Source organism: Glycine soja, chromosome 19, assembly GCF_004193775.1.
Source record: "Glycine soja cultivar W05 chromosome 19, ASM419377v2, whole genome shotgun sequence".
Lineage (NCBI taxonomy): Eukaryota > Viridiplantae > Streptophyta > Magnoliopsida > Fabales > Fabaceae > Glycine > Glycine soja.
In genome coordinates this window covers 27,847,323-27,911,077 of record NC_041020.1, presented here as the reverse complement: position 1 = coordinate 27,911,077, position 63,755 = coordinate 27,847,323, and the positions used below count along the sequence as shown (strand labels likewise).

General features: G+C 33.5%; 2 protein-coding genes across 3 annotated transcripts; both read right to left on the bottom strand.

The window, feature by feature from the left end:
- Positions 1-12,314: 12,314 nt before the first annotated feature.
- LOC114399365 (serine/threonine protein phosphatase 2A 57 kDa regulatory subunit B' theta isoform-like) lies at positions 12,315-18,667 on the bottom strand. 2 transcript variants are annotated; one of them, XM_028361555.1, is made up of 3 exons: positions 18,330-18,667; positions 16,483-18,012; positions 12,315-13,253 (listed from the first exon to the last, which is right to left on the bottom strand). In XM_028361555.1, the coding sequence occupies exons 2-3, from the start codon at positions 17,707-17,709 to the stop codon at positions 12,870-12,872; spliced, it is 1,611 nt and encodes a 536-aa protein (XP_028217356.1). In that variant the 5' UTR covers positions 17,710-18,012; positions 18,330-18,667; the 3' UTR covers positions 12,315-12,869. The 2 variants fall into 2 exon arrangements, with proteins under 2 accessions (XP_028217356.1, XP_028217357.1); XM_028361556.1 differs by having other exon boundaries at positions 16,483-17,832.
- Positions 18,668-39,398: 20,731 nt separating this feature from the next.
- On the bottom strand, positions 39,399-47,064 carry LOC114400308 (AUGMIN subunit 6-like). The gene is made up of 13 exons (XM_028362711.1): positions 46,698-47,064; positions 46,549-46,605; positions 46,348-46,442; positions 45,293-45,443; positions 44,796-44,921; positions 44,511-44,667; positions 43,998-44,058; positions 43,655-43,916; positions 42,646-42,771; positions 41,793-41,951; positions 41,449-41,695; positions 40,601-41,080; positions 39,399-40,123 (listed from the first exon to the last, which is right to left on the bottom strand). The coding sequence occupies exons 1-13, from the start codon at positions 46,911-46,913 to the stop codon at positions 40,083-40,085; spliced, it is 2,178 nt and encodes a 725-aa protein (XP_028218512.1). The 5' UTR covers positions 46,914-47,064; the 3' UTR covers positions 39,399-40,082.
- Positions 47,065-63,755: the final 16,691 nt, after the last annotated feature.

The window sequence follows — 63,755 nt, the reverse complement described above, 5'->3', positions numbered from 1 at the left end:
CTTTTACTGTTTTTTAAGTTCTTATTTTTAGCTTTAATTTAAAAGTTGCTTTTAAGTTGAAAAAAAGCTGTGCTTTACTTTTTTGTGTTCCGTTACTTTCTCATGAGAAAAGATATATATAGGCAAAAATACCCAACGAAAAGTACCAGTAAAAAACAGAATCTGAGAACAAAAAATAGTCAAAATTTTCACCCAAAAATACAAAAAATAAATAAATATATATCCAAATAATACATGTGAAAAAATATTTACACAAAATATCGTGTAAAGTGAGAAATCAGTTTCCTCTAAGTCGATTTCTCACTTGCACAGGTTCATTTTTATTTTGTTTAGACGCACTTTAGAAATCTAAAATGCCTTTTTTTTTTACCTAGAGATTGATTCTTGAAAAATCGATTTTTAAAATAGGTTTTTATTTTAAAAAAAAACTCAGTTTAGAAATGAATTGAGTTTTTTTTATTTCTTTTAGTTATTTTTGTTTTTCTAAATTTTTTTTCTATTTTTTCCTATAGTTTTTATTAAATTACCTTTTTTATTTTACTAATTTATATATATATATATATATATATATATATATATATATATATATTAATTTATAAAAAATATAATTTATCTAGAATATTATTTAATAAAATTGTATATATTTAAATACTCAATATAAATATAATTTAGTTAAATCTTTATTAAAAAAATGCATATATTTAAGTGATCTAATTATTTCTTCTAAAAAAATTAAATAAATAAAACATATTGAATTTAACTTGTTGGTTGCATATTTTTTTTTAAATTTCAAATATATATTTTAATAATCAAATAGAATGAAAGTACAAAAAAAATTAAATATATGTTAGGGTGAGCTATTGTTCATTTTTTTATTTTAAAAATGTAAAAGTACTTAAATACTAAATATTGCTATTTTTAATTAAATGATTTTTAAATCAATTTTATTTCATTTTAATAAAATATTTTAAAATAAAATATATAAAAGGAATGTGTTCAACAGAATAAAATGTGTGGAAGTGTTTTTAATATATAGTTTACCTATTATTTTATATCCTTGATTAATATTTAAAATAAATAATCATAATTTATTTTATATTTAATTATATATAAAAAGATTTTGCGTGCGTGTTTTATTTTATATTTAATTAATTATATAAAAATATTTTGTTAATATAATGTGCATATTATAACTTTTTTTTTATCCATATCATATTATAACTTTTATAACTTTAGTCACATTATTTTATATAAAATAAATATAATAATAAAATTAACATTTTTAATTAATAAATCTTGCACTTTTTTTCTTAAAGAAACTTGGTGAATAATGTTGCTTTAACTTCTATTTTTATTTTTATTTATTTTTTATGTCTATGTATATCTATGATATTAAAATTAAGCAAACCTAAAGGTAATAAAAAGATTAAGATAAAACAAACAAAAAGAGAAATAATTAAATTTTTTATATAATGAATAATTCCACTTTTTTACGCATGAATAATAATAATATAGTAAAAAAAAGTGATTTAGTGAAAATAATTAGAATAATTTAGCAAAAATAAAAAAGTGATTTGTATTATCCAAGGTAATAAAATAACAATGAAATATTAAGAAAAAAAATGTTAAAATTATACAAAATTTCATTTAACAACTTATGAATTTTTTTTCTATATCTGCATATAAGTAATTAAAAAATAAAAAATAATTTAAAATAAACTAAAAGAAATAAAAAAAATAAAATAAAAAAACCAGAAAAAACAACTCAGTTCGTCTTGTGAACTAATTTTTGTAACCTACGTTGAAAATCGGTTATTGAGGTATCGATTTCTAAACTAGGAACAAAAAAAAGGACAGTCTTTTACCTTACACAATATTTTGTATTATCCATGTAAATATTTTTTCACAGGCTAAGTATTTATTTATTTTTTATTTTTGGGGTGAAAAATTCAAAAACATCATGAACGTTGCATACGGAACGTGCACAATGCACATAAAGGAAATTACGCGGTCAATGCAGTCCCTTAAAATTAGTAACTAACAGATTAAAAATGTATAGCGGGTAAAAGTCTTTTAAAGAAAACTGATTTAGAAAAAGAATATTCTAACTTAATTTTAAATTATAATAAAATATTTTTCCACGTTCCAACATTTATGTGCGGTTATTATATAGAAAAAAAATTGTAAACAAAATTTTAAATCTTTAATTTTGATTGCTTTCATGCAAATTAGCTTATAAGTGACGTTATTCCCTTTATATTTTGATTTGATATTTTTAACGGAGGGTAACTATCTTTAAAATATCAAAGTTTAGTTTCACCTTAGACTATGAAACTATATAGTTAAGTGACTATGTGATACTACTTAACTAATGATAAAAATCCAAAACTTCAATATATTGAAATTCAAAACTGAAAAAATTTATTAGGAACTCACTCAGTCATTGATTAACAACCTTAAACATATTTAAACCAATGTTTAAGCCTATATTGTTGGTTTATTTATTATGTTCTTTAAAAATATATATCTTTCTTTAAGTTTCCTTAAATAAAACCCAAATTTTAATTATAGCTTGTGTGACTGATTCCTCTTCTTTTTTGTGCCATATGTTTTGCCAGAAAACTCTACTGCATAGCTAGAAGACCTGCAACGTGGCGTGGAGTAGCTGTCCATACTCGTGTCACAAATGTCCTCAAAATAGTTGTTCGTTCCAACTAGCTACCAAGGGTTAGAAAGCAGGGGGCTTATGCAGGATGCTATATATTGATTTGATTTTTTATATATATAACTATATTGATTTGATTTTCAAACTTGCAAGTAGGGCATTTATTTATTTTGCCATCTTACCGATTGAAGATTTTAATGGAGTAAAGCAGCTCCATATCATTTGATTTCCTATGATGTTTACTAATTTCTATTTATTTATTTATTGTTTTTGTGGAGGGGTGTGATGGGGGCTTGTAACATTTTCTTGGTTGGTTTGACGCACCGCAAATTAGCAAGTGTTTCTGGGGTGATACCTTCCCTATCCGAATCCCCTCCTTTTCATTGAGTATTATTAGTTGGAACAGCATGCCAGATTTTGTAATTGATTATGTAAAACATCTTATACAAATGTAGGGTTGCTAGCCAGAGTTTCTTTCTTCAAAAGAATGTGTTACTCATCTATTCCTTAATAATTAAATTCTTTAAATTAAAGGTAAAGTTCAAAAATCATTTTTAAAATAATTCAATTCATCCTTTCTTAAATTATTGAGACCACTTGATTAACAGTTTTTTTTTTTTTTACCTTTCTTAGTTGTTCCTATTATTCATCTTTATTCTTTTAAGGGAAAATAAAGGTATATATAAAAATATATTATTCCCTGTCTTTATTTTGAAAGTTCAGTTTCAATTTTTTCGGTGCGAAGCTTGAGCTGAACTTTCAAATTTTCATAGTGTTATTCTTCAATGTTAGCTCAGAGTGGAAATTAGGTTATTTATTTGTTTGTTCATGTTAGAAATAATTCAAAGTTTAAAATAGGTTGTAAACTGAAAGTTAGTTAGAAAATTGGTTGAGTTTGTTTCTCATAACCAATAGTAGTTACCTTTCACCTGCTATATAAGCAAGGTCTTTTTTGTAACACATGATAATCTTTTGATCAATATACAATTCTATTCATTCCTTCAAACTATGAGTAATTATTAACATGGTATCAGAGCTTATACGAACCTGACCTATGAAGATTAGAAAAAAAAAAAAAAAAACAGAGCAAGTTTTTGTTGATACAAAAAAAAACCAAGAGAAATCCTTTCTTCTTGAGAGTCTTTCTGTGAGAATTGTGACCTGTGAGTGATTCTTCATTGTTTTTCACCATCATATCTGTGACTGTGGTGGTTGAGTGGAGTTCTTGGTGTTCAAGAATGTGTGTAGATGAACCTCTGAGATATCAGCAGTGTATAGGAAGGTGAAGAAGGATCAAGGTGCAACATGGCTGGCTCAAGCAATATCATTCAAGGATCCTTACCTGTTTTCGATGGAAAATTGTTTGATTATTGGAAAGTCAAGATGCTGATAGTTTTTGGCTTCCAAGATGTATTCAAATTGGTGACAATTGGGTTTGAATATCCTGGAAAGAATGCCACTAAAGAACAGAAATTGGCCCTCAAACAGCAACAAAAACTTGATTGCAAAGCTCAATTTCTCATCTACCAATGTGTGAACTCAAAGATTTTCAACAAGATCTCGAAGGCCTCTTCCTCTAAGGAAGCATGAGAGATTTTGATTAAAACGTGTGGTGATGAAGAAAAGAACAAGAAAGTGAAACTATAAACTCTGAGAAGGCAATATGAATTGCTTTGCATGGAAGAGAAAGAATCGATTGTAGATTACTTTGATAGGATTCAAGAACTGGTCAATGCCATGAGGTCATGTAAAGACAAGATCTCCGATGAACAAGTGGTAGACAAGATCTTGAGGACTTTGCCACCACGATTTGATTATGTGGCTATAGCAATTGAAGAGTCAAGGTACTTAGACATCATGGAGATTGAAGAATTGCAGCACTCTCTTGAGGCACATGAAATGAGGATCAATGAGAGAAGATCTAATCAAGAATAGGCACTTCAGGCACGATCCACTTACAAAGGAAAAGGCAAAGGACCATGGAAAGGAAATAAGTCATGCACCAATTAGAAACACCAGGATCAAGGATCTAATGCAGGTAGTGAATCCTCTAAAGGAAAGAAAAGTGATCAATCACATAAGCGAAGTGATAGCTCTAATGGCAGCAAGGAATTGAAGTTGGCAAGAGGAAAGTGAGATGTCACAACTGTCAAAAGCTTGGTCATTATGCACGGTATAGTTGGCAAGGAAAGGGTGCAAAGAATAAGCCTAACAATCAGGCAAACTTGGCACAAGATGAAGGATCGGATTCTGAGATTGTAATGCTCATGGCAACCACAAGCAATGAATCCTCCAATGACACCTCATGGTACTTGGATTCTGGCTGTTCCACTGATATGATAGGGAGAAAGGAATGGTTCATCAGTTTGGATGACTTATCAAAGAGCAAAGTTTGTTTTGAAGATGATAGCAACCTCACTGCAGAAGGCATTGGCAGAGTGGCTTTCAGAGACACAAATGGAAAAGAAACAGTCATTGAGGAGGTTCTATATGTGCCTGGCCTGAAGATAAACCTGTTGAGTCTTGGGCAACTACTGCAAAAAGGATTTGTCATGACAATGGAGGACAATTGTCTCAAGGTATTTGACAAAAATTAGAAACTTGTCATTCAAGCAAATCTGTCTCAACAGGACGTTTCGAATTGGAATGAACATTCTGAAGCACCAGTGCTTTGCAACCTCGGAGAATAAGGAGGAATGGCTGTGGCACCTCAGGTTTGGTCACCTCAACTTCAAAGACCTACACCTACTTACAAGCCACAAGATGGTTGAAGGATTATCCTAGATTGTAGTCCCTAATGAGGTGTGCAAAGAGTGTATTGAATGCAAGCAGATCAGAGAAAACTTCAGCAAATTTGTTCCTACCAAAGCAACTGAGAAGCTAGGGGTCATCCATTCTAATGTTTGTGGCCCTATACAGACAGAAACTACTGGAGGCAGCAGGTATTTCATCTCATTCATTGATGATTTGACTAGAAAGATCTGGATTTATCTGATTAAAAGGAAACATGAAGTCCTAGATGTCTTTAAGAAATTCAAGTGCTTAGTTGAAAAGCAAAGTGGAAAAATGATTAAGATTCTAAGAACTGATGGTGGGGGTGAGTATGTGTCAAACGAGTTCAAGGAATTCTGTGAAAGTGGGGGGTTAATTCAGGAGGTTACACCACCTTACACACCTTAACACAATGGTACAACTGAGAGAAGGAACAAAACTCTACTGAACATGGTGAGAAGCATGCTTAAAAGCAAAAACCTGCCAAGTTTCTTGTGGGGAGAAGTTGTATCAACCATTGCATACATATTAAATAGATATCCCACTAAGAGATTGATAGATATTTCACCAGAAGAAGCATGGACTGGAGCCAAACCAAGTGTTACTCATCTAAGGATATTTGGGTTAATTTGTTACAAACATGTTCCTGATCAATTAAGGAGGAAGCTTGATGATAAAGGCATGCCACTTATTCTAATTGGTTATCACTCAACTGGAGGCTACAAGCTGTATGATCCAGGAAGTGGTCAAGTGTCCATTAGCAGGGATGTTATCTGTGATGAAAATGGTAGCTGGAATTGGAATTCAACCTCTAGCGAAAGTCAGTCCAGGATATTGTTAGAAGAAGAAACACCTTCAACTGCACCAATTGCTAACAAAGTTCCTGACATAAGAAGATCATCAAGGATAAGTCAACTGCCATTACCTTTGAGGGACTATGAGTTGTTTCAAGATTCAGAAGTCAACTCAGAGGGAAAATTGGTTTATTTTGCACTCATAACAGAAGTTGAACCTATTGAATTTGACAAAGCAGTGACTAATGAGATGTGGCTGAAAGCTATAAAGGAGGAGCTTAACTCTATAGAAAAGAATCAGACATGGGAATTGGTGGATCCTCCTTCAAATAAGAAGCCTATAGCACTAAAATGGGTCTATAAAGTGAAAGTTAACCCAAAGGGAGAAGTGGTAAAACACAAGGCCACACTTGTAGCAAAAGGTTTTTTTTGCAAAATGCAAGAATCGATTATGGTGAAGTCTATGCACCAGTAGCTAGAATTGAAACTGTCATATTTGTCGTAGCCATTGCAACTAATGCTAATTGGTCCATGCATCAACTAGACGTGAAGTCTGCCTTCCTCAATGGTCCATTGGAAGAAGAGGTTTATGTGTCTCAACCACAGGGATTTGTTGTTAAGGGTGAAGAAAACAAAGTGTACAAGTTGAAGAAGGCTTTGTATGGCCTTAAACAGGCTCCAAGAGCTTGGAATAGGACAATTAATAGCTTCCTGTCACAGATTGGCTTCAAGAAATGCACCTCAGAACATGGAGTTTATGTGAGATGTCTGCAAGATAGTAAATCAGAAACATTAATTGTATGCCTATATGTTGATGACCTTTTTATTACTGGCAGCAATGAGGAAGCAATTGTTGTATCAAAAGTCAAATGATGAATGAATTTGAGATGAGTGATTTGGGACTCCTCTCCTATTTCCTTGGAATGGAATTTAGAATGACTTAGTATGGTACAGTAATGCATCAGTCTAAGTATGCACAAGATCTACTGAAGAAGTTCAGTATGCAGCAAAGCAATCTAATAGGAACACCAGCAGAGGTTGGACTTGTGTTAGAGAAGGAAACAGATGAAGAATTAGTTGATCCTACTTACTACAAAAAGATAGTCAGTTGCTTGAGGTACTTATGTAACACAAGGCTTGATTTAAACTTTAGTGTTAGGCTAATCAGTAGATTCATGCAAGAACCAAGGTAGTCTCACTTTCTAGCTGCTAAGAGAATTATGAGATATGTTCAAGGGACAACCAATTTCGGAATTCTATTTCCAAAGGGTGAAGTTGACACAGGACCGGAATTGATTGGATATTCTGACTTCGACTGGTGTGGAGATAAAAATGACAGAAAAAGCACTATAGGATACATCTTCTTTTATGGAGGAGCTCCAGTTTCTTGGTCCTCCACCAAGGAACCAGTGGTAGCATTGTCATCCTGTGAAGCTAAGTATATTGCAGCCTTAGAAGCCGCATGCCAAGTAGTGTGGCTAGATGCCCAGATGAAGGAATTGCAACTAGAAAAATCATGTAAAGTGAAGCTGTTGGTAGACAATAAATCTACCATTGATTTAGCAAAGCATTCGGGTTCTCATGGAAGAAGTAAACACATGGAAACAAAGTTCTACTTCCTAAGAGAGCAAGTCAGCAATGAGAAACTAAAGATTGAACATTGCAGAACTAAGATTCAGCTTGCAGACATACTCACTAAGGCCTTGAAGCTAGAAAGGTTTAGATGCTTAAGAGATTCCATTGGAATTGTCTGTGTAAATGCAACTTTGAATTTAGGAGGAGTGTTAGGAATAATTCAAAGTTTAAAATAGGTTGTAAATTGAAAGTTAGTTAGTAAATTAGTTGAGTTTGTTTCTCATAACCAATAGTAGTTACCTTTCACCTGCTATATAAGCAAGATCTTTTCTGTAACACATGATAATCTTTTGATCAATATACAATTCTATTCATTCCTTCCAACTATGAGTAATTGTTAACAATTCATTTATTGTATTCTTTTGGTCTCTTGAGATCTTGATGTTGATGGGCATAAGGTTTATGCACCGTATGATATGATTATCAATTTGTTTATTTTCAATTAAGTACCCAAGGTTATTCTCTTTGGTAGTGGACAAGGAGGTTAACGTTAGGGGTATGTAGCCGTGGATGGGTGATTCATTCTCATGATCTTGGAGTTGGTGTCGAGAGCTCTTTGAATGGGAAAAACAATTGGTAGAAGATCTAGAACGATTTCTAGGGAAGTTATCACTAAAGGAGAACACATAGGACAAATGGGTATGAGAAGGGGATCCTAAGGGAATGTACATTGGACAGTTTGTGTAACATGCTCTGATATAAAACACAAGTTGCATATATTGTTCATTACAAAAATAAATGTTGTTTTTGTTAACAAAATTACTTGTTTATTTGTTAGTGAAATTTATTTGCAATAACTCATATTAGGATGAGACAATGACTCAATTATAGACAAACAAGAGGAGCCGTGTACAAATAGAGGCTAGTGTATGTAAAATTTATTATTTTCATGCATTTCTTGTTTAATATATGATATTTTGAAAATTTCTCCAAATTAATGTTTATTAAGTGATTAATTTTCAGATACGATTATGACAAAAAGTGGAGACCAAATTTTTTGTTGATATTATGAAAATCTAACAAATTTACAATGACAAGAACTTTAACAAACTCCTTTCAAATGACTTGTTGATGTAATATCTCAATTTTCTTAGGTTGAAAAGTACTGCGTAGCAATAGTTTGTGTTTGTTGGATATGCAGTGTGATAGTATTGTCCTTAGTGAAATCATTCATATAAGAGATAGAACAATCATTAGACAGTCAAGTGACTTAGATTTAAGTTCTGAGTCTAGGAATAAGTGGTTTAGATATAAAAACTCATGATCAAACCATTAGTCAACAAAGGTCAACTACAGTTTAGAAAGTCAAAGTAAGAAAACGTCTCATTAATGATAGTTTAGTAATTAAAGATTTTTAGACTAATATGAGAGATTTAGACTCATCAATAAAAGTTTAGAGCATTAATGTATCTAGATGAGAAAAACCATTAGTTGAAATAATTAAGAACAAAAAAAATTATTTTATCGCTCACTTTAATTATTTTTGGTTGGGACTATTGCTCTAAAATCAATTTAGAAGTGAGAATTAATTTAGAACTAATTAATAACTTAGGTAATTAATAGTATTTTTTCTTTAAAAAAAAGAGAAAAAAGACCTAAGGAACTCACATGTGAGGCCCCCTCATGACCTAGGACTCCTTATATAAGAAAGTAGGAATAGTTCAAGTTTCCAACTCAATCCACACTCTTTTACACTCTATTAAACTATTACTACTACTATTCATAAAATTAGGAAAATATAATAACTTTTTTATAAAAAAAATACATTATAATATAAATTATTTACTTAAGTACATATTTTAATTAGGAAAATATTATTTATGATACACATACCTACACTTATTCTCACAAAAAAATATAGATAAATATTTAATCTCATCTCAGTCTTAATAAACGGATAATTACTTTTCCTATTTAGAAATATTTTTATAGATATTCATAAGATATAGGTGTATTTTGTCATCTAGTTAATTGTGTTCGGTAAGAATATAATAAATATGAAAGTTTTAAAAAAGTGATAGGTCCCAATGAATAATATCTTCACCCCTAAAATGAGACGAAATGCACTGAAATGGAACGTGCAAGAGAGAGAGGAACGCTGATTTTTGTTTTTCATGACTAACCTTGCTTTTACGGAACCTTGTATTTTTTTTTTTTTTTTGTTCACAATTTCACATTGCTAGTGCTCTCATGACTCATGGTAGCGCCACCTTTCTCTTTTTTAGTGCTGGGTAGTGCCTCTATCTTAATCAATTTTTTACTTTGCTAATTAATTATTTACTCACATGTGATTTCAAATATTTTTTTTTCTTACATATCTAACCACTTCAATTCAAATCTTTCATCTTATTTACATTTTCTTTCATCTCAATCAAACACTCTCACTTTCATCTCTTTTTTTTTTACTCTCTTTCATTTTTTTTCATTCCTTTTCATGAGTAAAGATGCCTTAGTTATGTTGATATTTACATTACTAGTAAACTGAGTTATACCTATTAGATAGATAATTGAATGTGTCATAGGAAGAAAGATTAAATGATGCATAAAGAAAAAGACGAAAGCTTAGTAGGGGATAATATATCCACTTTGATTTATATATACACGTTAGTTACACCCACTTTAGCTTAATTCAAGTTGTATTTCCTTATCGGGCTTTATATTTTCCGTTCTAATTTTAATCCATTCCTTCGCTCTCCCTCCCAAGTTGAATGTGACAGAACACACAATTGAGAAGTATCAAGAATGACAATCTTGTATGGATAAAGTTTTTTTAATAAGTATTTAAAAATAAGTCTCAAACATGTCATTAACGTTCTGTGCAATAGTATCGAAGGTATTTCCACTCTCCATGTTCTATTACTGATTTAGACTACAAAAGAAGAAAATAAAGAAATAAAATTAATTAAATTTATTGCATTAATTAAAATTATCTTATGTATAAACTAATTTATATAAGTTATTCTTTTAACTTAATGAAACATTGACTTTAACTTATACATAAGTTAATTTTTAACTTATCAAAGAAGTTTAATTTAGTTCATATTTTTTCTTCTACAAATACATATTAATAAATTTATACAAACAAGACTGAGATAAATGCTTTCCAAGAATTTTCTGTGACGAGGAGAATGCGTTACACTTACAGGAAGAAACCTACAGTGATTCATGAAGAAAAAGAAAAGAAAAAACTTAGTAGGGAATAATATATCAACTTTTATAAAGTTAATTGCCCACTATAATTAGAGATTGCTTAATTCAAGTTGATTCTCCATGTAAGACTATTTTCCGTTCCAATCTCTCTCTTCAACGAAAAAAAATTACTATTTTTTGTAAAGAATTGGATTAAACAGGCCAATTTTTTGTTTCTATCAAGAATAATTGTTAAGAATTGGATTAAACAGCTTGAAGATTTCTATCAAGAATATTGTTAAGAATTCGATTAAACAGGCCATTTTTTTTTGTTTTTTTCTTTATAACAAGGCCAATTTTTAGTGATTCAGTAATGTAGGCAAAGTTTAATTCAAGAATGACAGCAATCAACAAGAGTTGAGTATAGTAAAAGAATGTAGTTTTTCATAATATGATAAATTAAAGTTTAAATAATCGCTAGAAAAAATATGGCTAAAATATAAGAATAGTCATTTTTTATTTTTTGGTTCTAAATTAGTCCTCTAATTTTTAAAAGTTCTAAAATGATCTCCTTATTTAATTCAGTATAAGTTAATCTTTTAAAAAATTGATTATTTTTAATTTTTAACTTGATTTTAAACATTTGTTATAGATTCGAGACGAAAATTATTTCATTAGATTTACCTACATAAAAACTATAAAAATCAATTTATATTTAAAACAAAAAAAATCCATAAATATAATGAAAATAACATAAAAATGAATCTTATGAATAATAAGAAAAAAATTATATTAGATTTTTAGATTTTTGATTAATCATGAGACTCACTTTTCTTGCGTTTTTCACCTTATTTATATTTCTTATTGGTCCAAAGATTAATTGATTTTATAATTTTCATGTCAATCAATCATGAGAAAATTTTCACATCTTGAATTAATAAAAAAAAATACTCAAAATTTAATAATGAATAATTTTTTAAATGACAAACTTGTCATGAATTTTATGAAGACCATTTTTGAACTATTAAAAGTTAGGAAACTAATTTAGAACAAAAAAAATAAGTTAATGTTCCGAATATGTCACAATCATGCTTGTCTCAAAAAAAATGTGAAAAAAAAGTTGATGACAAAATGACGAATGCCTTGCAATATGAATTTTTAACGAGTGCATGTTTGATTTTCAAAGAAAGATTTTACCAAACATGAACTTGCTTGACAATTTTCTAAATAAGCTACATGAACAAAAGACTTTTCATGCCAATCTGGAATTTAAAAAGACAAAAAGAAAAAAAAAGAAAAAAAAAGAGAGAAGAGAAAGATTCATTGAATATTTTTATCAGTGACAAATTGACAAAACATTCACTAAAATAATTTGCTTTCATCATATCATATATAAAATACAGTGTCCACCGCAATTCATATAAGATAAGCTCTAATTGCCCAATTTCCTTAAACAACCAACTCACCTACACAAAGGAACCAAGATTAACACTAAACATTGGCAACAAAAAAATGAAGCATGCTTCCATCAAAGTTAAAGTATGAAAGCAGATAAACCGTTGAACTCAGGCCATTGAGATTTTTTCACAACAACAAACTGCAAAGGTCACCTTTAGAAGGAAAATTCCCAAATAAACTGTGGCTTGAGGCAACCATTCTTGTCCATGCAATCAATATATACATCCATTCCATGCTTGTAAAACCAAATTGGGGCTATTTTGTACCCCACATTTTTTGGCCTTGAAATTTTATCATGTGGCCAATGGAACCAACAAAAAGCAACACATTATCACCATCCCTTGTATTCTTATGCAGCATAATGCAATGCAGCATAAGTTATGGCTTTTCAACTCTGCAATGCCAAAAATCAATTATCACTCCAACTGAGCTCTACTTGCCTTGCCAGAAGGGGTATGAGAAGCAGTTCTGGGAGAAACTAGAACTGCTTCGTTGGTTGTAGCTTTCATGCCTCCCATATCTTCCAAACGCTTCCATCTGGCCTCACGCTTTGACTTCATATCCTTCTCTTGCGCTTCATTTTCCCGAACTTTGATCATGTACTCTTCATAGAATTCAGGGTCAGTGTCCGCGAATATCTTGCGGACATTTATTGTCAAGCTCTGGACAGCCTGGTTCCAGTGGTTTCGGGCGTTATACTCCAGAGCAGGTAAGACAACGGGAAGTATAATTTTGTAGTTCTGCTTGATTAAGGTCTCAATGTGATCATTATTCCATAAGAACAAAGCCCTCTCAGCTACCTACAAATTAAGAAGCAAACAGATCATATGAAAGAGCATAGGAATAAAGTGATGGTAAAAGTATCCACTATTCAGAATAATGCATCACAATGTCAGTAATATGTGTCATTATTAAGTAATCCTACTAAGAACAATAAAGCCAACTCTATAAATGGGAATACTTTTGCCTAGTTTTTGGGAAAAACATTCACAACAGTGTGTAATAGTAAGATTACTTCTGATTTTATGTCTAAGGGGGAGTTTGTTTCAAAGATTGTCAATTTATTTGTAGGAGAGTAAATTTGGGAATGACATTCTCAAGTTTGGTACAAGCCATAATATTCTTCCCATAGTGAGGGTTGGGTATGTTACTTTTCCAAAGGAATATTGAAGTTTCTTTATAACCTAACTATCTACTTCTATTTCCATGCATACACACTCTTTGAAAAATATTCCCAAAAACATCAAATTCTAAACAAGTGTTTTTAAATTTCTCTAGAAATAACATTCCTAATCAGAGTATTCTTGAGAATATCATTCGTGGTGATGTAATTATATATCTTGAAACAAATGCCTCCTAATACCACTGTTTTTACCATTAATAACAAGGAAACAATAATAGAAACTCACTAAATTATGTACCCTTGACCAAGGAAAGAAAATCCAAAATCTAAGTTGGTGCAATCTTTGTGGTTTGCAGAATTAATACGCCCAACCATTTAGGTTATCTATTTTTTTTGTAGAGACCATTTAGGTTATCTACAAAAAGGCACACCACTCTTCGAATTTCATAGAATTTTTCATCCAAAAATATCATGTTACCAAATGATGTTTCCCACTCTCAAGTCTCAATATTCATCATACTTGCGTACAAAAAATGTTTAACTTAAAAAAAATCATAGTTTTACTCTTGAAAATAACTTATGGTTTATCAAGTATCCAAACAAAAATTTGAACAGAAAAGGCATTAGAATGTTCCAACAGTTGAGATTCTAGTTGCAAATCTGCCCAGTCATGTACTTTAACAAGATAAATATAAACATGCATTTTCAAGTGTATATAATTTTTTAAAAAAACAAAATCCAAAAGAAATAAAAGGACACTGGGGTATGGCAGCTCAGAAACCAATATGTTAAACTTGACCATCCAGCAAGAACACAGACTAGCTATGGAGACATTATTTAAAATATAAGAGTGGTATGATAACCAAAATAAAACATTCAGGGGTCCATTTGTCAAAGCCCCAAAATTAGGGAAGTTCTATTATCCTATTAATAAAGCAAACTCCCACTTTTTGTCTCAACAATTGCTTAAAATCTTCAAAACTATTTTAAGATGATGTAGTAAAAGGAGCACAAGACCAAAGGAGAGGATCCCAAGCAGTACCCATTTTTCTAATTTCAATAATAAAATGAGTTAAAAATCACAAGTCATTGCTCAGACATGATATGTTGATTGGGACAACCTCCTTCCACTCTCCTCTGAAGACATGTACAGGGGGGAAAGGTAGTAATTTTAAATTTTATTTGCATTAGTTTAAGCACACTCATTATAGTGAGACATGGGTATTTTGAGGTGCTTGAAATCCCACATTTAGTAGTATTATAGGATGCTTGGTAGAGCACTTAAGCGGCTTGGTTCTCCCCCTTGATAGCTAGCTTTTAAGGGAGGGTTCCCCAAGTACTTGGGTGCTTTCAATTGGTATCAGAGTTGGTTGCTAGTGTCTCAGAAAGTGCTATACCTACAGATGGGCTGATAAAAAAGGCTTAGTGAAGCATTGTAAAGTACAATTAGCTCTCAGGGCAAGCGCTATGATAGGGACTTGAGTATTACGGGATGCCTAAGCCCCACATTGAGTAGTATGGGATAATGGGATGCTCGTGGAGTAATTAAGTGGTTGGTTCTCCTCCCTTAACAGATAGCTTTTAGAAGAGGGTTCCCCAAGTGCTTGGGTGCTTATCCCTCTTCCAATTTTATTTTCCTTTATGAAGTAGGGATATGTTATAAATTAATTGTTCTCATTCTTCTCATTTTACCAAATGATAAAAAATGCAGACAGGCACAACATCGCTTGTCTTTCCACTACTCCATATAATAAATGCATCCTAAGTTGACTGCTTAACATCTAGGATGTTTTATTTTGGTGAATGCAATATAGAAGAATCTCCTTTCTCAACAAGTATCCCAACATGGACTCATGGAGAAATATGTGCTCCATCATTTCGGTAGCCCAAACCACAACATTTTCACGAGTTGCATTTTCACTGAGTTGAGTTTCCAGTGCAGTCTACATGGATTCCCAACAATCTCCCCTCAAAAAATTAACACAAGTACAAACAACAATTCACTAGCAGATTACCAAAACCCCCATCATGGCAAGTTCGGTTTTAGTCCCTCTAAATTTTTTTATCTGTTTTTCACCCTTCTAATTTTGAAATGCACCATTTTTGGTCCCTCAAGCATTATCTAAACCACATTTCGTCCCTCTATAAAGCATTATCTAAAGCACTTTGCGGACCAATAGTGTTAAACTTCAAAATTAGAGGATGGGAAACGGACAAAAAAACTTAAGGCACTAAAACCGAACTTTGAACATCATAGAGGGACCAAAACATATTTACCCTCCTAAAAATCCGTCAGTAAAACAAAAACAAAAAAGTCTAAGAGAAAACCATAAATATTGGAAACAGCAAAAGAAAGCCACATTAACCAATATCAATTTTCCAAATTAAAGTTCACAAAAGTGAAAATCAAAGGTCATATTATGAATTAAAGGTGAGAACATGTATTATAAACACATTTAAAAAAACTGTGAAATGTATTTGTAACTGCTCCTTGTACTAGTGATAGTAATCCAAATATTAAATTATCTTCGGTGACATTATAATTTGTCTTGTGAGGCTCATGTTTCATGTCTAAACATGAAAAAAAAAAAAAAAATAGGTGTGTTTGATTTTGCTTAATTTAAAGAAACAAATACTTATTTTTGTCCACTTTCCAATAAAGCTTCAAAAAAAGAAAAGAAAAACAATTATTTCTCCAAAAACAATCCCATCCAAACATGCACTAGGATATTATTTGAATATGGAAAGTGGTTTTCTTCACCAAATTTCTACCACCCTGTGTCAAAAATCAGGCACCAACCAAGAAGCAAATATAGGTATCATTTCATCCATTTTGAGGGTTGAGAAATTATCACAGAAAACAAAGAGAAAGTGGAAACAGATGGAAATTACTGTAGTTACCAAACCTGGAAATGTGAACTGCTCAAGCAACGACTTATTTGGCGGAACAAGGGTACCATGCATCGTTGGAACTCTGCAGGTTGAGTTGCTTCCAGGACTTCCTCTAGCTCCCCTATGAACATAATCTCCTTAGAACTATTTGTAATGGGCCAGTATTTTAATAGTCCCCGTATAACAGTATCCGCAAGCTTGCAATCTTTTTCCACAAACTGTGAGATGCAGTAAGATAACTGCTGATGGTACATTGGTATGCATTTTGGTTTATGAAGAGGAATAAGAGCTCGCACAAGAAATAGCTTGTGCTCTTCTTTCAGTGGCAAAGCAAATCCATTAATTATACTTCCCAAAATTTCCAAGAGTTCTGCAATCCCACTGTGTTTCTCAGTTTCAAAAATGAAGCGGTAGAATATATTGTTGATTGCTTTTCTGATGAATGGTCGGTGAACCATAAATTTCCCATAAATACGATGAAGAACTGTCTTCAAGTAATCCCGCTCCCTGGGATCCTCTGAATCAAAAAGGTCTAACAGTCTCAGAACAAATGAATGATCAATATACCTTTTTGCCAACTTTGCATCAGTCTCTGGTGACGTAACGAACCTTAGAAGCAGTTCATACACAATTTGCAAGTAAGGCCAGGCAGGGTCCATGGAAGGCTCCTCCTCATCCACATCAAATGCTTCTAGAACTTTATTCTCACGGGGAGGAGAAATAAATGTCCGGAACAAATTTATAGACACCATTTTTACAATTTCTTGCATCATAACATCTGTAAACTTCCCATTAGCAGTCGAAACATAATCCACAAGTTCTACTAGTGTTTGTCGCTTAATTTCCTTTTCTTTGATGTTCTTTGTAGGGTCAGTGAAGTCAAATAGAACACAGCACATTTGCAGCTTTCTTATAAACAAATTCTGCTTCTCTGAGTTTGGAACATCACGAAAACTTGGCAAGGCTTCATAGGCCGTAACTGGAAAACTCCCATTCAGATTCAGTTTTGAGTTCATAGCTTGGACAATCCTGTCACCATGATTTAATCCAGGAACCAAATTAGAATCAGCAGTGCCTGAAAGAGGTGAAGCAGTTGCATTTCCATGGCTGTAGCCTGCTGCATCGCTGCTCCTTGCACTTGTCGAAGGAGTTGAAGAGGGAGTCAATATCGCCCCTCCTTCACGACTTTCCCCCGATTTGGAGGGCTTCCGAGGGAGCCTATTTAATATCTGCTTGATCATAGCTTAAAATTGGCTCAACTAAAGATTTTTTGTTAGAACACACTCCTTACTGAAACTCTTCAAATCATACAAAGCAGCAACCTCAATTAGCAAGTTAGCCAAGCAAGTGCACTAACTGAATCCCTGACAGAGACAACATCCAATGAAACAATAACCTCTCTTCAACATCACTTCTGTCTTAGCCATCATAAGATAGTATCATCTATGCTATATTTATGAACAAAAAACACTAATTGTAGGCAGCCAGAGGATTCAGCAAAAAACTCCTTATCAACATCCATGGTGCTTCTTATTATGACAAATCTGAAACACACACACCCCAAAAACTCAAAATTACCCCTAAATCCCAAATATATCATTAAAAAAATAACAGGAATCAAACAAAGTAACCCCCTCCCTCTCCTACCATAAATAAATAAAACAACCCTAACAGTTATACCAAGAAACAAACAAATACCCCAAATTTAAAAAATAAATAATTGAAAATTCCCTCGTCAATTGATGCCAACCAACTAATTTATAAAATTATGTAAAATAACATAACACCATAAGTATTAAGAAGTATTAAGAGAGAAACTTTGACTTGTTCATTCAACTACAGTAAGAAGAAAAGGGTTTACCTTAACAATATAGTTGGATCAGAGAGAGACAGGATCTGGGTCGGATCCACGAAAACCCCAGATGGAATTTTGACTGAAAAGTGTCGAGTGGCAATGAAACACGATGTGGAACAACCTTAACAATCGAAATTCCGGGGAAAAAATAAATGGGTGCAGAGGAACAGAGAAAAAGCAGAGGTTTTTTTTGGGGTGGGGGGTGTTACATAGTAAAAGAATTTTGAAGAATTAAGGATGCTGGTCTTTGCCAAAAGAGAAAATTGAAGTGCCTCTTTGAAGGGGCAAGAGAGAGAAAGAGAAAGAGAGAATAAAGGAAGAAGTAGCAAAGCAATCACTGGCTCAAGTAGTAGTTGTTATTTATGGTTTTGCAAGCCCAAAAAACAAATAAAAATGAAGTGTTACTTGATTATTTTGTTCATAATATTTTTCTTTTTCTTCTTTTTTCTCACTTTTCTCTTTTTCACTTTTTTTTTAATTTATCATCAAAGTAAGAAGTTATTTTTTTATTCTGATCAAAGCAAGTACTTATTTTACATGATATAAATATGAATATAACATATAATTTCACTCGATAAAATTAACTTGAAAAGTTAATTAGTAATTACAAATTTTTAAATTAACTTATTAAATTATAAGTATATGATAAAATTAATTATTAAAGTGACGGAAAAATATAAAGTAGTCTAAATGACATATTTAGAAAAGGTAATAAGAAAATTAAATAAATATTTTAAAGATAAAAAAATATATAAAAAATTAGAAATTAGCATTTTAAAAACACCACTTCAAATTCAAGTAGCATTTAAAAAAATGCTATTAAAAAAATGGTAAAAACTATTTAAAAAACTTGTTTATCGAACACTCAAACAAATTTTTCAACTAATAAAAAACACTAAAAGTAAGTTAAAATAATTTGTCAAGCATAACCTTTATTTTAAAATTTAATGTGCATGGACCAATCATTATAATAAACTTAACATATATAATGGATTAGGATTATGGCAGGATGATAGTATAAACTTTTTTCCATCACCATTTTTCTCTGTAACATATCAAGGGAAAAAATTAAAAATAAAAGCAAACTGAAGTTGAATATTTTTTTTCGCTGCATACAAGGGGCAAACGCCCAAAACCAAAGGAAAAGTTACCCAAGGCTAACAATATCAGCATGAAAGGCAGATACCACAAAGCCAAGTATATCTAAAAAATAAACTATTCCCTCATCTAGGGAGAGACCTTTCTTAGCTAACAGGTCTGCAACCTTGTTGCACTCTCTATAAACATGTGAAAATTGAACTGTCATAGCAGGCATGATAGAGGCCTGAATCGCATCCAATATCAGCTTTTCATGCTGATTTGGGTTGGCTAATCCTTTAACCATTTGGATAGCATCATTTGCATGTGAATGAATTTCCAGGTTCCTATACCATTTCTCCTTAGCCAAGTTGATTCCATGAAGCATGCCCCATAATTTAGATTGGATAATTAGTAGTATCTCAGTTTGCAAGCAAAAAGCTCCTAGGAAATTACCTAAGTAGTATCTTAGTCTGTACAGTTCCCATAGGAGGAAGGACCCACCATAAGTTGGCTCTTGTAGTGTTATTTTCCAAAACCACTTCAGACAGAGAGTCATCAAGCTTCATATCGTGCTCCAGGTTGACCAGCTTCTCGAAAATGAACTTGTTCTGTCTTTGTCGGATCACGTCCAACAAGATTACAAATCGCCTATGCCATTCAGAATATTAAGTGATGGATACACACTAATATTCTTAGTGAGCCAATCTTCAAGAGAATCAGCAAAAAATAAAACGTTAGTAAAACCAGGCCCAACTTCCTTCCAAATACTCCTTGCCTTCTCACAGACTCTCAAGCAATGCAAGATTGTCTCGGGTTCCTTTTTGCACATAGGACACAAGAAATCAGTAGAGATTTTTTTGTTCCATTAAGCAATATTCGTTGGGAGAGCTCCTCTTGCAATTTTCCACAACAGTACCCTTCCTCTCTCATATCCTTTCCACCTCCAAATCAGCCTAAAAATGGGAATTTTCTCCTTACCATCCAATTGAGCAGCTAGTCTATAAGCACTCGGAATATCCAAAATACTCTAGGTATTCTCGGTATTGTTAATTGCTGAGAATGTGATAGCAACAATTCAAGGCCAAGAAGAATCACAAAAAGGCCCTCAAGATGGGAGGAGTTCATTCACTAAGCAGTTATCAACAGAAGGATAGTATAGGAATTTAAGGAATTTACCTTGTAGTGCTCGTGTAGTGCTTGTCCCTCTTATTATTGCTGATATTTTCCGTTAGCGCCTATCCCTGCTAGTGCTTGTCCCCCACTATCCATTCGGTTATGGCTTGTCCCCTGTGTGCTGGCAAGACCGTTAGGACTAATGACTATCGTTTTCCATATTCACTTGCTATAAATATATGTAATGAATAAAGGGAAGGCAATGAGAAATTTCAGAACTTCTCGCTTCGTACCTTTCATTCTAGAGGAAGTTTCTGGACTCTAATTCAGGAACAAAGCTTTATCCATCAATTGGTGCTTTCATTGATCCCTCCCATGGCCGATAACACCCGTTCCCACACCCTATCCCGCTTAGAAGAAGTTGTTACCCTCCTTACCTAAAACCAAAAATACCCTCACCACCACCCAGAATTCCTTGCACTCCAAGCTAGACGAGATCGTCTCTCGCCTTCACACCCTAGAAACCCCCCCCCCCCCATTCACCCAGACCTTCTCCCCTTCGCATGAATCTCGATGTTCCCCGATTCGACGACACCAATGCTCCTACCTGGATATTCAAGATCAATCAATTTTTTGAATATCACCGTACTCCAAAGGACGAGCGTCTTCAGGTTGCTTCCTTTTACCTCGACGGCGCTGCACTGAGTTGGTTTCAGTGGATGTATCGTAACGGTCAGTTGCCCTCCTGGTCACCCTGTTCAAATTATCACAACAAGGGTCAGTGAACTCGTACCTTGCGGAATTCGAAGCTCTGGCGAATCGCATTGTGGGTCTCCCTACCCCTTTCCTCCTTAGTTGTTTCATCTCAGGTCTCTCATCGGACATATGTCGCGAGGTGCTTGCCTTGCAGCCTTTGTCCCTGGTCCAGGCGGTGGCTCTAGCCCGACTTCAGGAGGATAAAAATTAACGATGCTCGCCGCTCTTCTCGTCCTCGCCCACCTCCACTACCACCACCAATTTCCGCCGTTACCCTTCTTCCTTCACCACCCCTTCCTCCCCTTTTGACAGCCCCACCAAAAACCACTTACAAACGCCTTACCCAGGCTGAGATGGCCTCACCCGCGAGCGCGGCCTATGCTACAATTGCGATGAGCGTTATGGCCCGAACCATCGTTGTCGTGACAAATTCTTCCTTTTCGTTGCTTCCGAGGATGATGAGCTCTTGAACTCCGACCCTCCTGCTTCTCCTAAAGAAACACAACCCTCCCCTACCCCAACAGACCACCCCCCCAGCTCAATTAAGCCTTCACGCCTTGTTTGGCCACCCTGTATCAATGACATTGCGTGTCATTGGCAGTATCAAGGGTCACGAGGTTGTCATCCTCGTTGACAATGGGAGTACAAACAACTTTGTACACGACCACTTAGCTCATTTCCTTCACCTTGCTACCAACCTATTCCCCGACTAGCCGTCATGGTTGGCAATGGCACCGAGATAGCTTGCGACAAGGTGTGCCGCGATGTTGCCGTTTTGATTCAAGGCCACGAATTTAACCTAGACTTATACGTCATGGCATTAGGTGGCACAGATTTAGTTCTGGGTGTGGCTTGGCTCAAACTCTTAGGCCCAATCACCACAGACTATTCACACCTAACAATGAGTTTTATGTACCACGGACAACCCATCATTATCCAAGGCAGCATCACACCAGGCCCATTCGGGATCACTCATGGCCAGGTTAAGCGTATGATGTCCACACAACGAGTTGTGACCCTATTCCACATCCAACTTTAGGACAGAGACCCAGTTACTTTCGGTAACCCCATTATTCCACCACTATTACATTGTCTCCTCGACAAATACTCCCACCTTTTCCAAACCCCTACCCTTCTACTACCATCTCATCCTACAAACCATACCATTCACCTTGAACCAAATTCGAAACTCGTCAATGTCTGCTCCTACCAGTACCCTTACTACTAGAAGCAAGAAATCGAACGGCAAGTGGACGTTATGCTCCAGCGTCAGCTCATCCGCCCGAGTCGCAGTCCCTATTCTTCTCCTGTATTGTTAGTAAAGAAGAAGGATGGCACATGGAGGTTCTGCGTGAATTACCGTGCTCTGAATATAATAACCATTAAGGATCGCTTTCCTCTCCCAACCATTGATGAACTTCTCGACGATCTGGGCCACTCCTCCTGGTTTTCGAAGATGGACTTAGCCCAAGGTTTCCACCAAATTCGCATGGTAGAGCATGATGTCCCTAAAACAGCCTTTCATACTCATCAGGGTCACTACGAGTACTTCGTTATGCCCTTCGACCTCTGTAATGCACCTTCCACATTTCAAGCTACAATGAATGCCCTGTTCCGCCAATACATTCGTAAATTTGTATTGGTTTTCTTCAATGATATCTTGGTCTACAGTCACGATCTCCAGTCCCACCTCGACAATCTCGATTGTGTCTTACGAACTCTACAACAGGGAGATTTTCACCTAAAACAATTCAAGGCCAAGAAGAATTACAAAAAGGCCCTCAGGATGGGAGGAGTTCATTCACTAAGCAGTTATCAGTAGAAGGATAGTATAGGAATTTAAGGAATTTACCCTGTAGTGCTCATGTAGTGCTTGTCCATCTTATTATTGTTGATATTTTTCGTTAGTGCCTATCCCTACTAGTGGTTGTCCCCCACTATCCATTTGGTTATGGCTTGTCCCCTGTGTGCTGGCAAGACCGTTAGGACTAATGACTATCGTTTTCCATATTCACTTGCTAAAATATATGTAATGAATAAAGGGAAGGCAATGAAAAATTTCAGAACTTCTAACTTCGTACCTTTCATTCTGGAGGAAGTTTCTGGCCTCTAATTCAGGATATAAGTGTCCCATTTAGTACATTAAAAATATAGTTAAATGCAAATACGTTTTATGCAACGAAAACATATTATAGAATACAATTTTCTAGAACAACAATATAAGACTTTTTTACCTAAATAATAAAAATAAATGAATTATTTATCCAAATAATACATCTGAGAAATTATTTATATGTATCATACAAATTATTTAATAGGTGAGAAATTAATTTCCCAAACTAATTTCTCACATGTTGTTTTCTTTACACAATTAAGAAATCGGTTCTTGTATTTCTTTTTAGTAGATGTTTAGAAATTCATCCCAAACGTCTCTTTGTTTTTTTTAAAACCCAATTATGAAATCAGTCTTGCATGAACTGATTTCTTAATTGTTTTTATTTTTATGTTTTTTGTTATTTTTTTAAAAAAATATTTGTTTTTTATTAGTTGATAAAAAATGAAATTTTATTCTGCATATGTTGTTATTTAATTTTATATTAATTTTTTTGTTTAAAATTCTTTCCAAAATTTTCTTTTAAATTAATTTATTTTAAAGAAAACACTTGTAATTCATTTTTATCAAATAGTATTTTAAAAAAAAATAATCCAAAAATAAAATATTTAGAATAGGTGACATAATTTGAAAGTAAATGTTGTTAAAAGAACAGATGAAATCAAGTTTATCTAGATTGAAGAAGACAAAAAAAATAAAACTTAGATAAATAACTCATGGAGGTAACTTTTTGGCCTATTTTATTCATGTTTATGATATTTTATCGATCGAATGTTAGTGTAGCTGTTAATAGTCTTTTACGACTAACATTTGTATAGAAAAGTTTTCAAAAATGTATATATTTCTCCCAATTTATGGTTCTTTTTGGTAGGATTGTAAATATTTCTTGTTTAGTTTTTATATTTGCTCATTAGAAGTTTTCCATATGAATTTAATGTAAATTTCACTTCAATTTCAGGTAAAAAGGAGAAAAATTTGAAGATGCAAAAGTTGTTGTCTCGCTAAGCCTGGACCGTGCACTTAGCGAGACTCAACCACTAAGCGAGACATCAGTCGCTTAGCGAGTGAGATGAATATTGAAGAGAATCTGCCATGTCATCACGTGCTCAACGCGACATCAGCTCGTTCAGCGAGAAGATTTTCTCTTTTGCGCTTAGCGCGAGAATGGCGCTAAGCCAAATTTCACTTACTCGCGCTAAGCGCGAAAATGGCGCTAAGCACGCCTTCACGGACAAAAAGCCATTTTTAAGCCTGAATTGCAGAGAATGAAAGAGAGAGGTCTGAATAGACTACATGAGCCTAGTGTTGAACGAAGAACAGAGGAAAAGCTTAGCAAGGAAGAAAAATGCCCTAACTTTTAGGTAGATTTTAGGTTTAGGAGTGATTCCTAGGTTCCTAGAGGTGGAGGAGACATCCCCACAACTTTGTAATCTAGTATTTTCTCTGAAACCCTTCTCCTATTTGTGAAAGGTATTGCTTTGTAATGGAGGGCTAGAATCCTTTGTTGGGAAATTCCGCTGAGTACTTGATGTAAATATTATTACTATCTATTTGAAGTTGTTTTTATGTGTTTAATGTTTCTATCTATGCTTATGTTATGCATGCTTGCTTGTTGATCACCCATTTGTGTGTAAGGTTAGGAGCTTTAGCATTGAAAAATGTACTGCATCCTTAGAACTGGATAGGGCAGGGCTAGGTTATTGAACTGTCGGACACGGAGTGCAATAATTTAGTTTTTATCATGCTGTAATTGTAATGTTGTTCGGTTAGGCTGAGTTCAACAAGAGACATCTGAGAATGAAGTTTAATTTGAATTAGGCCAAACTCGCGAGACATCGGTGTTTGGTATTTGTGCTTTCAGCATAGAACACAAAAATAATTTCAAGTAGAGAAAAACCCTAATTGCATCAAGTATCTTAGTAGAAGGACCCAACGCTTTTACATATCTATTTTCACACTCACTTGCTCACAATTACTGTTTTTACTTAGAATAGAATTACTTCTGTTTTTACTTCATGATAATCAATTCTTTACGCAAATGCCTATTTATTGAATGATGCTTTGCCAAGTAAAACAAGTTCCCTGAGCTCGATACTTGGTTCACACCGTTTTAGTTATTTACTTGACAACCCGGTACACTTGCCAGTTAGATTTCACATCCACAAAAAGTAGTACCAGGATGCGAACAGTAGCCCCATAAATATAAATTGTGGGTTAAATATAAATTTTATTAACTTCAAAGTAATTTTAATTTTTTTATAGAAAAATTAAAAAATTAAAAAATAGAAATGAAAAGAAAATGGAAATCCACTATGGAAAAACATATTTCAATCATACAACATTTTTTATTTTTTTTCATTTTATTTTCATTTCAATCAATAATAGGAATCATGTCACCATCGCAATACACGAGTGGATACACTCTCCACGTTTTAAGCAATATGGTGAATATCAAACAAAGGTGTTTAGTTGCATCTAATCCCTATTGCTATATATATTAGGTGATAAAGTATTCTCCTATGACTCATACTAATGGTTGAGATTGCACCGACAATATAAATGGTTTAATGAATTACAGTTGGTTTGTTCGATTAGAAAAAATGGTGTTCAATCAAATCATCTCGTAAAAAGCATCGTCCAGTCACATCGTCTCGAAACAAGCAATGTGAGATCAAATTGTCTAGGAAAAAGTAATGTGGGGTTCAAATCATCTCAAAAAAAGCAATGTCCAGTCAACTCATCTCAGAATAATGCAGTGCCCAGTCAATTAATGCATTGTTCAGTGTTCAATAAATTAACAAGGGAAAACTGACAATCATCATAGTATGACATAATTAACAAGGGCAATTAATGTCGTATGTATCCACCAATTCCATATTTGGAAGGTTGTTTGTTTCTTGTCGGTTGTCGACGTACTCGTCCATGTTCTTGTGGTTGAAGTTGTTCATCAAGAACAGCAAGTTCCTCTTCCCAGATGAAGTCATTAATATTTGGTTGATTGGTTGAAGAACTGGTGACAATCGTTTGGTGAAAGGATGAAAATAAAGGTATGAACATACTTTGCATGTACGCATAAGCAAATTTCGAAGTTCAAAGATTTGTACCTATGAGGTTACTCATAAAGTCTTTTTCACTAGCACTGAAGAACTGCAGATTATACCCATAATCTTGATGATGAGGTTGTTGTGGCATAAATTTACATGATTGAGGAGGTGGTTTTAGTCCTTCATCATGCATGCTAGCAATGGCTGGTGGCTTTGTGGTGGAGGATGTTGTTCAGTTTTCATCTTTGGAATTGAGTGAGATGTGGTGGCAAATTTTGGATGAGTTGCAAACTATGTTAGGAAAACTTTTGAATTTGCTCAGTACCAATTCATCTAATAACTCATATGTTCAAGATCTCCTTAAATAGGTTGGTCGATTAACACATATTTGTGTCTTTCCTTCCAAATTGCAATCCACTGTTGATGCTCTTCTACCCAATTTGTGTCATTGTGTTCTCTCATGTCAATATGATAGAGTTTGTCAAAATTATGTCATAGATTTGATATGTCTTTAAAAATTCCAAATTGGAGCATGACCCTGTTCGTTTTCTGCCATACTACCACTAGGAAACAAATTAAAGTGACACAAGCACTTCATATTTTTGGAATCCTTGTATGCATGTTTTGGCAGAAATGACTCAAACCTTATGTAAGGCATTCAATGGAACTGAAAAAATAGTCTGCATCAATAATTTATAAAATAACGTAATTGATGTTTGAATAAATAAAACAAAAATAATGATTCAACCTCATCGTTATGCATGTTATCAAATCTTGATTTGTAGCATATAACATCATCGTGTTGGATTCCAAAAAATTATAGCCCTTTGTCACTCCATTTAGTGAAATGTAATATGTTAGTGTCAAATACATTACCAAAAATGGTTTTTGTTTAAGTGATAAATTTTTGTTTACCTAGTTGCAAATGGATATAACGGTTGACGCTTGACCCTTGGTTGAATGAATGACATGCGATACCATGCCCGAGACTGCAACAACACTATACATCCTCCCATTTTTTTGATGATGGATAAATTGTCATAAACATTTCTCTGTACAAATGTGCTAAACATGTCAAATCTCAATTGTACCATCCTGCCTGTTCAAGATTTGCTAACAGAGGTAGATACATCAGGTGAACTTTGTTTCCTGACTTGTCTAATTGGTCCTAAAATGTATGCCTACAATGGGGTGCTAATTATTGTTGCGTGGATTTTGCTGGGAGAGTCAGCATGTTTTCTTTTAACCATTTTAGTTTTAGTGTTGATCCCACTAGTGCATTCTTTGGGGGAACAACACGTATATATTTTGCACACATTTGTTCCCAATCATAATATGTTAGGTCATTAATTGGTTTTCCATCAACGCATAAACTCAGGTGAAGAGCAACATCTTCCAAAGTGACTATGCATTCACCAACTAGAAGATGAAATATGTGTGACTCAGGTCTCCACCTTTCAACCAAAGCAGTCAGTGTTGTTGACTTTAATCTGTTCAAGCTTTGCAACATATGAAAACTCAACTTGAACCAACAAAGATTCAATTATGTGATCTAGAGAAGGCATAGCTTGAGTGTATGATCGGATTACATCATTTGTTACCTATAGAAATCAAAATAATAGCAACATGAATATTTTTAAATCATAACATAATTAACATTCAATTATAAAAAATATATTGCATACTTCTCCGGATCTATGAAAGTGTCGTTTCCAAAGAAGAGGAGCAGTTCTAAAGTTTATGGTTTAGGCTTTGGTACTAACATCAAGAAGAAGTTAAAAAGGGATATATAAGAACAAGAGAAAGTGAGTCTGTAAGTGTATATGATGGCAATACATCCATTGTATTTATAGAAAAAATTTAATAGTAACACAATTTATTTTGTGTGATATTGGTCGTTCAACGTGCGTTGCTCCAATCAGTATTATCTAGGCCGATGATTTTGTCAATGAGATCTTGGTCGTTCTTTTGAAGTGCATGTGATAAGTTATTAAACATTATAAATATAATCTGCACTGAGGCAGTCTAATACATCACCTCAATCAGAAACCTTACTACTACCCTAAATCCTAAACCCTAAACCATGACTTCATCATCAGTCACTACAATTGTGTATTACAATGGTGTCATCACAACAACTAAACATGGTTCAATGTTTATAAGCGGTTCATCAAAGATCATTGAACTTGACAATAGAATGTCACTTGATGAATTGAAACAAGCTATTGGAAACAAGATTAGTCTACCAAATGATAAAGTGGTCGTGGATATATATTTTCAATGTCATGTACCATTTGTTAGTGATTGTTTTCAGTACAGGGCAGCATACTGCAAGATGATGAAAACATAATTACTATGTTTTTAATATTGAAGAAACAATCCAACCTTATATGCCTTGAGTTATATCTTACCACCGTAACACACCCACACAAACATGGGCACAACCACCATCAATTTCTGCAAGCTCTTTGAATTTGGAGGGTTTGGATGAATACCTCAATGAATCAATGAACCTTGAATCGAGTTTTGAAGAAACCACCCCTAATTTATTTGATTGTTGATAACTGCTAAATATAAGTTTTTTGTGATAATGAAAATATCCTTAAAAATGATTATTTAGCAGTTATTCATGCTTAAATTGTTAAGAACTTATGTTGTTCCTATTCATGACTTGCAGATATGAAAAGGAGGGATTAAAAGCCTAAAAGTTGAAGGAAATAAGCAGAAAATTGAATAAGGCCCAGCCCATAGCGCGCTCAGTGCGCAAGGCGCGCTTAGCACGAAGACAAGCACTTGAGCTAAGTGAAGGAGAGGCGCGCTAAGCGCAAATTCAAGCACTCGTGCTAAGCGAGCAGAACGTGCTAAGTGAGAGCACGCAGGCCCAAGTCCACTCCAACATTTATAAAAAGAGAGTCAAGCCAAGGAGAAAAGACACCGAGTTTCAGAGCACTCTAATACACACCCAAAACCTGAGAACTCTCCCTTAGGGAATTCTTTCTTCTCTTTCATCATTTTCTATTCCCTTCTTCCATCCCTTCTCCTCCACCAATTCTTATATCCCTTTTTCAGTGTAAGGACCCTTATGGCTATGAGAGGCTAAACCCTTAGTTAGGGTCTGGCAGGCCTAAAAAGCCAATAGATGTATTATATACTTCATATTTATCAATGCAACAAGTGTTTTCTATCTTATTATCCTTTCTTACTTTTAATTTCTTGCATCACTCATCCTTGCATTATTTTGGGGGTTAGGTGCTCGACAGAGGATAATCCTTAATAGAAATACAAGGAAGGTCTTGTATGCATCCGGTTTAGGAATTAGTCGCTCGATAGAGGGTAATTTCTAATAGAACTAAAAGGAAGGGGTATCTTAATAAAATCATTGCTAGACATAGAGTTATTGCATTATGCCCATGCATTAAAGCAAATATCTAGAATTAGAACTTCATGCATTTTATCTGTTGAATCTTTGCAAAGACATTTGGAAGATAGATAGGTAAAATAGACTTGTCATCGTGAGACATTAGGGGCAAGTAGTCTAATAGATGTGGGTAGGATAAATTCACGTGATTGATAAAGAAAAATAAAAAACAATACATCTTAGGCAAACAAGGCATGATAGGTCCTAACATTTTCATTTTATTGAATTTCCTACTAATTCTTTTGTTTCCTATTAATTTCTTTGTCTACTAATATCTGTTATTTTTACTATTCTTGCTACTTATCCTTTACCTCATTTTATCTCCTCTCTTATAAACTGAAAATTATACAACACAAGTACAAAACAAAGTCCTTGTGGAAATCGACACCCGAACTTCCGAGTTTTTACTACTTGGACATTTGGTACACTTGTCAAACGGTTAACAATTGTTATTTTATTATTTAATGATTTATAGTCGTCATGTGTGTTGTTCATTGTTGTATTACTGAGTGCTTGTCATGTGTGTTTTAAAGCCAAAAGTTTGAAGTATGGAATGAAATCTTGAAGTTTTAGTGATTTTTTTCTTGTTTTAGGTCACTTCATTAATGTTTTTTAGGACCAAATCAAGACCCGAAAGTTAACTTATTTGATTCATTGACATGAAAACTATGAGAATAAAATATTATTTTAACCAAGATAAACGATACACATAACAATCTAAGTGCCAAAATTAGTCCTCAAGGAATGAAATCTTGAAGTTCTAGTGATTTTTTCTTGTTTTTGGTCATTTTGTTAATGCGTTTTAGGGCTGAATCAAGACCCAAAAGTTGTCTTATTGGCTTCATTGACAAGAAAATTATGGGAACAAACCATTATTTTAACCAAAATAATTGATACACATAACAATTTAGGTGTCAAAAGTTGCCCTCATGGATTTTTTTTTAAGATAAAAGTGATTTTTTCTTGTTATGCAATTTAATACATGAATATGCTAAACAATGAAACTTAACCTAAACCCTAATTATGTACCAATTTTACTAAGTTTGGCCCTTAACCCTAACCTTCATTCTAGACCCCATACCCTAAGCCTTCACCATAAACCTAACCCTAATATAATAATTGAATCATGACCCCTAACCCTAAACCTAGGTATGGGAATCCAATGTTTTACATCGATGCGTTAAAGACACTTTTGTTTTACGCCGATATGTCAGAGACACTTTTGCTTTACGTCAGGGAATCCAATGCTTCAAATCCTAACCCTAACCCTATGTCATAAATCCTAATTCTAGACCCCAGACCTTAAGCCTGCACTATAAACCCTAACCCTAATATAATAACTAAACCATGGCCCTAACCCTAATCCTGGGTTAAGGAATCCAATGCTTTATGTTAGTGCGTCAGAGACACTTTTGTTTTACGCTAATGCGTCACAGATATTTTTGTTTTACGCTAGGGAATCCAATGCTTCAAACCCTAACCCTAGCTCATAAACCTTAAACCTTGACCCTTATATATAGAAGTCATATTCACCTTCCACCAAAGGATCCATTTCAATGTCCCTGCTCGTCGTTCTTCCAAACAAAGCAAGGTCTCATACTTGAAGCCTTGAAAAGAAAAATCCACCAAAGGATCCATCCGATGCAACCCAAGATACATTCTATTTAACCCAACCACAACAAAATTTATTTGAACTAAACACATCTTCTTTCCGCACCATTTCCCACCAATTTGTTAGACTCACAAACATTTAGTGTTATTGAGGATCAACCTCACCCATACTGGAGTACCCCTGTAATAGAACCTACCTCATCAACCCAACCAATTGAGCTTGAGTTTACAACAGATTTTGGCTTACCTAATGAAGAACTCAGTCCTTTTAGTAAGGACAAAGACGAAGTTCTATGCAATCAACCCTAGAAAATTAATGATGAAGAAGTTGAGCTTGTTTCTCCAATAACAATCATACTGCTATACTACATGCCACCATACATGCATAATGTTGACCTTGAATCTAATTTTGAAGATTTAGAATACGGTCATATGTTGGATCGCGAAGAAGTCCAACATCCGGTGGGGAGTCTTTTTTAAGGGATTCATTTTCAAACAAAAAAGAAGTACAACATGCTTTGTATCAGTATCATGTGAGCAAAGGATCTAACTACAAGACACAACTATCAAACTCAACAAAGCTAATTGTTATTTGTGATGACAATGGTTGTGCTTGGAGGTGCAGGGCAATATACATTTTTGCAAGTAAGAAGTGGAAATAAGAAAGTTTTGTGAATCCCATACATGTTCAAATACAACAATCTTACAATATCATGAAAAGGTGTCTTATATGCTCATTAGTAAAAGCATCCACACGAAAATGATCCATCAACTTCAGTGCCAGCCTTGATAGCACACGTCAAAAGCACTGAATGATACACTACCACATACCAGAAAGCATGACTAGCAAAGCAAAAGGCCCTTGAAAACATCTACGGCAACTAGGAAAGATAATTCCATGATTTATCGAGATTGTTGCAAGCTATGCAACAATTTCTTCCTGATATGGTTGTGGAGAAGGAAACATAGTCAATGCCACCACAAGAATGTCAATAGTAGAGGGTTTCATGAAATTTCATCATCTTTTTTGGAGTTTCAGACCGTGTATCGATGAGTTTCAATATTGCAAGCCCAGTTTGAGTCGATGGAATATGGTTGTACAGTAAGTACAAAGGGACCCTCTTTGTGGCAGTTGCACAAGATGACAAGAATAAAATCCTTCCAATGGTCTCTGACGTTGTCGAGGGTGAAACAGTGGAAGCATAACTCTTCTTCCTCAAAAATTTAAAAAGGCATGTCACCCTACAAGATGGTCTATGTTTGATTTCAAACAGACACGAGTCAATAAAAAGTGTCTACTCAAGATGTAATAGTGGGTAGACAACACAAAATTGTGTGCATGTGTTCTACATTTGACACATTGCATAGAATTACATGAGGGGGTTTAAGAACAATGACATCAAAAAACTAGTTATCAGTATGGGTGAATGTCAAACTTCTTTCTCTTCATATTAAATATCACTTAATTTTCTATTATTCACAATATTGAAATTGTATGTTTATAACTACTCAGCATATGCAAGGACAAAGCTTACGTTCAATCACTACTACAATAATTTGAAGGAGGATGCAGATGGCGATCAAGCAATTAATTGGCTCAGGGAGATTCCACTAGAAAAGTGGACTCTCGCATAGGATGGTGGTATACAATGAGGACACATGACCACCAATCTTGCTAAGTCGATTAATTTGGTACTCGAGAAAACATGAAATCTGCCAGTAAGTGTACTAGTAAAATCAACATATATAAGGTGCAATGCGTTGTTCAACCAAAGAGGGAGAGAATTTGTAGCAAAGATTACATCTTGCTAAGTTTATACGCTAGTACTAAACAAGGCCATGGAAGACGCACAGAGAAAGGTAAACTCTCACATTATTCTTGAGTTCGATTGATGCAACACACGATTCTTAGTTCAGGAGACAATTGACCAGAGAAAAATTTTGCCTGCTAGAAATTTCACAATCAAGCTGGATGAAAGGTGGTGTGATTGTGGTAAATTCTAAAAAGTGCACTTGCCTTGTTTTCATGTTGTTGCTTGTAAGCATGCTCACCATGAGTACAAGAACTACATACATCTTGTGCATGCGTTGGAAAGTGTCTCCAACGTATATAGAGTATTGTGTGAGGAATTATGCAACAAAGTGTATTGACCATTGTGTCACGAGTCAAAAATCTGCCCTGACCCAAAGAAGGAAAGAAATTCTAGGGATCGTCATGTCTCCTCTCATATACACACTGAAATAAATATTCAAGAATCAGGTCAGCCAAAATGATGTTCCATGTATCACATCCTAATTCATTCAAAAAACAAATGCTCCTTTTGTGTAGGTTCAAGCCAACAACATTAAGTTTATATCATATTCATTGTATTTTAAAAAATTTGTTGTATTGTTTCAAATTTAAATACTTTGTTATATTGTTTGTAATTTTATGTCTATTTTTTAATTTAAATACTTTTGTTCAATTCAACTTGTTGGTTAAATATGTTTTTTTTTTATTTCAATTATGTTGTTGATTAATTGTGTATTTCAACAATCAAATAAAATGAAAATACAAAGGATTTAAAAAACATATACAAAATAATATTTTTTTAGCAACAACATATGAAAAATAATATTTTGGTTTAACAAAAACAAGATAAATATAGACAATTATTAAAACAAAAAAATTATAAAAAATAAAAAACAATTAAAAAAATTATTAAAAAAACATAGTTTAGAGACCAACTAAAAAAGTAGTTTAGAAATCAGTTCCTTGTGCAAGTAAGTCAAGAATCCATTTCTCATCTTGCATAATGATTTGTATCACTCATGTAAATAAAATAAAATAAAAACTTGTATTATTTGTATAATTTATTGTTTTTTAGGTTAAAAAAAACGTACAATACCACATTCACATTTTAGATAGCAAAATTAGTTTTTCTTTCAAAATTTAATTTTTAAAATTTAATTTAATTTAAATAGACTGAACATGTAAAGGACTTTTATATTATAATCTTGTTATATATTGACACCAACAACTCAATAGTTTGAGTGGTACTAGGTCAAAGTTGTATGCATTGTCAATGTATATTTTTTATAATGACAATAAGTAAAAAGTCATAATAAGTATGACATTTAAATTGTTGTAAAAGTTAACCAACATATTATGCATATCAATTTGTGATTGAATAACAATGAATTTTTTTTCACATAAATCATTTACTTTTATATGTTAAGATATAAAATAATATTATTGACTTTTATAATAACTATAGATGATTTCTAATTATGAAAAAATGTTAATTAATGGTATCTTTCAAAACAGTTTTTTAACATAGTCTTTGTTATTAATTAAAATTGATTAAAAATGAAAAAAAATTATTGTGTCATAAATCATACTTTCTTATAAAAAATAATAAATTACACTTATAATTTTGTAATTTTTAATAATTTTTAAAAAAGTAAAAAATATGTTAAAAACAGTGTAATAGAAAAGTTTTGTAACACTCTTATTCTGATAAACTAACGGTGTAAAAAAATCTTGACACCCATGCTACACGAAAATTAAAATTTTAAAATATGGTTTATTAATACAAATGTTCTTTTAATAGTAACTCTGTCCAATTCAATTTTACCCAAAGTTAAATAAATTATCACTTAGGCTTCGGCAGCAGCCATTAGTGGGCACACGATGGTGGTCCCCATCTAATTGGCTATGAAGATCTTAAGATAATTTCGATTGTCTTACTCAAACTTTGAAGAAGGTGCCATGAACACAGTTAAGGTGTGATTGGGATAAGCCATATTTTAAATAATAATTTCTTATCATGATAATGACATTTTATTATTAAAAAATTAGTCAAGATTTTAGGGCTGAATGAAAATAACATCTTTTTCATTGTTTCCAATCGGTTAATGGATACCTGTTAATGTTGCTTTCAAATAAATTTTTGTATGAAAATCACATCATCATTTAAAAAATGAGTGGTTGAATAATTTCAGTCATTACTTAACAAATTTTTGTATGAAAATCACATCATCATTGAAATGAAATGAGTGGTTGAATAATTTCAGTCATTACTTAACACGTATTACCGAGGAAAATAAAAAGAATGAAAGCCCAACCAGTTTCATTGTGAAGAAATCGTACCATATATAGTATCATTAAAAACTTGAATTCTAATCATCAATTATTACAGTGTTTTATCAACTTTGAAGCAAAAATTATTACTGTTTAAATTATGATTCACATGATATAAGAAATCACAAATTATATTACAGAAGCTACTTTGCCCGCTAATTCCATAAATAATTTTAAAGTCAAGTATTATTATAAATTTTGATTTTAATAAATAAATATTTAATATACCATCAAACGTGTAAATCAGTTGATATGAGCATATTTTAAGATATTTTAGTAATTTATAGTTTGAACTTCGAAACATAGAAATGCTTATGTTCAAATATGTTGAATTGTAAAAAAACAAAAAAAATCCTTTGTAACCAAAAAATTAAGGTGAATTCAATACAAAAAAATATTTTGATGTGTATAAATTTGAATTGATTTTTATTTTAAAAATATGAATATTTGAAGCGTTCAACACTAGTATCTAAAATATGCACATGTTCTCATGAGTTTGAATTTCCTTTATGTAGATGTAAGGACTCTAACACTTAATTTGAAATAACAAATATCACACTAAAAGGAAGGTTAAATATCGTATTAGAAAAATTTAATATTTTTTTCTAAAGATAAAATGGTTTTTAAAAAGATCATTATCACAAGCTTAAAAAAAGTGCTCTTAATAAGAGAATTTATATTCAAAAACTTGTGGGTTCAAGGATAAAACTCAAGCAACTAAAGATAAACAAGTTATGACAAAAGTTAGAGTGAAATCACAAATTTTACACAAGTTCACTTAATCTGAACTACGTCGAGTTCTCATTTACACAACTGTAAAAAGTTTCACTAATTAAAATTCATTACAAATGAGTTTTTACTCTATCACTCCTAGCTACAATAAGTATTTTCTATGTCACTTTTAGCTTATCCTTAATCTCTCACTAAGATTAAAAACACTCAAGTACTCTTTGATCATTAAGTCACTTGTGCCTTTCCAAACAATTTGATTGATCTATTGCTTAACATCTCATTGAGGTTTGTTCGTTGCTTGAAGATTCTCAATGCATCCTTTTGAGGCTTGGTTATTAGATTTGGGTTGAGTCAGTGGGTCAACACATTCACTTAGTCTAACGTACTAGGTCCAAATTCTCTAAAGAGTTGTCTGGGTCACTAAGAAATTTTTAAAATATAAGAAAATTATAACTACAAGAGGATTCTACAATGCACCATAGCTTTAAGTGGTTTATGGTGCACCCTATTTTAATAGCTTATAGATTAATCTTTGGTATACCATCTTACTACAGACTCTCCATGTTTGATCTGAATCGCTCTCTTGTTGATGTTGTTCTTTGTCATAGCTTTGTCGCCAGAGGTAATTTTTGGCGACGATAATACTTTTGTCTCTTTCTGCATCTTCTCATTCTCTATTCTTCTCCCAGCACCTCCAACTCCCCACATTCTCCTTCCCTCTCTTAGGTTATGAACCAACATTTTCCATCATTATTGCAAAGCTCGCAACGCAAAAGGCAATTGACTGCTCAATCTTAAGGTCTTAAATGCAGGTCCACAAAAGCACCTGTGCATCGATCGGATTGTCATATATGAGGCAGAGGATGCCAATGTTGTTGTTGGAGACCTCCTTGATATATGAAATGCATTGTTGTTGTAGAGTTCCAAGTCAAAAGATAAGGTGCATTTAATGCATAGTAGGAATTGAATTTTTACCACTAAGGTTTAGGTGGTTTAAATGCAAAGTGGAAGATTGCATTTTACAAGATGAAGCCTATTTGAATGGATGCATTGAAAGTTGTTTTTGTTTCAACTTCCAAGAGAACTTATTTATTATAGTTGGTGACAATCTTCACTATAAATAGAGAAGAAAATTAGTGGAGAAAACACACATGAAGAGAAATTGTGAAACATAGTCACTTTGTTGAGAGAAAAGTATCTTGGTTTGATATAGTGTTATCATTTCTTGTAACTATTGAGTGGGATACTCGAGTTTGTAGAGGTGATACATAATTTAGGATGGGTTACAATCTTGTAATCATTTTTGTGATAGTGAAATACTTTTTGAGACAGTTTCGTGAATGTGTGCAAGAGGTGTCAAACCATGCAAAATTCTTGTGTTTGTTATTATTTTTCCTACGGTATAATCTTTATTGTATTCTCACGATCCTTTATGGGTGTAGGTAATTTTGTTTGAGGAAGCGTTGATTACCCAATAGTTGCAAAGGGAGAAGGCAACAATTCCTTTTGTTGGTCCTCTTACTATAATCCACGAACTAGACATGGCAAAGAATCTTGAACTTGCCTTTACTTTGTTGAGGAATACCTACTTTGACAAGGTATGGATACAAGTATGGGTGTTACCCGATTTTTTTAAACAGGAATGGGGATGAACATCTAACTATCCTTGTATCTGTACCCGCTATCATTACGTAATTTCTTACAATTTTTTGTTAAAACATTTTTTGGGTCACCATGATATTAGTATGAAATATCCACCAACTTTACTAATGATTAATCTTCGCCAAAGAACTTAGTTGGTCACCTTTAATAAGGTCTACCTTCCCAACCATGTTTTTTTTTTTTTCATTTACAAGGCTCAAACCCAATACCTTACTTTAGAGGATTGAGCCTAGTATCACTTCAGACCTACAACTTATTGGTTGTTATTATATATATATATATATATATATATATATATATATATATATATATATATATATATATATATATATATATATATATATATAAATTAAAAGTATAAAAAATGATGCGGTGGGCTTACCAGTGGATATATCTGAACTCAATAAAATCTGACAAATAATGAGAATAGGTATTCAAATACTAGACCTGTCTTTTTTAATAGTTGTCCCACTTTTTTTTTTTTGTAGACAGAGAGTCAAATTTGTCATCAACCCAACCCGACTCACCCCTTGTCATGCCTAAGATGAATATGAGTGAGTATTTTTTCTTGCCATCACTAACCGCTATCCCTCCCAACCTGAGAGTAAGTTGAGATTAACCTATAGATGTAAAGGAAGGAGGCATCAGGAGAAAGACAAGAAATGAAAAAGGAAATAAAAAAATATAATGTAGCCACGAGAAATGAAATTTAAAGTTCTATCACTAGCATCAAAATCAAAATACATTAGTAAGTTCTATTTATCATTAAAATTTTCTTTCATGTAAATTATATATACAAAATTTTATACTAATCTAAAATTAGTTAATACCTCATACCTCATTCGTACAAATCAAAATTGATGTAATATATTTCTTTTTAAAATATCTTTATCATTTCATGAGGTTTTTTGTTTTGCTTAATATGCTTCTTATATACAGATTCTGAATTACGTACATATTTTGGCCTTAACATTATCACCCATGACTCCAAAAATGTCAGAATAGTTTTAAGAAATTACTTATTTAATGACCCCCGTGTTGATCTTATCTTTCTTGCTAAGCATTATTCTACTACGCATCAATTTTGACTTTTGGGGGTAGGAAAGTCAAAGAATCGAAGTACTTGTTAATCATTTTTATTAACTACTATGAAATAGTCATCAATGCATATTTAATAACTCATTTAGCTACCATACAATTATGAATTCCCGATTCCATCGCAAACAATGTATAAGTATGATCAAATTAAAAAACTAAAATATGGATTAAAAATAATATTTCAAAATTCGATAGGTCCGTCTCAATCAAGCTCACAAAAATGTCAAATTCCCAGTCCATCTCTTTACCATAGCAACCAAAACGAAAACATCTAATCGCAGTTCTTAGTTTTGTTATATGCTAAACAAACAATTGGTGGAAGTCATAGCATTAAATCAAAGAATTATATTCCATTAATCAGTCATGTGCACAGTGTTATTTAAGAAAAGAAAAACACAAAGCAATGTCACTGAACAGTAAAATAAAAATGACGTGAGTTTCATTCCTGATATATTGCCAAGATACAAGGCCTAGATCATGTGATACACAACTGTAAAAATACATAAATTAATTGCAATCCAAGGATAGATGATGACTGACTAAATCGGATGCCAGAGGGTCGCAGAAAAAGCCCAGAACTGCATTTGTTATATCCACAAATTTGTTTTCAACAGGCCCATTGGGATGTCAGTCTACTTAAGCAGATGAAAATGGTTGGACTAAAACAACAAACAAGTGGATGAAAATTAGAATGTAAATTCAGGTGTTGGTTGAAGACACAACTAACTTCACCTCCAACCCAGGCTTGCATTTTGGATTTTAGTATCTTCATCCCAAAGTAAATCTTCATTCACCAATGAAGAACGCAGGTCACTCGTGGTTCCTCCCAGTAGTAGTAGGGCATCAACAGAGTCATAGATGGTGAAAATATACCAACCAAGAATAAATCATACAGGCATCGTGTTATATATAAGGTGAATGGAGTACATATCTCAACAAAAGAATAGCAATCCACCACATCAGTAATGCCATTTCTTCAATGAAGATTTGCAGGTTGCCAAGAAACTTTTCAATGGTCTATCAAGGCCGTTTCAGTCTCCGACAGAGGGGCTGCAACAACAAATTCCAACATGTGAGAGAGATCGTATAATGTGGCTAAGTTAAGAAACTTCTAGTATAAAGATATGATGGGGGCACAAGTACACGTTCGTCCCCCCACCCCGAAAAATGAGCAAAACCTGAAAATATATTCATATAAAGTATAACTTTAGCCCACCCAAATATCCTTATTCTAGTTTCTCCCATGAAAGTATGCTTCAGAAGAATATATCTGCATTAATCATACTTAGTTAAAAATATGCAAATGTAAGTTTTTCTGTGAAAATGGAGAAACCCCTTTGTAAAAGGGGAAGAATACAGAAACAAACATTAAAAAAGCATTTAAAAATCCCTACACCCAACCCCCTCTCCCCCCAACCCCCTCTCCCCCCAAGTTTTTTTCCTGCTCTGTACTATATTTCAAATAAGCAAAGCATTTAAAAAATATCAGGTGATAAGAACCAAAACATTGTTGAAAATTCAACATACCCAGCAAGTCTTCAAATGGATCTGTCAAAAGTGATGAGTCCATTAGCAAAGGTGGTGAGAAGACTTGATCCTGGGCATCCTCAAAATCAAAAATTGACCGCCGAGCATCAGATGTTGAATTTGAACCAGGATATGAGAGAAAACCATTAACATTGTCATAATCAGAGACAGAAAGCCTTTCCAAATCATTCAACATATCTGGAAATTCATCAAACTTTCTCTCCCCATGCCCACCGGATGCATGACTCTCAAGCAAGGAATCATCCATTTGAGATACAAATAATCTTTTGCTCCTTAATGAAGCTCCCCTTTTGTCTGCATCTAAATTAGAAAAGCTAGTTTCTGAAAGAGGGACAAAGAAATGCTCAGAACTTTCATCAGATTGACTATCCCGTGATGACTCTGAATTACATGACCGCAATGACAGAGCCGCTTCTCTTACAGACCTCTTCAAATTGTGGACATAGGAACTGTCACTATCTACAAAACAAAGCCATTATCAGCCACTGTGTTCTAACTGATGAAATCCCCTTGAAAAAATCATAAATAGATGATCCCAGTCCAAGAATGATTTTATATTTCTTAACATAACAGCAAGAGTCCTTTAAGGTTAAACATGGATGGTGCACAAGCTCACTTTCCTTTGTATTGAAGCTTAATTGAATTATGAAGAAGGGGGATCATGGAGGCAAGGATTGATTGAAATCCTAATCCATTGGTCAGAGAGGCTTTGATACCATGTCAACGACCAAGTCTCCCAAATGCATAAGCTATTGGGTGGAGACTCAAATATGATTTATAGCTCTAACAAAACATTTAGACAAAAGGCCTAAGATGACAAAACATACCTTCTGCTGAACTTGCTACTTCGTTATTTGAAGGAGGATCCAGTGATTTCCTATCAGAGAGGTTCTCTGTTTGGCTGGTTTGAGGAGAATTATTGTGCCGCCTTTGGACATTTCCAGCTTTTCCAGAAGATGGAGTCAAGCTAAACAATTGAGGAAGCTTTAAAGTGGGAGGACTAACAGAAACCTTGTCAAGCTGAATATTAGATATTCTAGAAGTCACCTCACTAACATCATCAGTGCTATTGTCCTGAACAATATGTGACATGGAAAAATAGGGTTAAATCATACATGGTATTGTGAAGACATCAAAGCAACAATCACATTATACTAAAATAGTAGAATACCATCCTCCCACTACTCTGTGTCTGGATAGGTGACGTTGATCGACCATTAGGTCTGTTCATTGGAGGTAGATTGGAGGCTATACAGTTAACCTTTTCTGTACACTCAGATATGGACTTCTGTATGGTTGGAGCAACGTCCTTGAGTTGGTTAATAAGCACCTGCAAATGAAAAATGCAACTATGTGAGATTCCTAGGGAGGAATTTTTCAAGTATAGGAAACTCTGTACAAGTTACTCAACCCCTACTGCAAAAAGCGGGAAGAAATAGTCAAAATATACATCAACATTTAAGAGTAAAACAAGAAGCTAACTCATAAAGGGAATATAAATCCTCCATAGCCAGTGCTATTTGCTGAATAGCAAAGGACAAAGCTAGCTGGAATTTTACTCATATACTTGCATTAATACATAAGCCACAGACATGCAATAATTATATACAAGCTGTCAGCAAAAAAGGAAAATAAAGTCTGTTTGCATCTTAAAAGATACAGTCCACCAACACAAAAAAATGCAGAAATTTATGCATAAATCTATTCCCTCATACATAAAGGGTGGGTTGAAGTGATCTCCAAACAAAACTTTTTTTCCACTCTAATAAACAACACCTGCCTAAGAAAAGTAAAATTTCCAGTACATCAATGTAACTTTCTGCACAATAAAAGTTCCAAAAAGATCAATTAAATAAGTAGTGTCAAAATATTAAGGACACCATTTCTCCTTCAGCATAAAAGCATCAAGTTGGTCTAAAAGCTTTATCATAAGTAAATGACTACTAAAATGAAGCTGCCTTTGGAATCAACCTAGGTAAGATCAACCGCTCTAGCACATTTTAAAGCATAATTTAATGCATTACCTGGAAGCTAGCCAAATGCTGCTGATGCTCTGCAAGGGTTGCTGCTAAAGACTCAGCATGGCCACTTGAATCACCTTCCTGTGCACTGCGCAATATATCAGGACCCTCTCCATCATTCGCTTTTGCCTACAGATCATACTATGGTTAGATGTTTCTATAAGTAACAAATATCAGTGAATAACAATATGATGTGAATTAACTTACTACTGGGCATTGTGATTCTCAACTGAATATAACGATAATAACTGTGAGTGTAGGGAAAGGGGAAATAAGATATAATTACAACAAATACATTTAATCACCAAGTATTTGGTGCAACAAAGTTTGATTATCTTAATTTTCAAGAGTTTGGACTATTGAACAACAAGCATCAACTATATATTACAAGAAATATATTAACAAAAACTTGGGACAACTTGTTAATCAAACAACACATGTTAAGAAAAGAACTTTATCATGATTTTAAAAGTTTTATAATTTTCCATGGTCTATCACAGAAATATAATGCTGAAAGAAATAAAATGCTAGATTGTTAGCTGATAAGATAAAAATCATGCATGCCCAAGGGTTGACAAAAATCAAGATATTTAACAAATAATATAACCAAAGCTGTTTGGTTTCTTACCCCAAAACATAAAGCCATTTAGTTAATGCAAAAACATATAACAGTGTCAGACACAGGCAATGGTCACAAGTAACATCAATAAACTTATATCACAGTTGATATCTCAGTAAAAAATAAAAATAGTGAACAACTATGAAGAGCTTGATTTTAGTTCTTGAAGTTTCTTTTTTTTTTTTTGTGCCATACTCAAAAAGTTAAAATTAGCTAATGACTTCCTATTCATAAAAGCAGTTTATGAAACCCTCATGCCTCAAACTGAATTACTATATAAACATATAACAGTGTTTCTGTCATTGGAAACCATAAACTATAGACATCAATGAAAGGAAGGAATTATAATAGCAGATAGTACCATCTTTAAAGAAAAGCTTGCAAAGAGCATACCAAATGAAGTGATTGTTTGTGGATACGCTGCAAGGCATGGGTCCATCGCCGTATAACCTCTGCTACATCAACAGTTTGGTGGGCTCTTCCAGTTCTGTCATCCACTCTTGTCAATGTCTCATTGCTAAAATGTGATCCATCATTCTCTTCTTTGTTATCCATCGCAGACAAATCCCCAGACTGAGCAGATAATACATCTGAATAAGGAGCTTGAGAACTCTGGTCCATTGCTGCAAGCAAAGATGATCCAGAGATTCGATATCTGAAATTTTGTATCAATAAGTTAGCTGGTAAATTTGGCCTACATGTATTGGACAGGCATGGCAAGCAATCACTACATTACCTATGTTCTCGATGAGCTATCAAGTCCTCAATAGGACCAGACGCAAGAACTTCATGTTGACCTGTATTAAAAACTCAATATCATCATAAGCTAGTCTTTTTTTATAAAAAAGTTAAAAAAAAAATAACAGAGTATTGTACGTCGCAGAGAGACAAAGCAAGGAACCTTAATATCTTAAATTGCAAGGATCCTAGTACCAATGGTTTATCATCAACACTCATTGAAAACATAATGAGCATATCAGAAATGAAAAAGGAAAAATAAAAGACTTTGAAAATTAGCAATTCTGTACGGCTATACCACAAAAAATGGCATGAGCATGTTAGACAACAATGAGAAGAGCAAAATCTTATTATTAATCAATTTACAAATACAGGAATTCAATTGTAGATATAACCCAACCTATCAACATATAATTAATTATCTAGCCCACTTAACAAAATCAAACTTACTAGAATTACATGATCCATTAGACATGCAAAGAGCAAGGGAAGTATTAATCTTTGCACTTACTTTTACGAGCTAATAAAGATTCCCATAGTCGAGTAGCCTTTGAAACTAAATGGGAATTTTGACTTGAACTAGAGACAAGATCGTCCCAGAGTTCTCCTTCCAACTTCACTTTATTCCTCAAGTCATGCAGTTTTTCCAATTCTTGTTGCAAATAAGCCTGTATTCAGATTTTACATTATAATTGCATTAGAGAATATTCTTGATGGGGAGAGGGGATACGAACTACATACAATATATAACATATATAAGCTGGATTTGGTACATAGCCTTCAGTAATTGATATACCTCTTCAGCACATAAACCACGAAATTCAGCAGTCATTTCATGAGCCAAATTCGACCACATAGCCTGCCGCTGTACAGCCATCTCTGCATTTTTAAGAAACTTTCTTCTTTCAAGGGCTATTCTTGCCTGTTTAAGACCAAAGACTCAATTGGGTTACTTAAAGGCCAAGTGACATCATCAACATAAGAACATGAAAGAAAAACAAATAAAGCAAAAAATAAAAATTATTTTCTTACCCATTTTAATCAGTGTGAGCAAAGAGAATGTAGAACAAAATTCAAAGGACATACACAGGCAAAGTAATATTAATACTTTTCTAGGACTTCAAAGGACTTCAGATTTAAAAAACAATTACACTAGAAGCACAACCATTTTTTTGTAAATGTTTGGAATGACAATTTTGCATTCTACAGCAAATATGCCAAACATGCACACATATTCCACATGATGATTGTCAATTCATCCTTCACTAAACTTTCATGGAATATCACCATTACCTTTGTAACTGGAAGTAGAGTAGCCGCATGTGAAAAGGCTACATCAGTCAATGGCGCAGGCAATGGGTTAGAAGATATGTCAGCAGTAAATGTCCGTCGATGAACCTCTCGTAAAGCATGCAAAGAAAGTTGCCATAGAAGCTCAACAAACCTACATCAAAATGTACACTCAAATAACTTCAGAACCATCTTTAACAAAATCCAAACAATGAGCTTCCATTGCCATCTTACCATATGAGACTACTATAACAATATAACAAAAGCCTTTTCCCACTAGGTGAATGTGAGCACTCTATGGATCCAAAAGTCATATAAACCAAGTCTATAGAAAGAACATCGAGATCTAAAGTCCTTTCTTCATTGGTTTCACTAACTGTTTTTTCTAGATCTCAATCTACCTCTAATATTGGGCTATTGTCCACCATATCAGCTTCAGCTTTTTATTACTAGGGTGTCTAATAGTCTTCTTCTCACATGGCCAAACAATTTTAGGTGAGATTCTAATTCTACCATCTTTTCCTCAACAAGTTCTACACTTACCTTCTCCCAAATGAATTAACTCTCAATCTTGTCTAGCATGTTCACTCATTCACCACAATGTCCTCATCTCTATAACATTTAGCCTAAGCTCTTTTTAGCTCTTTACCGACCAGCATTCAGTATCATAAAACAACGCTCAACGCCTCAGTAAAGGAATTTTCCTTTAATGGTATTATTTAGGGGGAAAAGTCTCAGTCCCTCAATACCTACAACTACTTTGTTCAGCTCCTAAATTCTTCAAAATAACTCTCTAAAAGCTTCAGCAGATTAGAATTGTCCATGACTTCCCTGAACTTTGTAAATATCCATTCATTCATAAACAAATAAAACCAATTCCACTCTCACCACAACAATGCACCAATTTACAAACCAATTTCCCAAAAAGGCAAACCCTTAAACTACATTCACTTTTCCCCCTCAGTATCCCCTTACTCCCAGGGATCAACACAGTCAACTGCACACAAACACGAATCAACAAAACATGGCACGATCCATCACACAAAAACACCACCAACCTAGGTCCACAGCATGTAGCAAGTGAAGAAACCCTCGAATTGCTCCTCGGAAGCGCGCCCTGCGACTCAAGCTCGCTAATAATCCCTTGCACAACCTACACAACCAAATTCCAGCACAATCCAAACACACATTCACTCAATTTCACACCAAAAAAAAAAAAGCGAAAGAGAGGAAGAAAATAAAACAGAAATCGATATTACCTTACGAAAATCACGCGACTGCGCGGAATCGAAAATCGGCCAGACCTTATCGAAATCCTGCGAGATCGAGAAAAAAAACCGAGGGTTAGAGCGAGAGATCATAGAACAGCGAAGAGCGAGGGAGTGGATTGAGAATTAGAGATATATACTTTCGCGGATTGAATTGGACCTCTGAGAGAGGAAAGGATGAAGTAGAGAAGCTGTTCCCCCAATTTAGGGTTCGAGTGACGGAAATGCCCGACCCGAGGAGTCGCGTTGGAGGCTCCGACTCCGATAATCGCCGGATCCAGACCCAACAACAAGCAATTCGTGTACATTGCACTCTCCAGCTCTATCTCTCTCTCCTTCTCTCTGTCCATCGTCATCACCTTCACACACTCTCTCTCTCTCTGTGTTCTTCTTCTTCTTCGTTTTGTTCTCTCTCTGTGTGTGTTTCGGTTGCTTTTGCTTCTTCTTTTTCTTCTCTCTAATCCTGCTCTATCGTGTTGTGCAATTGTGGTTTTGTTTTTTGATTTTTTTTGGTTTTCTTACTAGTATTTTTGAAAGGGGAGGAGGTCCCTGGGTTTGTGCAGAATTGCGGAACGGCTCCGCAATTTGAAAAGTAGGGGTGCGTATTGAATTTCGGGAAAATTTGGGGTTTTGTTTTTTAGACTTTTGCTTCCGGAAATGCACGACGACGTCGTTCGGTGCCGGCGAGAATTGTATCGTTGCACGTCTTGTCGTTTCGGGTTAGGGGAGGTGGAATGTTTTGTCGTGCTTGGGACCCAACCATGGATGATTAAAGGCTATATTAGATTACGATTTTTAAAAAATATTTTAACAAAAAGAATTCTTACAAATTTTAAAGATTATATAAAAATATTATGATTTATCATATTTCTTTGTAATATTTTTATGATAATTTTGATTTTAATAAATTTATATTATAAAATTTTAAAAATTTAAAAGGATTTTATAAATTTATAAGATTTGAAAGAATTTTATGAATTTTAAAAAATACATTTAAAATTATAAGAGTTAGTGAAAAAAATTATAATAAATGATGAAGTTTTGATTAAAAAAGTAAAACTAATATAATTTTTTTAATTTTTTAATAGCTATATTAATTCTAATTTTATGTCCTTCTATATTAATCTTTCTTGTAATATCATTTTTTCACTCTCACTTTTATATTTGAACAATAGATTTAACATTATACGTTAGTTTTTTGAGTTTTTTAATTGTTAAAATTATTTCATGATAAATCTAATGATATGTGCTAAATGAAATACAATAATAAACATATACTAAAAGGAAGTAATGAGGATGGAAAATTGGTAGGAGGATTACTAAGTTAAGTAGATGATGAAATTAAGGGTGACCGTCACGAAAATATTACGTCGAGTTAGTGTAGACATAGTCAGTATAAGAAAATTATGGTTAGTCTTAACACATAAGACAAACAATAATTTAATTTAAACAACAACAACAACAACAACAACGCCTTATCCCACTAGGTGGGGTCGGCTACATGGATCAACTTCCGCCATAATGTTCTATCAAGTACCATACTTCTATCCAAATCATTAAGTTCGAGATCCTTTTTTATAACCTCTCTTATAGTCTTTTTGGGTCTTCCTCTGCCTCAAATTGTTTGTCTTCTCTCCATCTGGTCTACTCTCCTCACTACAGAGTCTACCGGTCTTCTCTCTACATGCCCAAACCACCTAAGTCTATTTTCCACCATCTTCTCTACAATAGGCGCTACTCCAACCCTCTCTCTAATAGTTTCGTTTCTAATTTTATCCTGTCGAGTCTTACCACACATCCACCGCAACATCCTCATCTCCGCTACACCTACTTTATTCTCATGTTGGCTCTTGACCGCCCAACATTCTGTTCCGTACAAAATCGCCGGTCTTACCGCAGTCCGATAAAACTTTCCCTTTAGCTTGATCGGTACCTTTGCATCACATAACACCCCCGATGCTTTTCTCCATTTCATCCATCCTGCTTGAATGCGATGATTCACATCCCCTTCAATTTCCCCATCATCCTGTATTACAGACCCAAGATATTTAAACCGTGTGTGACTTGAGGGATAATATGGTCTCCTATTTTCACCTCTGAGTTAGAAACCCTCCTTCTTTTGTTGAACTTACATTCCATATACTCCGATTTGCTTCTGCTTAGGCGAAAGCCATGTGTTTCTAGAGCTCGTCTCCAAGTTTCCAACCTCTCATTCAACTCCTCCCTCGACTCTCCAAGGAGGACTATGTCATCTGCAAAAAGCATGCATCTCGGCGCTATCTCTTGGATTTGTTCCGTGAGGACATCCAGAATTAAGGTAAAAAGGTAGGGGCTAAGGGTTGACCCTTGATGTAAACCAATTGTGATGGGAAAATCGTCTGACTCTCCACCCTGTGTCCTAACACTAGTCGATACCCTATCATACATATCTTGGATAGCTCGAATATATGCAACCCTAACCCCTTTCTTCTCTAGAGCTTTCCACAAAATCTCTCTAGGCACTCTATCATACGTTTTCTCCAAGTCAATAAAAATCAAGTGCAAGTCTTGTTGGGCCATGCGATATTGCTCCATCACCCGCCGTAATAAATAAATCGCTTCCATGGTCGACCTTCCCGGCATGAAACCAAATTGATTCTCAGTAACTTGAGTCTCCTTTCTTAATCTCCGTTCGATCACTCTTTCCCATAATTTCATGGTATGACTCATGAGCTTGATTCCCCTATAATTTGCACAATTTTGTATATCCCCCTTGTTCTTATAGATTGGCACTAACGTGCTTCTCCTCCATTCTTCCGGCATGCGTTTTGACCTCATAATTTCGTTAAAGAGTTCAGTGAGCCACTCAAGACCTCTATCTCCAAGAGTTTTCCACACTTCAATTGGTATGTTGTCTGGCCCCACCGCCTTACCATTACTCATTCTTTTCAACGCTTCCTTTACTTCCTGTTTCTGAATCCGACGATAGTACTTATAGTTCCGGTCCTCTTCTCTTGTGTCTAGACTGCTAGAGTCATATCCATATCCATCATTAAATAAGTTGTGGAAATACACCTTCCACCTTTCCTTGATATCTTTTTCATGCACTAAGACTTTGCCTTCTTCATCCTTAACACACTTTACTTGATCCAAATCTCTAGTCTTCCTCTCTCTACCCTTAGCAAGCCTATATATAGATCTTTCTCTGTCCCTGGTTCCTAGAGCTTGGTATAGTCCGTCAAAAGCTTGGGCTCTTGCCTCACTCACCGCCTTTTTGGTTTCATTTCTAGCTATCTTATACTTATCCCAAGTTTCAGAATTTCTACACCTAGACCACTCCTTGAAACACTCCTTTTTTACTCTAACTTTGCTCTGAACATTTTCATTCCACCACCACGATTCTTTACCCCTAGGTCCAAAACCTCTAGATTCACCCAACGTCTCTTTAGCCACTTTAATAATCTCTTGGGACATCTTGTTCCACATATCATTTGCACTTCCTTGTGATTGTCCACACCAACCCTCCTATATCTTTTGTTGGAAGATTCCCTGTTTCTCACCCTTCAAGTGCCACCATTTGATCCTTGGTGCTACCATAGGACTTCTTCTCTTTGCCCTATCTCTAATTCTTACATCCATAACCAAAACTCTATGTTGGGTAGTCAAGCTCTCTCCCGGGATAACTTTACAGTTCAAGCAATACTTCCTATCAGACTTCCTGATAAGGAAGAAATCTATCTGAGAACATGTCCCTCCACCTTTGTAAGTGATAAGATGTTCCTCTCTTTTCTTAAACCATGTATTGGCTATAGAAAGATCCAAAGCCTCCGAAAACTCCAAGATGGATTTACCCTCCCCATTCATCTCCCCTAGGCCAAAACCCCCATGCACCCCCTCAAAACCTCTAGCCACGCTACCTACATGTCCATTGAGATCCCCTCCTAGGAAAACTTTCTCTCCTTGGGGTATATCCTGAAGTACCCCTTCTAGATCCTCCCAAAATTTTACCTTAAAGTGTTCTGCTAACCCAACCTGAGGTGCGTACCCACTAATAACATTAAAGGTGTCCTGTCCCACTACCAATTTTAAGACTATGATACGATCTCCTACTCTTCTTACATCCACGACATCCTTCTTCCACTCCTTGTCCACAATAATCCCTACCCCATTTCTTGATTTGATTTTTCCCGTATACCACAGCTTAAATCCCGAGTTGTCTAATTCTTTCGCTTTTTCACCTGTCCACTTAGTTTCTTGTAGGCACATAAAATTGATCTTCCTCCTCACCATAACATCCACTATTTCCATAGATTTTCCAGTAAGTGTGCCTATATTCCATGTACCAAAGCGAATCCTCCTGTCATGAACTAGCTTCTTTACCCACACCCGTTCACGAAAATGTGGGAACCCTTGCTTACTTTTCACTACATCCGGGCGGCGATGCAGCGGCCCTTGCTCTTTTGACACTGTACTCGAGCCATATAGCGCGTTGCTTCCGGGCAACGACCTAGCATTCACATTATTACGTAATTGATCCATGTCATAGAGATTCGACAAAGTTTAACGTTGGCTGTCGAAAGCCTAACACAACCCTCTCCTTTTATCCGGGCTTGGGACCGGCTAAGAATAGCAAAGCTACCCTAGGCAGGATTCAATAATTTAATTTAAAAACAAAGGAAAAAGTGCATAGGAGAGGAGTATATTTTACATTTTTTATTCCAAAAGAATAAGAAAAAAATATATGGCACAAAATCTTGAAGAATATTAAAAAGAGAAGAGAGTATGTGTGATGAGAGAAAAGAAAGTATCATAACTGGTTAATAACCAATAGAAAAAGAAAGAAAAAAGTTTAACAAAATCTCAAGGATTTTATGTGAGATTGTTTGATAAATGTTTTATATTAAAAAATTTGATGAAATGCATCAAAATATTTCTTAAAAAACAATCCATTGAAATTTTTATATTTTTGAATACTAAAAGACTTTTTATAAGTTATAAAAAAAATCATAATTGAATAGCATCAGATTTTGTTGTCATTCTAAAAAAATCTTAGAAGTTATAAAAGACTTATTTATATTACTTAAAAATCCTAATTGAATATCACAGGACTTTTTTATACAAAAAAAAAGTCTTTTAAATTCATTTGAAATCCTAATACAATACACTCTCCTAAACATTGAGACTTGTTCGCCGAATTTGAACAAGAGGAATGCTAGTGCATCGGAGGAGTATAGCAAATTAGCAATACACTTTTAAATAAGGTTTAATTATTCATTTAGTCCATATAGTTTTCAAACTTATTCATTTTAGTTCTTATAATTAATAAGTGAATTTTTTAGTTCATAAAGTTTAATAAGTGAATTTGTTAATCCCTTAAGTTTACATTTTAATTCCCAAAAAGTCTCTGCCGTTAAATTTTTTTAACTCCATTAGTTAAACAAATTTAACAGTAGAGATAGTTTGAGAATTAAAATATAAACTTCGGTGACTAAAAAATTCATGTATTAACTACAGAGACTAAAATGAATAAGTTTAGAAATTATAGGGACTAAATGTATAATTAAACCTTTAAACAATATTATGAAAATCAGTCTAGTCATTGACCCAATCGAGTTAAAAAATTTGATGAAATGCATCAAAACATTTCTTAAAAAATAATCCATTGAAATTTTTATATTTTTGAATACTAAAAGACTTTTTATAAGTTATAAAAAAATCATAATTGAATAGCATCAGATTTTGTTGTCATTCTAAAAAAATCTTAAAAGTTATAAAAGACTTATTTATATTACTTAAAAATCCTAATTGAATATCACAGGACTTTTTTATACAAAAAAAAAGTCTTTTAAATTCATTTGAAATCCTAATACAATACACTCTCCTAAACATTGAGACTTGTTCGCCGAATTTGAACAAGAGGAATGCTAGTGCATCGGAGGAGTATAGCAAATTAGCAATACACTTTTAAATAAGGTTTAATTATTCATTTAGTTCATATAGTTTTCAAAATTATTCATTTTAGTTCTTATAATTAATAAGTGAATTTTTTAGTTCCTAAAGTTTAATAAGTGAATTTGTTAATCCCTTAAGTTTACATTTTAATTCCCAAAAAGTCTCTGCCGTTAAATTTTTTTAACTCCATTAGTTAAAAAAATTTAACAGTAGAGATAGTTTGAGAATTAAAATATAAACTTCGGTGACTAAAAAATTCATGTATTAACTACAGAGACTAAAATGAATAAGTTTAGAAACTATAGGGACTAAATGTGTAATTAAACCTTTAAACAATATTATGAAAATCAGTCTAGTCATTGACCCAATCGAGTTAAAAAATTTGATGAAATGCATCAAAATATTTCTTAAAAAATAATCCATTGAAATTTTTATATTTTTGAATACTAAAAGACTTTTTATAAGTTATAAAAAAATCATAATTGAATAGCATCAGATTTTGTTGTCATTCTAAAAAAATCTTAAAAGTTATAAAAGACTTATTTATATTACTTAAAAATCCTAATTGAATATCACAGGACTTTTTTATACAAAAAAAAAAGTCTTTTAAATTCATTTGAAATCCTAATACAATACACTCTCCTAAACATTGAGACTTGTTCGCCGAATTTGAACAAGAGGAATGCTAGTGCATCGGAGGAGTATAGCAAATTAGCAATACACTTTTAAATAAGGTTTAATTATTCATTTAGTCCATATAGTTTTCAAACTTATTCATTTTAGTTCTTATAATTAATAAGTGAATTTTTTAGTTCCTAAAGTTTAATAAGTGAATTTGTTAATCCCTTAAGTTTACATTTTAATTCCCAAAAAGTCTCTGCCGTTAAATTTTTTTAACTCCGTTAGTTAAAAAAATTTAACAGTAGAGATAGTTTGAGAATTAAAATATAAACTTCGGTGACTAAAAAATTCATGTATTAACTAGAGAGACTAAAATAAATAAGTTTAGAAACTATAGAGACTAAATGTGTAATTAAACCTTTAAACAATATTATGAAAATCAGTCTAGTCATTGACCCAATCGAGTTAATGGATCAAATGGTTGAACTGGTGGGTCATAAATTAACCTAATTTGACCTGATATATATTAAACTTTTTAATATATATATATATATATATATAAAACATAATTTGATTGATCAATTCATATTCCTATTCCAAATTTAAAGTACTCAATTTCTCATAAACTATTAGCTATTATTATCAATAAAAATGGCTACAAGAATAAATATAGTGACCTAATGAAAAAAATAAAGAGCTAAAAAATAAGAAAAAGCAAAAAAAAAAATATAATATTAAAAAATCTTTTTTCATTTATTTTGATATAATGTAAAATTTAAAATATTTATGTGCTTAGTTTCTTTTTAACTAATTCTAAAAAAACAGTAGAAGAAATGGAAAAGAAAGAATAATCCAGAAAAAAAAAAAAGGAAAAGAAAGAATAAAAGAAAAGAAGAATTAAGGCTAAGGAAAAAGAAAAAAAAAACACTTACCCAGAGTCCAAACCTACTACGAACAGTTAACCTAAAATAAAAAATAGTTCTCATTCTCTCTCATGAGAGGAACAGTGACGCATGCCATAATTCCCACCATCCCTTCGCAGCAATCTGCATTTTCTCCTTCTTCTCGCACCAACCAAACAGTACTGCCATCACTACACATCCCAACTCAACATGTGTTTGAATCTAGGTGTCTGTACACATAAGTTGATCTAGTAGCCAACTAGACACTAACACGTGTTTAAGCCTTAATTAACACTCTTTCTTCTCTCCCATCTATGATTCAACCCCAAATCCCTCTTCCCATCCCTCGTGCTTTGCTCCCTCTCCTATAATTCATTGATATTTCTTCCCATTAAATAAAAAGAAAAGGAAAAGAAAAGCACCAACTACTACAAATAAACAATAAATTACATAAAAGAAACCAAAAAAGAAAAACAGAAATGAGGACATGGTGAAGTATTCAAGAGAAATATATCAGAGTTTTTAGCACCTGAATCGATAACGGGTGGAGTTGAAGAAGCAAAAACAACTAATTGTATGTTGTGACTAGGAGTAGCATAGTTTTGAGATATTAGAGAAGAAGGATGTTTGTGTATAATGTGAAAGTGTAGAGTTATTGAAGTATAACATTATTTTTTTTCATAATGTCTGATTAAGTGGTTTTAATTAATTCACAAGAGTAATTAAATTTAATTTAAGTGTCGTAATTAATTAATTATGAGATGATGGTTTGTTATGTTTATGCCTGTGTTTATGTATATGTCATGTTGTATTTGTGTTTTGATGAATTTTAGAGTGTTTGGATCTAAGTGGATAGGTCTTCGTTTACAAAAAAAAAAGTGGGCGAGTTTAGTGAAGTGTAGAGTGTGAAGAAAAGGAAGGGAGAGGGACATCAACTCCTCACTAAACCCTTGTAAATCTGAAACCCAAATAAAAAAATTTATATCATTCTCTACTATTTTCCTCTTCTTCAAGAAAACTCTTCTCTTGAGAGCTTGAGTTTTGGTCTTCCTTGTGCAAAAGAAAGCTTATTTCTCATCTCCTTGTAGTTCTTTAGGTTGTTCCTGGTGTGGTAAGAACCTCTCTTCTTCCTCCCTTTAAACCATTTTTGTTTTCTCATAGAGCATCCATGGGAGCTCATGAAAAAGTTTGATTTTTTGGGCTTTTGATTTCGTTTGTGGTCATTTTTGGGTTTGGAGCGATGAGGTGGACTTGTTGTTGGAGTAGAAGAAAGCTCCTCCCTTGGACCTAAAGTTCATCATTTTGTCCTCCTTCTTCAGAAAGCTCTCTTTTTGGTACTAAAGAGGTAAGAGAAGCTTAAATCCGTGTTTTGTGGTGTATTAGATGTTTTACATGTTGGTCTCTAACTTTGGATTTATAAACTATGTGTTTTCTGTTGGATCAAGTGGCCTCGGAATAATTAAGAAGGGGGGGGGGAGTTGAATTAATTATTAATGAACTTTTACTAATTAAAAATCTATCCTTCTTAATGTTACTAGATTCAATTAGGCTTCTACTATAATGTTAAGAAAGTAAAGAACAAAAATAGAAACTTAACCAAAAGTAAAAGCGATAATTAAAAGTGCACACCGGAAATTAAAGAGTGTAGGGAAGAAGAAGACAAACACAAGATTTTTATACTGTCCCCAAGCAACCTGCGATCCTTGAGATTTCTTTCAACCTTGTAAAAACCTTTACAAGCAAAGATTCACAAGGGATGTACCCTCCCTTGTTCTCTTTGAACAACCAAATGGATGTACCCTCCACTTGAACTGATCTACAAGAGATGTACCCTCTCTTATTCTCAGTTACAACAACCCAAGTAGATGTACCCTCTACTTGTACCACAAAGGATGTACCCTCCAATGCGTTAAGACAAAGTTCTCAGGCGATTAGTCCTTTGAAACTTTGTGAAGGGGAAACAAAAGATATCTCAGACGGTTAGTCCTTTGAAATATTTTGTTTAAGGGAAAGGGAAGAATCAAAAGAATTCTCAGACTGTGTCTTTCTGAATTCTTTGAAAAGGGAGAAGGGAGACACAAAAGAATTCAGGCGGTTAGTCCTTCGTTCTTTTGGAAAAGGGAGAGAGAGACACAAAAAGAATTCAGGCGATTAGTCCATGTTGAATTCTTTTTGGCAAAGGGAGAAGAGAATGAAAAAGATGAATAACACAAGTTTTTGAACAAAGAACTTTTCTTGGAAGAGAAAGTTTTGAACAAAAACTTTTAGAAGGATGAAGGGAAATGAAACCAGAAAGTTCTATTGAAAGAAATGAAAAAAGATGTTGAAAGATAGATTGAAAGATAGAATGATGGATCATACTCAAATTCATGTCATGGTCACATATTTATAATCTTTTGATAACTCAAGTCAAAGTTTGTGACTCTTGGTAATTTCTTTTAAAACTAGTCACTTAGAAAAGTTGTGACTTTTGAAAGAATCTTCTGAAATAAGTCACTTGAAGAATTGTGACTTTTGGAAATAAATTTTTCGAAAACAGTCACTGCTAATCGATTACCATTAAGGTGTAATCGTTTACACATCAACAGATGTGACTCTTCATTTTGAATTTTGAAAATCTTAACGTTTTAAAACACTGGTAATCGATTACATGTTTATGGTAATCGATTACAGCTTTGTAAATCAGTTTGAAAAACAATGCTAGCTACTGGTAATCGATTACTACCTTCTGGTAATTGATTACCAGAGAGTAAAACTCTTTGGTAAAAGATTTTGTGAAAAATTCTTGTGCTACTCAATGTTTTGAAAAACTTTTTAATGCTTATCTTGACTGAGTCTTCTTCTTGAATCTTGATCTTGATTATTCTTGAATCTTGATTCTTAAAACTTGATTCTTGAGTCTTGAATGTTGAAACTTGATTCTTAAATCTTTGCTTGAAACTTTGCTTAACTCTTGATTCTTTGGCATCATCAAAATAACCTTGGAAGGCATTGCTTCCACAATCTTCCCCTTTTTGATGATGTCAAACCTGAAATCAAGAAACACATACACATTCTTTTTCCTAGTCGATCACTCACTTAATTCTCCATATTCTCCCCCTTTGTTTTTGAGTTTAAGCTTCACTTGAAATTAAATTACTTAATTATATGAGTTCTTGATTTAATCCCTATTTTCTCTCCCCCTTTGGCATCAACAAAAAGCCAAAGTGCATAAAACATACATGATTTTAGAAAAATCATACACATAGCATCCATTGTAAATCAATCATAAAAGATTCTAAACTAATCGTGAAGCAAGACATGAATAAACCAAACTAAAATATAAACCACATAGTCATATAACATAATTCATAAATGTTCAGTCATACTAAGCAAATATTAAAAGAAATACTAAATGTTCAAATGTCATAATAATATAGCCAAATACACGGCTAGAAATCAGAGTAAAATAATAAAAATATAAATCATTTAGATAAGTCACTAGCATCTAGCAGTCCTAATTCTCTTCTAATAGTGTAGAAAGAATCTTTGTTTAGTGGTTTTGTGAAGATGTCTACAAGTTGATTTTTAGTATCTACAAATTCTAAAACAACGTTACCTTTTAGAACATGATCTCTAATAAAATGATGCCTAATTTCTATATGCTTGGTTCTAGAGTGAAGGACTGGATTTTTAGATATGTTTATGGCACTTGTGTTATTACATTTTATGGGAATGTGATCTAATACAATTCCATAATCAGATAGTTGTTATTTCATCCACAGAATCTGTGCACAACAACTACCAGTAGAAATATATTATGCTTCTGCTGTGGATAATGCTACACTATTTTGCTTCTTGCTATTCCAAGAAACAAGAGCAGACCCTATGAATTGACATGTGCAACTAGTGCTTTTCCTATTTGTTTTTGATCCAGCAAAATCCGAATTTGAATATCCTACTAAATTGCATAAAGAATTCTTAGGGTACCATAATCCTAAGTTAACTATTCCTAATAGATATCTTATGATTCTTTTTACTGCGATTAGATGTGAAAACTTTGGATTTGATTGAAATCTTGCATGTAGAAGCAAAGCTTCATGATGAATCAAGATTGATTCAAAGATGTTTTGATGATAACAAAGATGATGACAAAGGTGATGACAAAAAGCTCAAAGGTCAATCAAAGAATGAGTTCAAGATGTTCAAGATAGAATCAAGAACATTTCAAGATTCAAGAGGAAAGTTGATTTCAAGAATCAAGAATCAAGATTCAAGGATCAAGCTTTCAAGAATCAATATCAAGATTCAAGACTCAAGATTCAAGAATCAAGAGAAGACTTAATCAAGATAAGTATGGAAAGGTTTTTTCAAAAACTGAGTAGCACATGGATTTTTCTCAAAAATGTTTACCAAAGAGTTTTTACTCTCTGGTAATCGATTACTAGTAGCAAAATGGATTTGAAAAAGTTTTCAAACGGAATTTACAACGTTCCAATTGATTTCAAAAAGTTGAAATCGATTACAATGTTTTGGTAATCGATTACCAGTGCCTTTGAACGTTGAAATTCAAATTCAAATGTGAAGAGTCACATCCTTTCACATAAAAGCTTTGTGTAATTGATTACACTAATTTGGTAATCGATTACCAGTGATTGTTTCTAAGTAAATCAAAAGATGTAACTCTTCAGATGGTTTTTGACTTTTTCAAATTGGTTTTAAGGTTTTCTAAAAATTCATAACTCTTCTAATGGTTCTCTTGACCAGACATGAAGAGTATAAAAGCAAAGGCTTTGTTTTGCATTTAAATCAATCCAATTAATCTTATACAATCCTTTACAAGCCTTGAATCTCTTTGAACTTCTTCTTCTTCTTTGTGCCAAAAGCTTTCCAAAGTTTTCTGGTTTTCTAAACCTTGAAAACTTGTGCTATTCATTCTTTTTCATCTCTTCTCCCTTTGCCAAAAAGAATTCGCCAAGGACTAACCGCCTGAATTCTTTTTGTGTCTTTCTTCTCCCTTTTCCGAAAGAACAAAGGACTAACCGCCTGAATTCTTTTGTGTCTCCCTTCTCCCTTGTCAAAGAATTCAAAACGACACAATCTGAGAATTCTTTTGATTCTTCCCTTTCCCATATACAAAATTTTTCAAAGGACTAACTGCCTGAGAATTCTTTTGTATCCCCGTTCACAAAGTATCAAAGGTTTAACCGCCTGAGATCTTTGTCTTAACACATTGGAGGGTACATCCTTTGTGGTACAAGTAGAGGGTACATCTACTTGGGTTGTTGACTGAGAACAAGAGAGGGTACATCTCTTGTGGATCAGTTCTAGTGAAGGGTACATCCACTAGGTTCAAATAGAACAAGGGAGGGTACATCCCTTATGGATCTTTGCTTGTAAAAGGATTTTTACAAGGTTGAAAGAAATCTCAAGGACTGCAGGTCACTTGGGGACTGGATGTAGGCATGAGTTGTTGTCGAACCAATATAAAAACTCTTGTGTGTTTGTCTCCTTTTTCCCTACTCTTTTACTTTCCGCTGTGCATTTTAATTTCCGCTTTTACTTTTGGTTAAGTTTCTGTTCTACTCCTTATTCTCTTAACAACATAGTAAAAGGCTTAGAAGAGTAAATTTTTAATTAGTAAAGGTTTAGGAATAATTAATTCAACCCCCCCTTCTTAATTATTCTGAGGCCACTCGATCCAACATTGCACACATGCATACACACATAATATATGGCCTACTTGCAGATAAGTAAAGTAGAGATCCAATCATACCTCTGTATTGCTTTGCATCAACGGGTTGATCGGATTCATCTTTGTTAAGATAACAACTGGTGCTCATAGGAGTAGCCAAGTGTTTTGAGTTTTCCATTCCAAATCTCTTAATGAGTTCCTTGCTATATTTTGCTTGGTTGACAAAGATCCCATCATTTGTTTGTTTGATTTGTAGTCCAAGAAAGTAATTTAACTCACCCATCATGGACATCTCAAACTCACTTTGCATATCAATAGAAAACTCCTTGCACAAAGATTCATTAGTAGATCCAAAAATTATATCATCAACATAAATTTGTACTAATAAGATATCATTATCCTTCTTTTTTATGAATAAGGTGGTATCTACCTTCCCTTGAGTGAAATTCTTTTCTAAAAGAAATTTACTTAATCTTTCATACCAAGCCCTAGGTGCTTGTTTTAAAACTATAGAGTGCTTTCTTTAATCTATAGACGTGGTCTAACTTTTGTGAGTCTTCAAACCCTGGAGGTTGTTCTACATATACCTCCTCTTGAATTAGACCATTTAAGAAAGCACTCTTGACATCCATTTGATATAGTTTAAAATTCATAATAGATGCATAGGCTAAAAACATTCTAATGGCTTCTAATCTGGCTACGGGTGCAAAGGTTTCTTCATAGTCTATACCTTCTTCTTGGTTATATCCTTTTGCTACCAGTCTAGCTTTATTTCTAATTACTATACCATTTTTATCCAATTTATTTCTGAATACCCATTTAGTTCCTATGATTGGATAGTTTGAAGGTTTCTCTACTAATTCCCATACATCATTTCTTTCAAATTGATTTAATTCCTCTTGCATAGCTATTATCCAATGATCATCTATAATGGCTTCCTTAAGGTTTTTAGGTTCTATTAACGAAACAAAAGCCATATTATTGCATAAATCTTTAAGAGAAAGTCTAGTGGTTACCCCTTTTGAGATATCTCCGATGATATTGTCAAAAGGATGATTTCTTGAGGTTCTCAATTCTTTGGGAAGATCATCATTTTCTTGGATTATGTTATCTTGAGCATCCTTGTTTTCTTCATTTCTCTTCCTTTTTAGATCTCTTTCTTGATTGTGCATATCTTCCAAAGAATCTGTAATATCATCAAGAAACTTCTCTCTCGAAGAGGTAATATTAGTTTCATAAAAAGAAACATGTATTGATTCCTCAATAGTCATGGTTCTTTTGTTGTATATCCTAAAGGCTTTGCTATGTAGGGAATAAACAAGGAAGATGCCCTCATCTACCTTAGCATCAAATTTTCCTAGGCTTTCTTTACCATTGATTAGAACAAAACATTTACATCCAAAAATATGTAAATGAGCAATGTTTGGTTTTCTATTGTTAAAAAGTTCATATGGGGTTTTCTTAAGAATGAGTCTTATTAAGGCTCTATTCATAATATAACATGCGGTGTTGACTGCTTCTGCCCAAAAATATTTTGGAAGTGGTGTGTCATTTAAAAGGGTTCTAACAATTTCTTCTAAAGATTTATTTTTCCTTTCTACTACTCCATTTTGTTGGGGTGTCCTAGGTGCATAAAAGTTGTGTTCTATGCCATGTTCATCACAAAACATTTCAAAATCATTATTTTCAAATTCACCTCCATGATCACTTCTAATGGAGATAATTTTGAGATTTTTCTTGTTTTGGATGACTTTGGCAAGTCTTCTAAATGCATGAAATGCATCATTTTTATGAGTAAGAAATAAAGTTCAAGTATATCTAGAATAATCATCAACAATTACTAAAGCATAGTAACTACCACCAAAACTCATGACCCTAAAGGGTCCAAACAGATCCATATGCAATAATTGTAATGGTTGAGTGGTAGAAACAATGTTTTTAGATTTAAAAAATGCTTTTGTTTGTTTACCTTTTTGGCATGCATCACATAATTTATCTTTTTCAAACTTTAATTTTGGTAAACCAACAACTAGGTCTTTTGAGATTAATCTATTTAGATGATCCATGTTAATGTGAGCAATTCTCTTATGCCATAACCAAGGATCATTATCTTTACTTAGAAAGCATCTATCATTTTCAAATTTTTGTTTTAAGTCAATCATGTAAACATTTTTTTCTCTGAAACCTATATGCTCAATATCTTTGTCATGCTCATGCTTGATAACACATTTTTCAGAATCAAAAGATACTTTATATCCTCTATCACATAATTGACTAACACTTAATAGGCTATGCTTTAAACCTTCTACAAGTAACACATTTTCAATAGGAGTAGAGGAACTCGTACCTATTTTACCGACTCCAATGATTTTACCTTTGTTGTTGTCACCATATGTAACGTGTCCACTTTTCTTAGGGAAATGGTTGTAAATTTGGATACATCTCCCGTCATATGCTTGGAACATCCACTGTCGATGTACCACTTCTTCCTTATAGATTCTTCTTTGTTGTTTTCATGAGATTTTGTCATGAGACACAAGTTGGCTTGGTCTTCATCATGATCTTGGAATAACCTATTCCTGAAATTACTTTTGAAAAACAAAGAATTTAAAGAGGCCATGAATCTTGAAGTTGTTAAACTTTCTACAAGATACCTGCTGTGATACCACTTGTTGGATCAAGTGGCCTCGGAATAATTAAGAAGGGGGGGGGTTGAATTAATTATTAATGAACCTTTACTAATTAAAAATCTATCATTCTTAATGTTACTAGATTCAATTAGGCTTCTACTATAATGTTAAGAAAGTAAAGAACAGAAATAGAAACTTAACCAAAAGTAAAAGCGATAATTAAAAGTGCACAACAGAAATTAAAGAGTGTAGGGAAGAAAAAGACAAACACAAGATTTTTATACTAGTTCGGCAACAACCCGTGCCTACATCCAGTCCTCAAGCAACCTGCGGTCCTTGAGATTTCTTTCAACCTTGTAAAAACCTTTACAAGCAAAGATCCACAAGGGATGTACCCTCCCTTGTTCTCTTTGAACAACCAAGTGGATGTACCCTCCACTTGAACTGATCCACAAGAGATGTACCCTCTCTTATTCTCAGTTACAACAACCCAAGTAGATGTACCCTCTACTTGTACCACAAAGGATGTACCCTCCAATGTGTTAAGACAAAGTTCTCAGGCGATTAGTCCTTTGAAACTTTGTGAAGGGGAAGCAAAAGATATCTTAGGCGGTTTGTCCTTTGAAATATTTTTTTTAAGGGAAAGGGAAGAATCAAAAGAATTCTCACTGTGTCTTTCTGAATTCTTTGAAAAGGGAGAAGGGAGACACAAAAGAATTCAGGCGGTTAGTCCTTCGTTCTTTTGGAAAAGGGAGAAGAGAGACACAAAAAGAATTCAGGCGATTAGTCCTTGTTGAATTCTTTTTGGCAAAGGGAGAAGAGAATGAAAAAGATGAATAGCTCAAGTTTTTGAACAAAGAACTTTTCTTGGATGAGAAAGTTTTGAAGAAAAACTTTTAGAAGGATGAAGGGAAATGAAACCAGAAAGTTCTGTTGAAAGAAATTAAAGAAGATGTTGAAAGATAGATTTAAAGATAGAATGATTGAAAGAAATGATGGATCATACTCAAATTCATGTCATGGTCACATATTTATAATCTTTTGATGACTCAAGTAAAAGTTTGTGACTCTTGGTAATTTCTTTTAAAACTAGTCACTTAGAAAAGTTGTGACTTTTGAAAGAATCTTCAGAAACAAGTCACTTGAAGAATTGTGACTTTTGGAAATAAATTTTTCGAAAACAGTCACTGCTAATCGATTACCATTAAGGTGTAATCGTTTACACATCAACAGATGTGACTCTTCATTTTGAATTTTGAAAATCTTAACGTTTTAAAACACTGGTAATCGATTACATGTTTATGGTAATCGATTACAGCTTTGTAAATCAGTTTGAAAAACAATGCTAGCTACTGGTAATCGATTACTATCTTCTGGTAATTGATTACCAGAGAGTAAAACTCTTTGGTAAAAGATTTTGTGAAAACTTCTTGTGCTACT

Bases quoted from the DNA above. Each gene is read 5' to 3' on its own strand.
- LOC114400308 (XM_028362711.1), bottom strand. From the start codon at position 46,913: ATGACGATGGACAGAGAGAAGGAGAGAGAGATAGAGCTGGAGAGTGCA. The intron at 44,922-45,292 runs GTAATGGTGATA...GGTCTTAAACAG, and splicing joins CTCTACTTCCAGTTACAAAG to GCAAGAATAGCCCTTGAAAG. The intron at 44,059-44,510 runs GTAAGTGCAAAG...TTTTTAATACAG, and splicing joins ATCTTTATTAGCTCGTAAAA to GTCAACATGAAGTTCTTGCG.
- LOC114399365 (XM_028361555.1), bottom strand. From the start codon at position 17,709: ATGATCAAGCAGATATTAAATAGGCTCCCTCGGAAGCCCTCCAAATCG. The intron at 13,254-16,482 runs GTTTGGTAACTA...CTTAATTTGTAG, and splicing joins TGAGCAGTTCACATTTCCAG to GTAGCTGAGAGGGCTTTGTT.